At 43.5% G+C, this 72089-nt stretch overlaps 1 protein-coding gene across 1 annotated transcript; it reads left to right on the forward strand.

Annotated features, from left to right (window-relative positions):
- The first annotated feature begins 14229 nt into the window (after window positions 1–14229).
- LOC141476636 (alpha/beta hydrolase domain-containing protein 17B-like) lies at window positions 14230–34907 on the forward strand. Its single transcript, XM_074165417.1, has 3 exons — window positions 14230–14696; window positions 33827–34006; window positions 34688–34907. The coding sequence occupies exons 1-3, from the start codon at window positions 14230–14232 to the stop codon at window positions 34905–34907; spliced, it is 867 nt and encodes a 288-aa protein (XP_074021518.1).
- The last annotated feature ends 37182 nt before the right edge of the window (window positions 34908–72089 follow it).

Raw genomic sequence — 72089 nt, forward strand, 5'->3', positions numbered from 1 at the left:
GTTAAAGGAATTTTATATAGCTATGATCACTGAAAGGAAGATACATTTCAACCATTTAAATGCTTTCAAATACAGGTTTTCTTTCTCAATTTATTGTGATAAGATTTGTTTCCTGAGGTGTAAGATGTAATTAACAATTAAACAACTGACAATTAAACCACCTGCAGATGACACTGTAGAAATGGAAGATTTTTTTCTTTGTTTGTTTCTTTTTTTTGGGCATCTTTTTCTGCTAATCATACTGAAAGGAAGAGGAAGTACACATTAGACCTTTCAAATATGAATGTTGAATCCACCTTTTGATTTTGAGGCCTCCTCTCATTTAGTGCAAGTATGAAAATCATAGTAACACTCAGATGAGTTCTGTACCTGTCTGTTTAATTTATTGCCGATTAAACAGAGTAGGATAATGAGAAATAAGAACAAATCTAAACCAACTTCCCCCCCACCCCTCCCTTCTTCCTGGGCTCAACTTCACTGCCAGAACTTCTAACTCCTCTCCCCAAATGGCACAGGGGGACAGGGAATGGGGGTTGCAGTCAGTTCATAACATTTTGTCTCTGCTGCTCCTTCCTCCTCATGCTCTTCCCCTGCTCCACCATGGGGTCCCATGCATGGGATACAGTCCTTCACAAAATTCTCCAAGGTGGATCCTTCTCATGGACTGCAGTTCTTCACGAACTGCTCCAACATGGGCCCTTTCCACAGGGTGCAGTCCTTCAGGAACAGACTGCTCCAGCATGGGTACCCCACAGGATCACAAGTCCTGCCAGAAAACCTGCTCCAGCTTGGGCTCCTCTCTCCATAGGTCCATAGTTCCTGCCAGGAGCCTGCTCCAGCACGGGCTCTCCACAGGCTGCAGCTTCCTTCAGGGCACATCCACCTTCTCTGGCGTGGGGTCCTCTACAGACTGCAGGGTGGATACCTCCTCTATTGTGGACCTCCATGGGCTGCAGGGGGACAACCTACTTCACCATGATCTTCGCCACGGGCTGCAGGGGAATCTCTGGGGGAATCTCTGCTCCTGGTGGCTGGAGCACCTCCTCTCCCTCCTTCTTCACTGACCTTGGTGTCTGCAGAATTGTTTCTCTCACATACTCTCACTCCTCTCTCCCAGCTGCTGTTGCACAGCGGTTTTAACCCTTTCTTCAATATGTTATCATAGATGTGCTACCACCATCGCTGACTGGCTTGGCCTTGGCCAGCAGTGGGTCCATCTTGGAGACGACTGGAACTGGCTCCATCCAACACAGGGGCAGCTTCTGGCATCTTCTCACAGAAGCTACCCCTGCAACCCCCCTGCTACCAGAACCTTGCCCAATACAGAAATAAAGGAAAGAAGGAAAAAAGGCAGGAAGAAAGAAGGAAAGAAGGAAAAAAGGCAGGAAGAAAGAAGAAAAGAATTAAGGAAGGAAGGTGAAAGAAAAGAAGGAAGGAGCGAGGGAAGAAGGAAGGAAAAGAAAGAAGGAAGGAGAAAGCAGAAAAGAGGGAAGAGAGATGGAGGGAAGGAAGGCATCAGGGAACGAAGTAAGGATAGAGGGAATGAGGGAAGACATTAAGAAGGGACAAAGTAAAGGAAAGAAGTGGGAGGGAATGAGGGAGGGTTAGGAAGGATGAAGGGCTGGAAGGAGGGAGGGAAGAAAGAAAGGAAGGAGGGAAGGAAGGAGGGATGGAAGTACAGTAGTAGGGAAGGATTTTAGGAAGGAAGGAGGGAAGGAAAATGGGAGGGAAGGAGGGAGAGAGGAAAGGAGGGAGAGAGAAGTATTGAAGAAATGAGGGAAGAAGGGAGGGAAGGAAGAAGGGGGGAGAGAATGAGGGAGGGAAGTAGGGAGGAAAGAAGAAAAGGAAGGAGGGAAGGAAAAAAATAAATCCTTTCCTGATATAATAATCTGATAACATAATTCTTTTCTAGGATGGGCTACAGTAATGTCTTATTTTAAGGAGTATCATTTTTGAGCTATAATAATACCTTGGTGAGTAAATGGTCATTAAAAATCTTATAACTCTGTGTGTTATGGTTTGAGAAAACCCATAACAATTTATTGTTGTTTAGACAATTCTTCTATCACCCAATGACTCCTCCCCACCCGGAAAGGGGAATCGAGGAACACAAAGAAACATGAGGGTTGAAATATAAATAGATTAAATAGAATAAGATAAATAATTAATAATTCTAAAGAACCAGTATTAATTCCAATACTGATATAAGATATACAAGAATTATACTCAGCCAATTATATCAGTAGGAAGCTGTGCACTCCCAGCAGTGGACAACAAATGTCAGACACTATGAGCGCAGTGGCTTCGGGAGGAAAGGAAGGCCTCAGGGGTCCGGCACCGGGGCAAGGAGTTCTCTGGACCACTGCCATCAAGGGAGAGAGAGCTACTCAGCAAACTTTTCTAATTTATATTGAATGTGATGTTCATGGTATGAAATAATCCTGTTGGCCAACCTGGGTCAAATGCCCAGGCCTCGCTCCTCCTCATCCCTGCACCTGGCAAGGCTCGAAAACACTAAGACCTTGAATCCCACATAGCCTAGCTGGCTATAAAGTAAATATTTTCATGAATTCAGACACCAGAGTCTTCTAAAAGTGCAGTTTTCCCCAGCAGTAAAAGAAAAGTTAGACCTGTGTCGCTCAACCCAGGACACTGTGCCTAAGATTAGGGCTAGTATTAAACTCCAAGCACTCAGTGTTAAACTTAATTATGGGCTCGTTCATGCTGCAGGATTGTCAATGTAACTACATCAGTTTTAGTTATGAAAAGCTTTTTTTTTAGTTTCATGGAATAGCAAGAAGCATAGCTTCAGGCCTAGGATTAAGGCTTAAATTCTGGTTTGCCTCTAGCTTTCCCCTTCCTCCTCTAAAGGACAGAAAATAATACAGGGTTGTGGTTTGGGTTTTTTTTAATAATAAACATAGGGCCATTAAAATGTTTTCTAAACTGTTAGAAAACAATCAAGTCATATTTTCTTGTTTTTCCACAATCAGTGGTTCAAAATTTGCTGTGTTAAAAAAAAATAAATTATCGATTACATGATTTCAGAAAGTATAGGGGGTGAGAAGGAAATAAGTAGGATAAAGGAATTACAGAAAATCGCAGAGTGGAACACAGCCACAGCTGCAATACAGATAATTCCAGTTGTGCAATATCAGGGTGGCTGTATGGCAGCTACTGCTGCAGGGACCAGCATTAGGTTGACACACCCAGACAAGCAGAGGGAATCTTCGCAAGGAGGCATGAGTGGTGGCCCAGGCCTCTCCAGGGTGGGAGGCAGGCCTGTGTGAGGTGAGTCTGTGTTGAAGCAGTGGCCACGACCGTGAGGGGTGGAGTGACAGAGAAGCAGGAGCATAGGCCCCAGGAGAAAATGGTTGATCAAGGTTCTGTCTGCTGTCAAAGCCACTTTGCAGGGCTATGCAGGTTAAGCCTACCTCACTCCTCCCACTTCCACTACCTCAGAGGGGTGGCATTGGGCTGGTGGGTAGTAACTTTGGTGTGAGGCTCAGCAGCAGCTGGCAAATGCTGAAGCAGTGCCCACCTTGAGAGCATGCAGCAGCAGGAGGAGGAGTAATGAAGAGCAGCGGTGACTCCTCTGTGTGTCATCTCCCTTTCCTGGGTTTCCCTCTTGTGGGCTGAATGAAAACTAGGAGGAAAATAGAGCTGTTCCCCAGCAGTGAATAACATGGCAACACCATGTTGCCAGTGGGTGACTCTCTGAACTGTTGGCCTTGGGTGGGGGACACAGCCTTCCTGCAGCAGGCTTACCCAGCAGCCCCTTGGGCAGATGCTCACCTTGTGGAGAGTATCCTGCCTGGGTGGGTCCTCAAGCAGTTAGGCACAGCAGCTCTGCAGCCAGGGTGGAGGAAGGACAGCAACGGCCAGGTAGGACAGATAGCTCCCACACCAGGGACATGAACACAGACAAGGCTCCTAGCAGGTGCAGCTTGCTATACTGGTTTTAGCCGATTTTTTTTTTACTGCTTCACCTTTAAGTCTACTCTAACTCCACCGCCTCCCCCTTGGCTGCCAGAAGAACCCAAACCAACCTACCCGTTGGTTAGAGACAGCATCTGTATAATCCTACCGCGCACACCGATTTGCTGCCTCCTGGCTGCCCCCGCCTATCCCCGCTCAGACGGAGTTTCAGTGGCCAGCGCTGACTTGCGGGCTGTGTTCTTATTGGCGTGCTGTAGTCAGTTGCTAGTTCCTGCAGGTCTCTTCCTCCATTACCATTCTTTTAGCTGCTGAGGCAGTTAACGCGATTAGATGCATTCTTATGGTGAGGTTAGCCTAGCTCTCCTTAAGCTTTGTTTTCTCTTCTAAAGAGTGTGGCTGGGGAACTGCAGGTGTTGGTTGTTGTCGTACCGTTACTCAGCACAACCGATTCCTCCGTCGGTCTGGTGTTCGAGCGGCGGCTGTTGAAGGAAGCGCGGGGTCGTACGCGCGCTGCTTGCTGCCCAGCGAGGGAGACAGAGGCGGCCGTGCGCTATCGAATGAGCGTCAGGTGTAGGTACGGGTTCTTCTAACCTACTGCGCGCCGGAGAGTCCCCCTTCCACCCCACCCTCCCCCCCGCCGTCTGCTGAAGGTGGTTGCTCAGAGGGAGGCTCTTTCAGTGGTGCCTTCGCATGATGGAGGTTGTGGGAGCGGCAACGCTGCCGGTTGCGGTTCGTGGATCCGCTTTCAAGTTGTGGAGGCGAGTTAGCTTCTTGGCAGCTCTAACCGTTTATTTCTTTCCTCACCTTTTTATGAGCCCCCCCCCCCCCCGCACCTTCTTGAGCAGGTCTGGAGGAAAAGCCGGGTAGGTGCTGAGCCTCGGTGAGGGAGGCGGCAGTTCAGCTCTCTGATCTTGGAGCATGCGGGCGGGGTAGGTGGGTTGCGGTGATCTCTGCGGATGTCCTGGCTGCAGACCCTTGGGGCTTGTGCCCAGTAGCTCTCTGCTTCTCGCGCCATGGAAAGGGGTGAGGGGCTCTCTGCACCCAGGGAGTCGGGGTGGTGTCTGCCGAGGTGCTGTGTGCAGTCTGTCCTGGGGCTTCCGTTTCCGTGGTCGGACTATGGACGTCTTTGTTTAGGAAACTGGTACGTTGACTTAAATACTTGTTAAATTCTGTCTTTTACCAGATTTAAACAGCGGCTCTGTGTGAGTGTCATTGACTTCAATGAGGTCCTTATTAAATACAGACACTTGAAGAGCTCCCTTCAGTTTCTTCAGCCTGACTTAATTCTTCAATTTTGGCTATTGATGATGGGAGTGATGTGTGCCTTAAAATTGCATTAGAATGCATAGTTTAAAAATATTTGGCCAAAAGATGACTATAGAAACATGACTGCACAAGCTAAAATAGAACTGCTTGAACATAGACCAGTTTTAAAAGCATAGCTTTTCACTATTGATACACTGGCTGGTGTGGTGAAGCAATGGGCTGATGCCTGTGAAATGCAATAAAGGACTTTAGTGTTTGTCAACGTGCAGATTGTTTTAGCAGGGCAGTTCTATAGCACAGTGTTTTTCCTGGAACATACAAAATGTAATCTAAGGTAATCCCACACTTGTCTATCTGGGATTTTATGAGGGGTTTTTCTTTGGTTTGGGGGGGGGGGTAGGTTTTGGGGGATTTTAGTGGTTGTTTTGGGTTTGGTTTTTTTTGGTGAGAAGGAAGGGCTAGACTTGTGAAATCTATTTTCTGTGTTCCCCTTCTACTTTCAAGCGTGCTATTAGGTTTGTCTTGAAATACACAAAGTAACCAGCAAAAGAATTGGTGGTACAATTAAGAATGTTTCTGTATTACTGTAAAAACAAGTTAGGTTTTCTGATATTGTTAGAATTTGAGACTAGTAAAACTATATATATAGTTTTCCTTTTAAAATCTGATTATTCAAAAATGAAACTTTGGTCACGTCGGGCTACTCAGTCTTTGTGGGTTGTTTTGCTCTTCAAGATGTACTTGAAAAGTTAGAGTTACTTCACAGTATTTCTAGGTATGTGGTTTTTTTTGTTATTAAATAGACTTCATCTGTATTCTTTTCCAGATCTACTGTGTATTCTTTTTAAATTCTTAGTTGAATCCTTTTATATAATATAATAAGTTGGACACTTTTTTAAAATTTGTTTGCTCTACACATTTTGTATCTTTAACTGTTGAACTAGTTGGAAAATGTTCATACCTTTCTGTTCCATAATAATATAATGCAGATGTTGAAATAAGTACTAGTGTTCCAGTAGTGAACTCAAGCCTTCATTGAATTGTGCTCAATGAAAGGGTGAGGGGAAACTGTTACAGTTTCTTAATTCAGCAGTATATAATGAAAAATTATTATTCAAAAGAAACCTCAACAATGTGAATATCTTGCCTGTTGCACAATTAGAGCAACACCAAAGATTTACACATCGGCAGCTGTATTTACAAGTTTAACTTTGTTCTAGGTAAGTGTTTGCAAGGGTTAGGCTTTTGAGGCTAAGCTACTCATAGAGAGTGAAGTACTTTGCGACATAAATAATAGGAGCCACTCTTGTTATGGCTTGCAGAGGAAAGAGGACAGGAATGATTTCTTATATGAAAGAACTACATTTGTGTTATCATAGTAATACCAAGATAAATATTTGCGGTGTTTCTGACTAGACAGACGCTTTTTTTTTTTTTTTTCCCTCTTCTATCAGCTTTAATGAAAAGGATAATTGCTAAAGAGTGGACTAAAACTACTGCCTGTAGGCACTTTTAATTTTGTCATTCTGTATGTTACTTTTTTATTCATATGGGAGTTAAACATAAATTTGATAAAGTCATTGCTTTCCTTTTAAAAGCTTATTCTGCTGTACTGCTTTTGGCTGGGATAGAGTGAATTTTCTTCATAGTAGCTAGTATGGTGCTATGGTTTGGATTTGTGATGAAAACAACGTTGATAACACAGGGGTGTGTCAGTTATTGCTGAGCAGTGCTTACACATTGTCAAGGCCTTTTCTGCTCTTCACACTGCCTTGCCAGAGAGTAGGCTGGAGGTGCACAAGAAGTTGGGAGGGGACACAGCTGGGACAGCTGACCCCAACTGACCAGAGGGATATTCCATGCCATATGATGTCATGCTTGGCAATAAGTGCTACAGGGAAGAAGGGAGGACATTCAGACTTAATGGCATTTGTCTTCCCAAGTAACTGTTACACTTGATGAAGTCCTGCTTTTTCCTGAAGATGTCTAAACACCTGCCTGCTGATGGGAAATAGTGAATGAATTTCTTATTTGGCTTTGCTTATGCATGCAGCTTTTGCTTTCCCTATTAAGCTGTCTTTATCTCAACCCATGAGTTTTCTCACTTTTACCCTTCCAATTCTTTTTCATCCTACTGTGGGGGAAAATGAGTTAGTTGCTGTGTGGTGCTTAGCTGCTGGCTGGGGTTAAACCACAACACTCGCAAAAGCTGGGTAATGCCACTTGTGTCTGGTTTTTTTCTTTGCCTGTCTTGGTACAACAGCAAATTTTATGCATTTAAGTTTCTTCAACAGAATTTTATTTATTTTTATATATATGTAAAATATATGTGTGCTAAGTTTTGTATCATTTTTAAAGGTTATTTACGTTTCTTAGTATACTGGGTTTTTTGCTGTTTTTTTACTGTAACCTTACCAACTTCAGAATTCTATTTGCAGAGCAGAACTGGCTTCTTGATTAGTACTGAATTAATGAACAGAAGTAGTGAAATAAGTATATTTTTGGGATGTGTTGATCTCTATATCTGAAGATGTTACTGTAATGAGAGCAGAGATTTGCATTGTAAATGCTGAAAAGGTTTTAGATGATAATGGGAGTTTTTTTCTACCATATGTTTTGAATAGATGAGTTAAAACTATTCATCTGTACCTGTAGAACTGTCTCCTTGAGGTAATTTGTGGTGGATGTTCTTTTCCTCCCAGTTTCAGTTAAGAGTTCAGGTAAAGCATTCATCAAGCCTGTTATTAGAGTGATTTTTAACACACATTCATTTCTGATACTTTGTTCATGTTTCATAAATTATATTTTAGACTTAATGAAATTATTAGGTTTTTAAGACTGATCTCAAAATGAGAATACCAAATGTAGTTGTACTTGTGGTTGGGGTGTTTCTGCTTTGTATCTTAATAATTCCTGGGTAGATGAATCATTGGGTAATCATGTTTTCTTAATGTTAAGAAATACCTTGTTTGTTTTAACACTGTTTAATCCCTTCACTGAAGAATCTGACCTGTATACCTTATGATAAGGTCTTTTTTAATTGAAGTTAAATTATGATAACTTGTGGAGAGATACTAGGTTGAAATGATGATTCAGGTGAACATTTAAACAATGATATCGTAATTACTCTATACATCCTGGAGACTCTCACATCCTAGTTTCATTGCAGATCTGGAGGTTAAGAACCCATGTGAATACAAACCAGTTCCAGTATAATGAAAACATTGTTTGCGTTTACTTGAAGGCATCCTTCTGATGGAGTTCAGTAGGTGTTTTGTCAGATTTGTTCAGTTAGTGATGCTAGGGATGTACTGTTTGTTCTCTTGCTTTAGGTCAATCAAGTGAAGAAGATAAGAAATACTTCCTTTAAAGAAAGGAGCTGTTGCTAGCTGTGATTTAAATGGAAAACACCTCTGGGATCAGAAGTAAAATGCAGACAGGCACGAAAATTATGCTTCTATACAAGTTAGAGGATTGCCTTTGAGATCGGTTCTCAATATTGTCAAGTGTTATAGTGTATTGGGTTCATGTGGCAAAGTTTTGATAGTGGGGGAGGCTGCAGGGGTGGCCTCTGTAAGAAGAGGTAAGGGGCTGCCTCCGGGTTGGATAGAGCTGGTTCCAGACAGCTCCAAACCAGACCCACTGCTGTCCAAAGCTAATGAGCAAAGCCAGCGGTGCCTCTGTGGTAATGTATTTAAGAAAGGGTAAAAAAACTGCTGTGCAGCAGTTGAGAGAGAAGAGTGCAGGGAGGAAAAAGTGAGGAAAAAACCAATCCTGCAGATATCAAGATCAGTGAAGGAAGGGGAAGGAGGTGCTCCAGGTTAACCTGCCACACATTGTTACAAGTAAGATATTTTTTTGTTGTTGTTGTTGGATTACATGAGTGTTTCTAAAACAGCATGAGATTGTGGACATCAGAAGTTAGCTTGTTTTGTTCCTGACTTGTAAACTTGAATCTGGCATTGAAGGTGGTGCATGAAGCTATGAGTGTTTCTATTTCTGTGACCTGATAAGAACTGAACTTGAGACCTGTGGATAGAGTTGGGATGGAAAAGTGGTTTCAGTTGACACAACTTAGCATCATGAAAGTAGTGTAAATGCTTGTTTTAGCTGCACTGGTGTAGCCAGCATGGCTCTTGGTAAATTTCAACACCCTTCCTCTCTGAGAGAGGGAAAAAAAAAAAATTGTTGACAAAGGATATCCCCCTGCACCACCTCTCCTGTAATTTAAGAGGACGAAGTACCTATTTGTAAAGGCAGATGTATCTTTACCTAGCTTGCTTCAGGTGTATGTGCAGTTACTGTTTTGTTTTTTCTTCCTCACTCTATTAAGCAATAGTTTGAATAGGTAGTGTTGCTTATATTGATTTGCAGAATATCTGCATTAGAGCATTTGGGTTTGGGATGCTTTTATTAAAGCATAGCATAAAAATCATAAAATAAACCACGTCCCTAAGCATCACATCTATGCTTCTTTTAAATACCTCCAGGTATTTAATACCTCCATGGCGATTCCACCACTTCCCTGGGCAGCCCATTCCAATGCTTGATAACTCTTTCAGTGAAGAAATTTTTCCTAATATCCGATCTAAACCCCTCCTGGTGCAACTTGGGGCTATTTCCTCTTGTCCTGTCACTTGATACTTGGGAAAAGAGACCAACCCCCACCTCTCTACAACCTCCTTTCAGGTAGTTGTAGAGAGCAATAAGGTCTCCCCTCAGCCTCCTTTTCTCCAGGCTAAACAACCCCAGTTCCCTCAGCTGTTCCTCATAAGATTTGTGCTGTAGACCCCTCACCAGTTTTGTTGCCCTTCTCTGGACTCGCTCCAGCACTGCAATATCCTTCTTGTAGCGAGGGGCCCAAAACTGGACATAGTATTCAAGGTGTGGCATCACCAGTGCCAAGTACAGAGGGAGGATCACTTCCCTAGTCCTGCTCACCACACTTTTCCTGATGCAAACAGCATCCTGGCCTGTCGTCTTGGCCACCCGGGCACACTGCTGGCTCATATTCACCCAGCTGTCAACCAATACCCCCAGGTCCTTTTCTGCTGGGCAGCTCTCAAGCCACTCTTCCCCAAGCCTGTAGCATTGCATAGTGGTGTTGTGACCCAATTGCAGGACCTGGCCCTTGATCTCATATCATTGGCCTTGGCCCAGATCCCTCTGTAGAGCCTTTCTACTCTGAAACAGGTTGACACTCCCGCATAACTTGGTGTCATCTGAAAACTTACTGACAGTGCACTTGATCACCTCGTCCGGGTCGTTGATAAAGAGATTGAAGAGAACCGGCCCCAATACTGAGCCCTGGGGAACACCACTTGTGGCTGGCTGCCAACTGGATTTGACTCCATTCACCACAACTCTTTGGGCCTGGCCATCCAGCCGGTTTTTGACCCAGCGAAGAGTACACCCATCCAAGCCATGAGCAGCCATTTTCTCCAGGAGAATGCTGTGGGAAATGGTGTCAAAGGCTTTACTGAAATCCAGGTAAACAACATCCACATCCTTTCCCTCATCCACCAAGTGGGTCACCTTATCATAGAAGGACATGAGGTTAGTCAAGCAGGACCTTCCTTTCATAAACCCATGCTGACTGAGCCTGATTGTCTGGTTGTCCTGTATGTGCCATGTGATGGCACTCAAGATGATCTGTTCCATAACCTTCCCAGGCACTGAGGTCAGACTGACAGGCCTGTAGTTCCCCAGATCCTCCTTGTGGCCCTTCTTGTAGATAGGCATCACATTTGCTATCTTCCAGTCAACTGGGACCTCTCCAATTAGCCATGACTGCTGAAAAATGATGGAAAGCGGCTTGGTGAGCACTTCTGCCAGTGCCCTTAGTACTCTTGGGTGGATCCCATCTGGCCCATAGGCTTGTGTATGTCTAAGTGGCGTAGCAGGTCGCTAATCATTTCCCCTTGGATTTTGGGGCCTTCATTCTGCTCCCTGACTCTATCTACTAGCTCAGGGGGCTGGGTACTTGGGGAACAACTGGATATACTACTAAAGACTGAGGCAAAGAAGGCATTAAGTACCTCAGCCATTTCTTTATCCTTTGTCACTATGTTTCCACCCTCATCTAATAAAGAATGGAGATTCTCCTTAGTCCTCCTTTTATCACTAATTGTCATGGTTTGGGCCAGATTTGTCAATGACGAGATGACAGATGCTCTCCCCCACCTCTTGTGCCAAGGAGAGGAGGAGGAGAGTTGGAGATTTACGAGTTTAGAAGGAACTAAACTACTTTAAAATAAAAAACTAATAAAAAGGATTTCATGAAATAGATACAATATGTACAAAACGGTATCAAGTTCCCAGGGTGACATTGCCAGCATGCACTGGGGAAGTCGCAGGCTGGACTCAGCGATGGGTGGAAACTGGATTCCAGATCTGGATTCAGGAATGCATGGATTGGGATCAAAGGCAGATGAACAGTGTCCTCCCCGAATGCTGGCCATTGAAGAAAGAGGGCTGACCCTTTGATCCCTCAGCTTTTATACTGAGCATGGGGTAGATGGGATGAAATACCCCATTGGTCAGTTTTGGGTCACCTGTCCTGTCTGCTCCTCCCTGCAGGTGGGACCCCTCTATGCTTTTCCATTTCTGACCCTCCAATGGGGCGAATTACCAAGTGAGCTGACCTTGGTTATTATAGCAATAAGTATAAGCAAGAGCCTCTCTGCATACCATTCCTTGGCATTAACTATAAACTGAGGTCTTATCACTCTAAAAGTGAACAGTTTTCTGCACAATATGCTGTTAATTTTGGAGAGTTAGAAGAGGCTTAGCTAAGAAGTAAAATTACTGAACAGAAAGTTCATTCTTTTACCTCAAACCAGGATGCTATTATATTTATAGAAACTTTTATTTTATTGTCCTTAACATCAGAAGCCAGGTTAAGTTCTAGTTGGGCTTTGGCCCTTCTAATTTTCTCCCTCCATAGCCTCACAACACCTTTGTAGTCCTCGTGAGCGGCCTGCCTGCCCCTTCTTCCAAAGGCTGTAAATTCCTTTTTTCTGAGTTTTAGCCATATCTCTCTGATCAGCCAGGCCAGTCTTTTTCCTCGATGGTTTGGTTTTTGGCACATGGGGACAGCCTGCTCCTGCACCTTTAAGACTTCCTTCTTGAAAAATGTCTAGCTTTCCTGGACACCTTTGCCCTCCAGCTCTGCCTCCCAAGGGACTGTCAAGCAGGCTCTTGAAAAGACCAAAATCTGCCCTCCAAAAGTCCAAGGTGGCAGTTCTGCTGACCCCCCTCCTTGCTTTGCTAAGAATGGTAAACTCTATCATTTTGTGGTTGCTGTGCCCAAGATGGCCTCCAACCGTGACATCCCCCACAAGTCCTTCTCTGTTTACAAACAGCAGGTCCAGCTGGGCTCCTTCCCTAGTCGGCTCTCTCACCAGCTATGCCTGGAAGTTATCCTCAGTCCACTCCAGGAACCTCCTAAACTGTTCACTCTCAGCTGTGTTGTATTCCCAGCAGACATCTGGTAGGTTGAAGTCTCCCACCAGGACAAGGGCTAGTGATCTTGAGATCTCTCACAGCTGCTTGTAGAGTATTTCATCTACCTCTATATCCTGATTGGGCAGTCTATAACAGACTCTCACCATGATATCTGCCTTGTTGGCCCTCCCTCTTACCCATAAACACTCAACCCTACTGTCACCATCATTAAGTTCTTGACATTCATAACACTCCCTAACATACAGGCCCACCCTACCACCTCTCCTTCCTTACCTGTCCCTTCTGAAGAGTTTATAGCCATCCATTGCAGCACTCCAGTCATGTGAGTCATCCCACCACGTTTCTGTGATGGCAACTATATCATAGTTTTTCTGCTGCTCAGTGGCTTCCAGCTCCTCCTGTTTGTTGCCCATGCTGCACGCATTAGTGTGGAAGCACTTCATTTGGGCTACCTGGTCCTGTCACCTTTTTGCTGGGCGAAGCCCTAATTGCTTCCTGACCATTCTCAGGCATAGCTGTAGTTTCTAACCTATCAATGACCATTGCGTTTCTGCTACTGCGTTAATTTCCATCCCCTACCTTCACTGTGTCAGCAGACTGAGGGACCTCATTAACATCCCATCCCACATATGTTAGCATGCCACCTCCAGGCTTACCTCTAAAGAGCCTGGTTTCATCCCTTTCCCTCTTCAAATCTAGTTTAAAGCCTTCTTGATGATCCCTGTCAACTCCTGTGCTAAGAACCTTTTCCCCCTTTGAGACAGATGCACCCTGTCTTAAAATAGTCTTATCATTAAAATGACTAACATCAACATAATCGCAGTTCCTACTTGAAATATAGGAAACCTTGGTTAATTTCTGGAGGGCTTGAAAACGTTGATTTCAGCCAGTGTGGGAAGAGTTTGTCTGGATTTCAGTGCACTGAAGGTCTGTAGTGCTCTCTAGGCCAATAAAGTATCTCATTTTGCTTCTGAAGTCTTGACCTTTGTGCACCTTTCCTACTGCTGATAGTGCTTGCAGGGGCCCATAACTTATGCTTGCCATGCTTTCTCTGTAGTTAGGAAGCATAGTGATTTTTTTTTTTTTTTTTTTCTGCAGAGCTCTTCATTGCCTTATTACCCTGCAAACACTATGACGTGTTCTAATTGTTCTTTAACATGTATATTTATCAGAGGTGATCATTTCTGTTACTCCCTTAAGGGGAGGGAATTTATTTCCTCAAAACTCATGCTTGTTATTGTTCTGGGTAAACAAGTTGTTTGTTTGTGGTTTGGTTTATTTTAGTTTCATTTGAGATGTAGTTTGGTTTTTTTAGCTTTAACATTTGACAGGGCTGTAGTTATCACTGTTTTTATAGCATGCTGATTTTAAAGCACTTGATATCAAATAAACTTATATAGAAATTTGCTTATATATTTAAATATGTTTTGTTAAATGTTTCTATGGAAATTGCTTATTTACTGGAGAGACAAAGTTTGTAATTTTCATGAGGCTTTTTTAGTATGGGATTGTAACTAGAAACTGATACCGTTCTCTCTTCCTATTTCAGACTAGAAGATGAATAATCTTTCCTTTAGTGAACTGTGTTGCCTGTTCTGTTGTCCACCATGCCCAGGGAAAATTGCTTCCAAACTGGCATTTTTACCTCCTGATCCTACGTACACACTAATTTGTGATGAGAGTGGTACTTGCTGGACTCTACATCTTTCAGAGCGAGCAGACTGGCAGTATTCTTCTAGAGAAAAAGATGCCATCGAGTGTTTCATGACTAGAACGAATAAAGGTAACAGGATTGCCTGTATGTTTGTGCGTTGCTCACTTGATGCCAAGTATACTTTGCTCTTCTCACATGGAAATGCTGTTGACCTAGGTCAGATGAGCAGCTTTTATATAGGACTGGGTTCACGAATTAATTGCAACGTATTCTCATATGATTATTCTGGATATGGTGCAAGTTCTGGGAAGCCAACAGAGAAGAATCTGTATGCTGACATTGATGCTGCTTGGGTGGCTCTTAGAACAAGGTAAGATATCTGTGGCCATTTTTATTTTTGTGATAGGTTGACCAGTGTGAGCTGCTTGCTCCCTCCCTCCCCCCAGTAGGATGGGAGAGAGAATTGGAAGAGCAAAAGTGAGGAAAAAAAACTCCTCATGGGTCAAGATAAAAGTTTAATAAGTGAGGGGAGGGGGAATGTAAGTGATGCCAAGGCAATCCCCACCTCCCACAGGCAGACTGATGCCCAACTGGTCTCCAAACAACAGCTACCTTGGAAAGATTAACTTCCAATTTTATTGCTGAGTGTGATGTCATATTCCACAGACTATCTTTTTGGTCAGTTGTCCTGGTTTTGTGCCCTCTTTACCTCTTGCTCACCCCTCAATCTATTTACTGGGGGTGGAGGGGGGCAGCAGCAGCAGAGTGAGAAACTGAGAAGGCCTTGCCATTGCACAAGCACTGTTCAGCTATAGCTAAAACATTGGTGTGTTATCAGCACTGTTTTAGTCCCAAGTCTAAAACACAGCACCATACAAGCTGCTATGAAGAAAGTTAACTCCATCTCAGCCAGACCCGGTACAGTTTTCCAGCATGCTTTCTAAATGGTTGTAATTAATCTGCACTGGCAGTTTAAATAGAAATACTGTATTTTAGGATTAGATTAATGGTTTCATATCAAAGCTGGTTGGTGGTGTTTTATACTGAAGGCATTGTCGATATTTAGCAGAATTATTACATAGTGTTGATGTACTAGAGAAATTGAAATATACACTAATAAATGTCATTCCATTTTGGTCTTGCTTGAATGATTAGAAGATAATCCTTACTTTATCACCATTTGGGATCTCCTCAGTTGGAAATCTCAGAAGAGAAGAAAAAAGTCTATAATAATTGATTGCACAGTAACTGAGCCACTGGTTTGATGTGGGTGAGAGAAAAATGCAAATTGTTTTTTTAGATGCATCTATTGCCTAGTTTTTGTAGGGAGGGGTAGTAGAAAGGGGACCCCAGCAAGACTGCCAAAATTTTGTTGTAGTGTTCTGGTCGCCTTTGTTTCAGAATTCAGACGAACAGCTACAGCCTCTGGTTTTAGAGAAATTAAATGGTAAGTTAAAAGGCCATAGAGGCATTCTCCAATAAATAGAAGAAGCTCAAGCACCAAATAAATACAGTACTGAACACCCACTTCTTAAATTTGAGAGCATTTTTTTCACCATGGCTTGTTCCACTGAAAAGCAAAATTGTTCAAATTCTACAAATGCCCAAACTACAAGAAGATTATTTTTGAAAATACTATGTGACCATAAGAATAGATGGTCACAAAATTACCATCATATTGCATATTTAGCAATAAAAAAGCTGTGAAAACTGAACTTTACTATTGTGCAGCTTATTATAGTTGGATCATCACAATCTGAGTATGCTGTTTAATAATATATTATCAAGCATGTGACTTAATGTAGGGGCATGCATAGAGATTGTGAAAATATTGAGGCCTGATTGTCACAGTGACTTTTGAACTTGTTCCATGTAATTGTAACCATTTCTCTGTTACTTTAGAGAGGATTATCCCTTTTCTGGGTTTTAAGTACACCCGTTGTATTGAATTTTTACTACATTATAACAAGGGATTGATGCTTCCTTTTTAAAGAAGCATGTATTTTAATCATATATTAAACCTCATACAACCACAGGGGACAGGTATTCAGTCTCCGATATTATTCTAAAATGCTTGTTCTGTGTAGTTAGGGTAGTTTTGGCATTTCTCTTGATTATAGTAGAAAGTTGGGATATAACTAGACATCTTTCTGTATACAAAGAGCTACAACTGGTGCATTGGTGACTGTGGTCTGTAGTTGACAGGTTATCTGGAAGATAGCTACTTGGTGAAAGACAGTAACACTGGCTGCAAACTACGTTATGTTTTTGGTCAATGTGGAAAACAATCGATAGTTATACGTATCAGCAAAACAGAAGCAAAGTAGATGATGAAGCTTAATTGCTTGTTTATATCTGTTTACAGTCTCTGTTACATGAACTAATTAGTAATTAACATATTTCTCCCCCGAATAATGTCTGATTGAAAACATTAAAGGAAACGTGATTGCGAGTTGAATTCTCCCCTCTGTATTTCAACAACCCATAGTATATTTTCCCCAATCAAATCAGATTATTGATCAGAATAATATCCCATCTGAATATGCTCTTAATACATTCCATTGGAATATGCCCTTTTCTGAAGAGCCTTTGGGGGGGACGGACTCCTAAATAAATACATGCTCCATATATTTGCTTTTCCCTTTCCAGTTCAGGAATGATTTCACCTCGAGCACATCTATTGCCTGCATTTGTTGTTGTATCAAAAACTTCTTTAGAAATATGTAATAGGGTGTTATAAAGCTTGGATTGTTCTGCCTAATTTGTGGATTTTGCAAGCACAAACTTAAGGTTTTTTTCATTAATTAAAACGTGGTTGGGACTACTAGTTTCCTCTGTGCTACTTCTGGCAACTTTCCAACTTGTAGACCTGGTTTTGTCTTTGTATCTGAATATTGAATGGAGAGGGGACAAATCTAGTACATGATTTTGGGTATACTGGCTCCTATAGTTTGGAGTACATGGTATTCTATTGAGCCCTGAAACAGCTGTATTTAAATATTTGATTAATATGTGGGCTGAAATACAGCCTTTGAGCATTTGCTGCAATATTAATTCTTTTTTTTTTCTAGCATAGCCTGTTTTGTCAGTATTACAATGATTACACAATCAACATTTATGATGTCAGTGTTCTGCAAAAACAAATCTCTGGATTGTTTGTTGGATGGACATAAATATAGCTGTAACTCCTTTGAAATTCGTGTTACTGGGATGAGAGAAGAGAAGGGATCCTAGGCTTTCAAACCATGTCTCCCAGGTTATGTGATGGGACAAAGAAAGGAACAGAGAAATTATTGCTGTGGGAGGTTGATCACAGCCATCCACGGCCCTCTACATTCCCTTTTGTGAAAAATGGGATCATAGGACCCAGCATTAAAAGGTGTTTCTGGGGCAATTGAAATACTGATGTGGATTTCATTTTACAGTTAACACAGCTGCTTGCGTTTTATGTGGTGTTTTGGAAGGACAATCCTGATGGCCTTTTGTAAATTGGCACAACTTTCCAGTGGGGACTAGAGACCTGAGATGAAATAGTCTGTGAACTAATATTCAGGGGGATGGCGAGGGTAGTACAACACTGTTTGTGTTTTGTTTTTTAAAAAAAAAGTGGCTCTAGTAACAGTATGTGAATATTGTCATTCGTGTACATGGATGTAGAAAGCTGGTTTGGCGTCCAAATGTTTTCTGAATATATAGAGGCAAAACATCTCATCTTTTCACAACCTTGAGTGCAAAGGGCACATGAGTGTAAATACACACACCCCATGTGATTCTTGCAAGTTAAATAGCAGCCCTTGTGCTGGAGGCTGCTTCAGTTTGTGAGGCAGCAGAGCAGAAAAGGAAAAAGGAAGATGCAGCTTCTGCGTTATCCTCATTTTTCACCTGCTTTGAGTGTTTTAATAGGGATCGGTACTTAGCTATGTGGATGCTGACTCTGGAAGATGACAAGGTAATTCATTGTCATGTTTGGGAAAGGTGCACAGTGCTCCCATATTCACGGGTGTGGGACTATATAAAAGCTGTAAGTGAGGCTGCATCTTTTGACTGTCATAGCTACGAAATGTTGAAATGCCAGTAGTCATTCTGGGATATACCCATCTTCTGCTGCCCTAGTCTGTGAAGGCCTTTGACATCCTAGCAAGGAAGATGATGTTTAATCAGCCCCAGGCAAATGCAGGGTGAGGGGTGCTCAAACAGATACCTGAAAGCTTGCCAGAGTTGCCTTATGACCTAGATCTAACTTCAGGAAGCCAAACAGCCTTGTCACTGTTGCTTACTGTGGGCCATGCCTGGGTCCTCTTACCTGATTCACAGGTCTCCTATTTGCCAGATAGTCTAGCTTGATGCTTGCTAGCCAACAGATGTGTGCATTCATGTGCTTGTCTGACAAGCACTCCACACGTGCAGGTCCCCTTGAATACCAACATGGACCCTCTGCCTGTCTGATATCCCTACCTGGACCTGGGGCTTACTACTTGCAGGCTAATCCAGCTTGAAGTTTTCTAGTGAATTGCACGTGGGCACCAGGTTGAGGGAAGATGTCGCGACGGAGGGAAGACAGGGACACTCAATATGAGTGATCAGCAAGCTTCGTTTATTGAACAGTACAGCCGTCTTTTATGCTTCGTTATAATTAGCTAATACATATTCTGCAATACATCTTTCTGATTGGCCTGTCCTCCAAACTTCAACCCCGCCCTTAGTTCCTTCTTTACAGTTACTTTCATCCTCTTTTCCCATGCCTGAGCAGCTGCAATCTCCCTGTTATCATACAACAGTTACAGTCAAGGACAGGGTGTCCTTGCCAGCTCAGCAGTTACGGGGGCTGAATCCGATGTTTCTCAAGTTCTTGCTCGGCCAGCTGGATCATGTCTATGCGACCCTTCTCAGCTAGCCAGTCTCCCACAATTCCCTCGTTTTTATTTTGGGCAAGTAATACCTTTTCGGTGACTTGTTCAACTTTCTTAACTACACATCCCAGTATTGCACGTATTGCTATCAGAATCAGTATAATGATACCAACCCAAAGAAGACCTTCCTTAATTCCATAATTATTTGCGTGGTTACATTAGATTGCTTAACTGCCCAACAAGCAAGCTTCTTTATGTTAGCTAAAGCATGTGCGGTCCCAACAGCGGGGATGATAGAGGCGACTACGTTAGTTGCTGTCCCCCACAACTCCACATTGTCATTACAATCAGAACCTAGGGTAGAAAGAGATCGACTATTTCTAGTATGATATCTGAGGGTATGTATATCTGGAGCAAACAGTGTTAGTTGGCCCAGATAGCAGGGGCCTAGCGTAACATTAAGGCTATTAATTCTGCATGATGCAGTTTCAGACACCTTGTCTTGGTTAGTACAGTTGCCTGTAAAGAACCCTTTCATTACAGTGGCTAGATGCTCAGGGTCTCCTATAGGCGCGCCAAACAAACAGGTTCGAAAGGGATCAGTAGCCGAGGCGAGGGACAGACAAAAGGAGGTCTGCCCTGTTTGGTTGGCCCACGTGACCCACATGTTTTTAGTTGGTTGAACTTCGTGGAGGCTGACGGCAGCGACGCTGCCCGCGTTGCCGTGGGGTCCGTTGGCGAGGAGGCGTAGTAGCAAAACGACGACACAACTCCCCCCAATCCAGGGGACTGACCAGCCACAGGCGGGGGACCTTAATGCCATCCCCGCACACTCTGGTCAAGATTTGTGATTGTTGTTGCCCAAGGATTCTGTTAACCTCCCTGGTGATCTTCCAGCGCACCCTTGCCATGGTCTTTTGCTCCTCGCTTTCATACAATCATGCTCCTTGGAATTCTGCAAGTACCATTCCAGGTCAATTTGCTTTATTGGCACCCATATTGTGCTTGGCGGGGTGCCATCCACCTGTAGGATACGGCACCGACCCTTCCTGATCAGATCTGCTAGCGTGGCAATTTTTTCCTGTATTGTCCGCTGTGGTTGTAGCGGAGGGGCTATCCATTCCAATACGATAGTGGTGGACCCCTGCTTCTCCCCCGTTTTTATTTTTTTGCTGAGTTAAGGCTGCCATAAGATACTGCTCACCACATAAAACAGTCAAGTCAATGGGCAGACCTTCAACGCGCCGATGCGTGGAGCGCGTAGTTACCATAGAAGCTATTTGTTGCAGCGTTTGTCTTTGTTGCTCAGTAAGCTGCACTGGCGTTGCAGGATCCGTTCCGAGGCTTCCGCTTGTGGCTGGCCGGAGAGGAAGGGGTTGTGCGCTGCTGGGTAGGCAGCCGCTTTTTGTGTCGGCGCAGGGCGGCTTTCCCCGCTGGGTCGTCCGTTTCCCGATCCAGCTTGACGACAGGCAGCTTCGTTGTGAGTGTCTGATCGACAGTTCTTGCACCACATGGAGTTGGCATTGCAGTCCCGCCTCGTGTGTCCGGCGACGCCGCAACGGAAGCACTGCAAACGAGGTGGGCCGCGGGCATTTGACCGCCCAGCAGAGGTTTGCAAAGGAGCAAGGGCTGCTAAAACCTGACTCTGCGTAGCCTGCGCGTGTTCCTTTAAACTATTCCCTAGCTCCTTTACTGCCTCAACTAACATTGCCTGTGGCCCCACCGGTACCTGTGCCATTCTTTCTAGTCCTTCCTCAATGGTCCATGTCCCTGGCAATGTAGCCAAGATGTTACGCGTGGCCGGATTACTATTTTGTATAGCACACTGCTTTAGTATAGTGCCTTTGAGATAATCGGGCACCCCGGCCGCCTGTATGGCGTTTGCTACTCGATCGATAAACAAACCAAATAACTTTTTGGCTGATTTATTATCGCATATAACTTCGTCAAGCAATTTATCCCCATATTTACGCCATTCCTTGTGTTCAAAAACCGTATCTGGATTATCAAAGCAACCTCTCGCTACTCCATACGCTAATAACCCAGGCAACTCCCTTTTACAATCTATACCCTGAACGCTCCGCTTTTCTAAAAAGCATTTGAGCAAATCGTACACCGCTTGTCTATTCATACCTTCGTTATCTATACCCTAAATGCTCTGCTTTTCTAAAAAGCATTTGAGCAAATCATACGCCGCTTGTCTATTCATACCTCTGTCAGCGCTGTTGCAGCCTTTGCAAGACCTCGGTGGCGCGTGGCCGGCGGGACCCTCTATAGGCGCTCCCGGGCGCGGGGATCAATCCCTTAATCCCTTTCGCCTCCTGCGCTGCTTTCAGGACCGGTACCCAGGCTCCGTCGACTCGTGGCTCGCAGGTTCAGCCCTCTCTAGGGTCCCTGTTCGGGCGCCATTTGTCGCGACGGAGGGAAGACAGGGTCACTCAATATGAGTGATCAGCAAGCTTCGTTTATTGAACAGTACAGCCGTCTTTTATGCTTCGTTATAATTAGCTAATACATATTCTGCAATACATCTTTCTGATTGGCCTGTCCTCCAAACTTCAACCCCGCCCTTAGTTCCTTCTTTACAGTTACTTTCATCCTCTTTTTCCCATGCCTGAGCAGCTGCAACCTCCCTGTTATCATACAACAATTACAGTCAAGGACAGGGTGTCCTTGCCAGCCCAGCAGTTACGGGGGCTGAATCCGATGTTTCTCAAGTTCTTGCTCGGCCAGCTGGATCATGTCTATGCGACCCTTCTCAGCTAGCCAGTCTCCCACAGGAAGATGCAATTATTTTCCCCTGCTCCCCAACAGCTGGTGCCCAGGTACGTGGGCTTGTGACCCAAAGCTCTGCTCCAGTTGTTGATGCTGAGCCCTGTACTTACTTCATTCACCCTGTTCCCTCCCAGTAGTAACTGGTTCTCAGGACGCATGCCATTCCCACCCCAGTGGCTAGTGGCCAAGACTCTTACCTGTTCCAGTGGCTGGCACTGAGACTTCCACTTGCTCCAGCTGCTGACACTGCAGGCCTAGGGATGCTTACACCCCTGGTCCGACTCAAGTTCCTGACCCCATATCTGTTCACACTGGTCTCACCAGTAGCTTAGTTCTTGCAGCGTACGCATGCATGAGACAGTTAAGAATTAATAACAAGATACAACAGCCTGCAGGGCTTGGTCAGACAAGCATACTGACTGGCCCCTTTTATGTCTGTTCCTCGATGATTTCCTTCCCCTGCACATTTTCTCATCAGTTGGCACCCCCTCAAATATTCCAAATCCTCTTGTTTCTCACTTATCAGTTACAAAATCCAGGTGCCTGGATTTTAATGGCCCATTAATTAGTAACTGGAGACTTTTGGTCTTTGGTACTGTTATCCCTTGTCTGCCAGCTTTGTGTCTCTGTTCTTGTTTATGCCTTGCCCCTTTACTTTACCATTTTGCATTGGAAAGGTCCTTGATTAGATAGCCTCAGTGCAGCAGAGGCTCTCACCTTCCATGTACCCTTACAGGGAAAAGCAGTCTAAAATTATCATGAAGAGAAATGTTGCCAATAAAAAAAATGTACCAGTAACTTTGTAAAGTTTATAAAAGGCCAAACCAGCGTGAGAGAGGCTGAGGTGCAGTTTGTTGATTAGTACATGCATGGCCTATGACCTTGCCTCCCATAAAACATAGTTCCCTTTTTTTTTTTTAGCAGTGTTATATTGCATAGGCCATAGAAGGTTGATCTGAGTTGAAGAAGAGAGATATACTCATAAATCTTATTCATGGCATAGAATGTGTATAGCTAAAGATGTGAAACATGTTCATGCCCTTCATGTTCTGGAATTTGCAGATGTAATCTCATGTGTTATGCGCATGATGACAAAAGGTCCTGAAACCTGCATTTAAAACTTCCTCAGGATGTGATTGTTCCTTGTTCCTGCCTTGTTCCATGTGCCCCAAGTGTTGCTGTCACTTGGCTATGTCTGTGTTACATATTGTAACAAACAATATGAGGCTTCACAAACAGTAGCCTCTCCAGAGCATAAGGCCAAGTTTATTATGATGATTTCAGCTGGTATCTTCTTGTTTAAGGTGACTGAAGTCTTAAAAAAAAACAAAACAAAACAAAAAAATAATCACTTGTTACAGCCAGACATGTATTTGGCAATTTGGTAACAAAATAAATCTGATCAGTAGAGAGAGGGAAAAGGCTGCTACTAAGATAAGTGTTTTGAAAAATATAGCAAAGGTCTTTTGTTACAAAGGGAGAAGCAAAAATTATAAAGGAGTTTCTGCTAGAGCATGTCATGAAGATTGTTGTAAAGGTTACAAATTAAATTTATTTAGTCAAACAATTATTTTTTTTTTTTCCTTTTTCTTCCCCTGCCAGAAGCTGAAAAGATCAGACAGGAACATTCAGGATTGCCTCCATTACAAGAAACCATCTATGTCTAATCAACATATATAGGCTCATAGAAGAGAAAACTAGCTTTATCAGTGGCATTGTGTTAGCTTGGGTGCTGATACTAGGGAGTGGTCTGATGGTACAGTTAAAATGGTATATTGGCTTGCTGCTTCCTTCACCCTACCAGTGGCATGTCCTTTCTTGTCTGATCCCGGAGATGGCCAGGACAAAGGAACAGAAAATTAGTTGATACCATGCTCCCCGAAGAGATTAGTTCAGTTTAGTAAAGTAGTTTGCAAGCCCCAGTGAAAGGGAACAGGTGGTGGAAGATGCAAATAGGAAAGTGGCTTTGTTCTCCTTGGCAATGTATTGGCTTAACAGGAATGTTAACCTGCATCTTTAGTGTACTGCTAGGTCAGAAGTTTGTGAGCTCTCAGATGCTCTATGTAGATGCTAGCAAACTTGTGGTACGTTTAGTTCTACATATATACTGTTCTTGAAGTTCAACATGTTTTTGATGAAGGTAGTCTTTAGGTGCGTAAACATAAAGAATGAGTCGGGTGTTGAAAGGAATTGAAATTTTGGTTGCTATGAGAAAGAAAAATGTTGTGGGAATCCTTTAAACTGCAGAAAATATATGCCTAAATTTTATGCCAGATTCAGTCCAGAGTAACTTGTCCCTGACATTGCTTTCTCTGAGAATATACATCTATGCACAACAGCTTTCAGATTTTTTTTGTTCTAAGGTCCGTTCAGATGACCACAGCCTTAAAAACAAATAAACTAACAAAACACCCCAAAAAATGAAGGTCTGTTTATCCTGGCGTAAGTTACCTAACATTACTTGAGTGGATAGTAGCATTTGTATTGTTATGACCAACATAATGAGTTTTCAAAGATATCAACAGGTTTTGCAGCATATCTTTTCAGCTCTTGTCATCTGATCTTTAACTTGGAGCATAGCTCTTTAACTGTCACTTTTCCTTTCTTCAGGATGTCTTGTAATTCTAAGGCCCTGTTTAAGTTACCAATACTGATGTCACTTTTTTCTTGTGTGGCGGGTTGACCTTGGTTGGCTGCCAGGTGCTCACTAAGCCATTCTATCACTCCTCCATCAACAGGACAGAGGGAGAAAATATAACAAAAAGCTCATGGGTCAAGATAAGGACAGGGAGATCACTCACCAATTACTGTCATAGAATGGTTTAGATTGGAAGGGACCTTAAAGATCATCGAGTTCCAACCCCCCTGCCATGGGCAGGGATACCTCCCACTAGACCAGGTTGCTCAAACCTCCATACACCCTGGTCTTGAACACTTCCAGGGATGGGGCATCCACAACTTCCCCAGGCAACCTGTTCTAGTGCCTCACCACCCTCACGGTAAAGAATTTCTTCCTAATATCTAATCTAAATCTCCCCTCTTCCAATTTAAAACCATTACCCCTTGTCTTATCGCTCCACTCCCTCATGAAGAGTCCCTCCCCATCTTTCCTGTAAGCCCCCTTTAGGTTCCTTAAACCTTCCCTTTAGGAAGGGGGGGGAGCTTAAGAGAGCTGGTTGATATTCAAATACCGCTTTTTCTAAGCTCAGGATCGGTGCATCCCTAAGAGCAAGAAATCAGGCAAGGGAAGCCAGAGACCTGCATGGTTGAGCAGGTAGCTTCTGAAAAAGCTCAAGTGGAAGAAGGAAGTTTACACTGCGTGGAAGGAGGGACTGACCGCTTGGGAAGATGGCAGGAATGCCATCAGAGTATGCAGGGATGAAACGAGGAAAGCCAAGGCCTCCTTGGAATTAAAACTGGCAAGGGATGTCAAAGTCAACAAGAAGGGTTTTTTCAACTATATTGGAGGCAAAAGGACAACTAGAGAAAGTGTGGGCCCACTGTTGAATGAGACGGGTGCCATGGTGATGGAGGATGCAGAGAAGGCGGAGTTGCTAAATGCTTTCTTTGCTACAGTCTTTACTGCTCAGGCCAGCCCTCAGGAGCCACAGAATTTGGAAGAATCAGAGACAGACTTGACAAAGGAAGTCTTTCTCTTGGTGGAGGAAGATCAAGTTAAGTATACTGGATACCCACAAGTCCATGGGTCCTGATGGGCTGCACCCAGGAGGGCTGAGGGAGCTGGCAGAAGTCATTGCTGGGCTGCTCTCCATCATCTTTGAAAGGTCCTGGAGAACAGGCGAGGTGCCTGAGGACTGGAGGAAAGCCAATGTCATCCCAGTCTTCAGAAAGGGCAAGAAGGAGGACCCGGGAAACTACAGTTCGGTCAGCCTCACCTCCATCCCTGGAAAGATGATGGAATGGCTCGTTCTGGGCGTCATCTCAAAGCATATGGAGGAAAAGAAAGCTATCAGAAGTAGTCAACACGGATTCACCAAGGGGAAATCATGTCTGACTAACCTCATAGCCTTCTATGATGGCGTGACTGGTTGGATAGATGAGGGGAGGGCGGTGGACGTTGTCTACCTTGACTTCAGCAAGGCTTTTGACACCGTCTCCCACAGCATCCTCATAGGTAAGCTTAGGAAGTGTGGATTAGAGGAATGGACAGTGAGGTGGATTGAAAACTGGCTGAAAGACAGAGCTCAGAGGGTTGTTATTAGGGGCACAGAATCTAGTTGGAGGTCTGTAACAAGTGGAGTCCCCCGAGGTCAGTACTGGGTCCAGTCCTCTTCAATATATTCATCAATGACCTGGATGAGGGGATGGAGTGTACCCTCAGCAAGGACAGGGAACTGCTGGAGAGGGTACAGCAGAGGGCTACAAAGATTATTAGGGGACTAGAACATCTCTCGTACGAGGAAAGGCTGAGGGACTTGGGTCTTTTTAGTATGGAGAAGAGAAGGCTGAGGGGGGATATGATCAACACCTATAAATACTTAAAGGGTGGGTGTCAAGAGGATGGGGCCAGTCTTTTTTCAGTGGTGCCCAGTGACAGGACAAGAGGTAACGGGCACAAACTTGAACATAAGTTCCATGTAAACATGAGGAGTAACTGCTTTGAGGGTGGCAGAGCGCTGGAATAGGCTGCCCAGAGAGGTGGTGGAGTCTCCTTCTTTGGAGATATTCAAAACCCATCTGGATGCATTCCTGTGCAACCTGCTCTAGGTGGACCTGCTCTGGCGGGGGGGTTGCACTAGATGATCTCCAGAGGTCCCTTTCAACCCCATATCATTCTGTGATCCCTTTGGTCAGCTGTCCCAGCTGTGTCCTCTCCCAGCTTCTTGTGCACCCCCAGCTTGTTTGCTGTCAGGGCAGTGTGAGAAGCAGAAAAGTCCTTGATTCTGTGTAAGCACTGCTGAGCAGTAACTATAACATCCCTGTATTATCAACAACATTTTCATTGCAAATCCAAAACATAGCACCATACAAGCTATTATGAAGACATTTAACTCTATCCCAGCCAAAATCAGTACAAAGAGCCAACAAGGAGAGTTGCTTTGTTGGATCTCATATTTGCCAACAAGGAGGAGTTTGTTGAGGATGTGAAGGTCGAAGGCAGCCTTGGCTGCAGTGACCATGACATGGTGGAGTTCAGGGTTGTGAGGGGAGGGAGCAGGGCAAAAAGCAGGCTCACAACTCTAGGCTTCAGGAGAGCAGACTTTGGCTTTTTCAGGGATCTGCTTGGAAGAGTCCCATGGAATAAAGCCCTGGAGGGAAGACAGGTCCAAGAAAGCTGGTTAATGTTCAAGGATCACGTCCTCCAAGCTCAAGAGCTGTCCATCCCAATGAGCAGAAAGTCAAGCAAAAATGCTGACAGGCCTGCATTGATGAGCAGGGAGCTCCTGGCGAAACTCAAACATGAAAAGGAAGCATATAAAGGGTGGAAGCAGGGACAGGTAAACTGGAAGGAATACAGAGACACTACCTGAGCCTGCTGAGAAGCAGTTAGGAAAGCCAAAGCCCACATAGAGTTGAATCTGAGAAGGGATGTAAAAGGCAACAAGAAAGGCTTCTCTAAGTACATTGGTGACAAAAGGAGGGCTAGGGAACATGTGACCTCTCTGCTGAATGACGCAGGAGACCTGGATACACAGGACATGGAGAAGGCTGAGGTACTGAAAGCCGCCTTTGCCTCAGTCTTTTACAAGTAAGACTGGCCTTCAGGAATCCCAGGCCTCAGAGACCAGTGGGAAAGGTTGGAGCAAGGAAGATGTACCCTTGGTGGAAGACAACCCGATTAAGGAACACTTAAGTAAATTGTACATGCATAAGTGCATGAGCCCTGATGGGATGCATGCATGAGTGATGAGGAAGCTGGCAGATGTCATTGCAAGGCTGCTCTCAATAAACTTTGAACGATCATGGCGATTGGGAGAGGTATCTCAGGATTGGAGGAAAGGAAACGTCACCTCCATCTTCGAGAAGGGCAAGAAGGTGATGGAGCAGCTAATCCTGGAAACCATTTCCAGGCATATGAAAGACAAGGAAGTCATCAGGAGTAGTCAGCATGGATTCACTAAAGGGAGGTCATGCTTGACCAACTTGATAACCTTCTGTGTTGAAATGAATGGCTTGGTAGATGAGGGGACAGCAGTGGATAATGTTTACCTAGCGTTCAGGAAGGCTTTTGACACTGTCTCTCCGAAGATCCTCATAGACAAGCTGTTGAAATATGGGCTGGATGAATAAAATGACTGGGCCCAGAGGGTGGTGATCAGTGGCACGAAGTCTAGTTGGAGGCCAGTGACTAGTGGTATACCCCAGCAGTCTATACTGGGTCCAGTCGTGTTCAACATCTTCATTGATGATCTGGATGGTGGGGCAGAGTGTACCCTCAGCAAGTTTGATGATGATACAGAACTGGGAGGAGTGGCTGTTAAGCCAGAGGGTTGTGCTGCCATCCAGAAGGACCTCGACAGGCTCGAGAAACGGGCTGACAGGAACCTGATGAAGTTCAACAAGGGGAAGTGCCAAGTCCTGCATGTGGGGAGGAATAACCCCATTCACCAGCATATGCTGCAGGCTGACCAGCTGGAAAGCAGCTTGGCCGAAAAGGACCTGGGGGTCCTGGTGGGCACCAGGTTGAACATGAGCCAGCAATGCGCCCTTGTGGCAAAGAAGGCTAATGGTATCCTGGGCTGCATTAGGAGATGTATTGCCAGCAGTTTGAGGGAGGTGATCCTTTCCTTTTATTCACTGCTGGTGAGGCACAAGAGGGACATGGACATACTGGAGATAGTCCAATGAAGGTCACTTTGTGGACAAAGGGCCACAAAGATGATGAAGGGACTGGAGCATCTTTTCTATGAGGAAAGGCTGAGAGAGCTGGGACTGATTAGCCTAGAAAAGAAAAGGCTCAGTGGGAATCTTATTAATGTATATAAATATCTGAAGGGATGGTATAAAGGCAGAGCCTCTTTTCAGGCTCTTTTCAGTGGTGTCCAGTGACAGGACAAGAAGCAACGAGCACAATCTGAAACACGGGAGGTTCTGCCTGAACTTTTTTACTGTGAGGATAACTGAACAGAATCACAGAATTTTCTTGGTTGGAAGGGACCTTTGAGATCATCGAGTCCAACCAACAAAAAAAAAAAAACCCACCCAAAAAAAACCACACCAAAACAAAACAAAGACCCACACACCACACCCACTCACAAACAGACACAAACCAACAATCTCGGGCATTAGAGCATGCCCTGAAGTGCCATGTCTACACATTTCTTAAATACCTCCAGGGATGGCGACTCCACCACCTCCCTGGGCAGGCCGTTCCAGTGCCTGACCACTCTCTCAGTAAAGTAATTCTTCCTAATATCTAATCTAAACCTCCCCTGGTGCAACTTTACACCATTTCTTCTGGTCCTGTCATTATTCGCTTGGGAGAAGAGGCCAACACCCACCTCTCTACACCCTCCTTTCAGGTAGTTGTAGAGGGCATTGAGGTCCCCCCTCAGCCTCCTCTTCTCCAAACTAAACATGCCCAGTTCCCTCAGCCTCTCCTCATATGACTTGTTCTCTAGACCCCTCACCAGCTTGGTGGCTCTCCTCTGGACACGCTCCAGCACTTCAATGTCCTTCCTGTAGTGAGGGGCCCAAAACTGAACACAGTACTCGAGGTGAGGCCTCACCAGTGCTGAGTACAGAGGCACGATCACGTCCCTACTCCCGCTGGCCATGCTATTCCTGATACAGGCCAGGATGCCGTTGGCCTTCTTGGCCACCTGGGCGCACTGCTGGCTCATGTTAAGCCGGCTATCCACCAACACCCCCAGGTCCTTTTCTGCTGGGCAGCTTTCCAGCCACTCTTCCCCAAGCCTGTAGCGTTGCCTGGGGTTGTTGTGACCGAAATGCAGGACCCGGCACTTGGCCTTATTGAACCTCATCCCATTGGCCTTGGCCCATTGATCCAACCTGTCCAGGTCCCTCTGTAGAGCCTTCTGACCCTCAAGCAGATCAACACTCCCACCTAGCTTGGTGTCATCTGCAAACTTACTGAGGGTGCGCTCAATCCCCTTATCTAGGTCATCAATAAAGATATTAAACAAGACTGGCCCCAAATCTGAGCCCTGAGGGACACCACTGGTGACTGGCCACCAACTGGATTTCACCCCATTAAATACAACTCTCTGGGCACGGCCATCCAGCCAGTTTTTTACCCAGTGAAGAGTACACTTGTCTATGCCATGATTCGCCAGCTTCCCCAGGAGAACACTGTGGGGGACAGTGTCAAAGGCCTTACCAAAGTCCAGGTAGACGACATCCATGGCCTTCCCCGCATCAAAAAGGTGGGTCACATTGTCATAGAAAGAACACTGGCACAGTTTGCTCAGGGAGGTGGTGGAGCCTCCATACTTGGAGATATTCAAAAGTCATCTGGACATGGTCTTGGGCAACTGGCTCTAGGTGGCCCTGCTTGAGCAGGGGTGTTGGACCAGATGCTTTCCAGAGGTCTCCTTCCAACCTCAACCATTCTGTGATTCTATGATTTTTTTAAGCTTGAAAGCATTAATTTACTGTATTTGTGTGTTGAAATTTTGAGAAAATCATTATTAATCGGAATGACAAGTTTTAATTGGTTTTTTTTATGCTCTGAGAACTGTTGTGAGGTTGGAGTTTTGCCTGTAGCTGTAGAATGGTGATTGAGCCTTAGTGTTTAAGAAGTCTTAATTTGATTTTAATCCTAGAAACTCTTTATAGGAAACACTGATAGGAATTGAAAATAGCCATGGTATAGATAGATTCTATGAATATAACTGTTGATGCTTCTATATATTTTGTTTCACTCTAGCAGACCTCTATTTGTTATATATATATATATTCATTAGCTGTGAACACTGTTTTTAGCCTCTAGAATGCTTTTGGAGGTTCCTAATGAGCTCAATGAGCTCTGGTAATGTGTTTTGTATTTTAGTAATATTTAAATGTAACTTTGTTGTTCTTGAAATATTTGTAGCTTTCTTTAATTGACTGTTTATTACACACTGATATGTTTTCTAGCTTATTGAAAAGTACTTGTGGATTTTTGGTTTTGCTTGTTTGATGTGTTTCAGTATTTTTATACATGTGAAACATCCTTTTTTTAATATTATGGATTTCAAGGCCTTTAGACTTTATTAATAATTTTGCTGTTTTGTAAAATTCTACAAATTCTTATACTTTCCAGGTGTTATACAGTTATTTAGCCATAGTTATAAAATATTGAATAGTGTTTTTTTAACCTCTCTTTCCCTGGCTGTGGTGGGTTGACCCTGGCTGGACACCAGGTGCCCACCAAAGTTACTATATCACTTCCCCTCCTCAGCTGGACAGAAGAGAGAAAATATAACAAAAGGCTCATGGGTCAAGATAAGGACATGGTGAGATCACTCACCAATTACTGTCATGGGAAAAATGGACTTGACTTGGGGAAATTAGTTTAATTTATTACCAATCAAATCAGAGTAATTAGAAAATAAAAACTAAATCTTAAAACACCTTCCCTCCACCCCTCCCTTCTTCCCAGACTCAACTTCACTCCTGATTTTCTCTACCTCCACCCCCTCAGTGGCACAGGGGGAAGGGGAATGAGGGTTGCAGTCAGTTTATCACACGCTGTCTCTGCCGCTCCTTCCTCCTCAAGGGGAGGACTCCTCACGCTCTTCCCCTGCTCCAGCATGGGGTCCCTCCCACAGGGCACAGTCCTCCATGAACTTCTCTGACATGAGTCCTTCCCACGGGCTGCAGTTCTTCATGAACTGCTCCAGCGTGGGTCCCTTCCATGGGGTGCAGTCTTTCAAGAACAGATTGTTCCAGCATGGGCTCCTCTCTCCATGGGGTCACAGGTCCTGCCAGGAACCTGCTCCAGTGCAGGCTTCCCATGGGGTCACAGCCTCCTTTTGCCACATCCACCTGCTCTGGTGTGGGTGTCCTCCATGGGCTGCAGGTGGATATCTACTCCACCGTTAACCTCCATGGGCTGCAGGGGGACAGCCTGCCTCACCATGGTCTTCACCATGGGCTGCAGGGGAATCTCTGCTCTGGTGCCTGGAGCACCACCACCTCCTCCTCCTCCTCCTCCAGTGACCTTGGTGTCTGCATAGTTGTTGCTCTAACATAGTCTCACTCCTCTCTTTGGCTGTTGCACAGCAGGTTTTTTTCCCCTTCTTAAGTATGTTATTGCAGAGGTGCTACCACTGTCGCTGATTGGCTTGGCCTTGACTAGCAGCAGGTCTGTCTTGGAGCTGGCTGGTATTGGCTCTATCGGACATAGGGGAAGCTTCTAATACCTTCTCACAGAAGCCACCCCTGTAGCCCCCTGCTACCAAAACCTTGCCATGCAAACCCAAGACACTGGCTTTACTGGAGTTGTGCAAAAGGGACCAATTTGAAAACTGCTCTGTGGATGTGTGTTCTCATTCGCTTCTGCTGTCCTGGCTTTTCCAAAAAGGATGCATGCATCTATTGTAAGAGAGGTTGCAGCCTTCCTGTAAGCTTAAAACAGTTTATCTGTCCTTCTAGGAATATAGCCATTTGGTAGACATTAAACTTATCCTAATGCTATGTATTTTAGCAGGGCCTGTTGCAATAGGACAAGGAATAATGGTTTTAAACTAAAAGAGGGTAGATTGAGACTAGATATAATGAAGAAATTTTTTGCAATGGGGGTGGTGAAACACTGGAACAGGTTGCCTAGAGAGGTGGTCGATGCCCCATCCCTGGAAACATTCAAGGTCAGGTTGGACGGGGCTCTGAGCAACCTGATCTAGTTGAAGATGTCCCTTCTCATTGCATGGGGGTTGGACTAGGTGACCTTTAAAGGTCCCTTCCAACCCAAACTATTCTATGTTTCTATTCCTTCATATTTAAGGTACTCCCATTCCCAAATAAATAAAAAAAGGTGCTACAAGTACTGACTGTAGAAGTGTGTCTAAGAGTATTTTGCTAATATAGATTGATTTATGAGTAGTTCTTTTCTGCTGGAAATACTGCCTTTGCCAGCATAACTCCCTGCTTACAGGCTTTTTCAGTACTGCTGTGTTACTTGGGAATCAGATCCTCTTTGTGTCCACAGTAGTGCAGAAAAATATATTAGATCTGACTTGTATAGGTGTCAATCTCATGTTTAGCAACTCAGTTGTCTACCTCAGTTAATTACAGAAAAAGTGAGAGTGGTTCCATCTAAGTATGAGGGGCTTTGACTTTAATTTTCTAGCGCTTACTGGGCTGTCTCAATTGTAGGTTAGGTTAGATATTTCTCTTCCTGCTAGTGTTTCAAAGCAACTGTGATATAAAAGAAGCATCACAGCTGTTACACAGAATCCATAATATTCTGGCTACTGTCTGTATAGGGATCATTTAGGTTCCCATAAATTACTGAGCAGGGTTACCAGCTTTTAGCTTTTACCAAATATCAGAATAATAAAACTGATTAAATTTTTGCATGTTTGACTACTTTCCACTTGATAACCATAGAGAAAGTAAGGCTCTAATCAGTTTTCTGTTGCAGGTCCACTAGTGTTATCAGTAAAGGTATACAACTAGTATAAAACTTGTAACTGCATTCACAAATCCATATTTTAAAAAATAAACCCATATTTCAGTATCATTCAGGGAATAAGGCAAAAGAAGTACTGCAAATAAAAAGTAAATAATTTTCCTTTTATTTTACATCAGAAATGTTATAAAACATATTTGCTTGTTCTACCAGCTCCTGTTCCATAGTTTATCCTCTTCAGGAAATTTTTGTCTAGAGAGGGGCTTTTTTGTCTAGTTGTGTAGAAACCAATCTGTTTAATTTTAAATGACATTTCTGTTAACGTTTTTAATTTTCTAGATACGGAATCCGCCCTGAAAATGTTATTATATATGGCCAAAGTATAGGAACAGTACCATCTGTGGATCTTGCTGCTAGGTATGAAACTGCCGCTGTAATTCTTCATTCTCCACTGACCTCAGGAATGCGAGTAGCTTTTCCTGATACAAAGAAGACCTACTGCTTTGATGCATTCCCGAAGTGAGTTGTGGGATTTTTTGTGCATGCATTTTTTTCTATTACAAAAGTTGTAGAATAGGGAAATGAGTAATATGGCAAATACTCTCAATTTTCTTTAGACAGTTTAAAAACAATAATTGGAGAATAATCAGACAAAAATGAGGAACATTTGAGGGAGTTTACAAAACTTTGTAAATCTTTAGGGTTTTTCATATCATGGATCATTTCAGTGGGCATTTGTGTAAAAGCGATTAGTTTCCATATACATAACCCCTAAATACTAACAAGTAGTTCTCTTGCAGTGAATTGTTACAGCCAAAATTCTTCCAGTTCTGACAGGCTCTTTTTCTATTGAGGAAAAACTCTGAAGGAGTATTTTTATCAATCCAATGACTTTGATTTTTAAAGTGAACATGGTAATGAATACCATTTTAAGATTGATTGCTCTGTCATGCAATCCTAGTAGTTTCCACTAGGGTTTTTCCTTTACGTGTAGTTTTGCATATGCTACTCTAATAGCTTCCAGGGTGTTGATAATATCTAAATTTCTAATGATTTAAACAATTTAAAAAGTTACACATTATACTTTTAATTATGCATTGTGCCTTTAACCATTACAAAAAATTAAATTAAGACTCTCTGGTCCTTCAAGAAGGTTTAATAAAGCTGACTCTGTTCATGGATATAATCTTTTTCTTACAGCATTGACAAAATCTCTAAAATAACATCTCCTGTGTTAATCATCCATGGGACTGAAGATGAAGTAATTGACTTTTCACATGGCCTAACGTTATTTGAGCATTGCCAGAGACCTGTAGAACCACTGTGGGTGGAAGGAGCAGGCCATAATGATGTGGAACTCTATGGACAGTACCTTGAAAGATTAAAACAGTTTGTGTCACATGAACTGGTGAACTTGTAATTTTCTTTGTATATTTACATGCTTTTTCATTCCACTGCAGAATTGCACACCTTGATAAATACATAACATAAAATCTGCAGGTTGTGTTTTGAAACATTGTTGGTTGCTTTCATTAAATGTACAGGTAATGATTTGTCAACATAATTAATGAAGGTTTTAATGCCAGTATTATAAACTGGAATGACATGATCATGCAGTAAAGCTTGGAAGTTCATATCACTCTGAGGGTTTTGGGTTTTTTTAGATGTACAAAAAAATCACAAGGAATACAGTATGAAATATTAATTATATAAAATGAAATGCTGTAAAAGTGTTGCCAAATGTTTTAGCATACGCAAAGCAAATTTATAAATATTTTTGAATATCTCAAAATGTACTGTGACTTAATTTGTTGCACAGGTGTAAAGTAAAAAACAGGCTTTTAAACAGCTGTCCTGTAAAAAGCATCTATCTGGACTTCTGTAAGACCTTTGACATGGTCCCTCACAACATCCTTCTCTCTAAATTGGAGAGATATGGATTTGATGGGTGGATTATTCGGTGGATAAGGAATTGGTTGGATGGTCACATCCAGAGGGTAGTGGTCAATGGCTCAATGTCCAGATGGAGATTGGTGACCAGTGGTGTCCCTCAGGAGGCTATATTGGGACCAGAACTGTTTAATATCTTCATCAAGGACATAAACAGTGGGATCAAGTGCACCCTCAGCAAGTTTGCGGATGACACCAAGCTGAGAGATGTGGCTGGACACGCCTGAGGGATGGGATGCCATCCAGAGGGACCTGGAGAAGCTCAAGAAGTGGGCCTGTGTGAACCTCATGAGGCTCAACAAGGCCAAGTGCGAGGTCCTGCACCTGAGTTGGGGCAACCTGTGGTATCAATACAGGCTGGGGGCTGAAGGGATTGAGAGCAGCCCTGTGGGGAAGTACTTGGGGGTACTGGTGGATGAAAAGCTGGACATGAGCCAGCGATGTGCACTTGCAGACCAGAAAACCAATGGAAGCAGGTCAAGGGAGGTGATTCTGCCCCTCTACTCCACTCTCCTGAGACCCCACCTGGAGTACTGCATCCAGCTCTGGAGCCCTCAGCATAGGAAAGACATGGACCTGTTGGAGTGGGTCCAGAGGAGGGCCACAAAAATGATCAGAGGGCTGTAAAACCTCTCCTGTGAGGACAGGCTGAGAGAGTTGGGGTTGTTCAGCCTGGAGAAGAGAAGGCTCCAGGGAGACCTTATTACAGCTTTTCAGTATTTAAAGGGGGCCTACAGGAGATATGGGGACAAACTTTTTAGCAGGGCCTGTTGCAATAGGACAAGGGGTGATGGTTTTAAACTAAAATAGGGTAGATTCAGACTAGATGTAAGGAAGGAACTTTTTATGATGAGGGTGGTGAAACACTGGCACAGGTTTCCCAGAGAGGTTGTAGATGCCCCATCCCTGGAAACATTCAAGGTCAGGTTGGATGGAGCTCTGAGCAACCTGATCTAATTGAAGATGTCCCTGCTCATTGCAGGGAAGGGGTTGGACTAGATGACTTTTAAAGGTCCCTTCCAACTCTATTCTATGATTCTAAGACCTTTTTTATGAAAAATGTAATGGCCATTAAATTTGAGCAAATACACGTATATATAATGAGAATAGACAGTCACTGGAAATGATCTATGCCCTGTTATAGAGGGAGGGGCTCAAAATAGATTTCTTTTTCCATATTTTTTCTTTTCTTTTTGTGCTTAGTTTTACATTAATTTTTTTGGGTTTTGGTTGTTGTTTTTTCTAACCTGAAAGATAAGGGTCAAATGTACCCAATCATCTTCTCAATGATCCTGGTCTTGCCAAAATAATGTCACAAGTTATCATTTGTATAACATAAATATCATTTACATGATTGCTACTAAGGCCACTAAGTACTTCTTTGAAATCAGTAAGCCTTTTAGAACTTAGAAAAACTTTGTGGGCAACATAGTTTTAAGCATTGTAGATGCTGAAAGAGAAGCAGTCTTTCAATAGAAAGAACCTAGAAGTTTATCCAATTTCACAATAAACAATTTGCAAGTTTGCAGATGTCTGTTCAGGCTTACTTTTGGCTGTTTAGTGTAAGAGCTTGTTTTTTGAGTATTGCATGGAAATTTCACCAGTCACTCCAGGACAGCGTGAGGAGGGGACAAGAAGATAATATCAACATTTTTCTATTAACTCCTATTAAAATAAACTTTTTAAGATGCCTTTCCCTTGAATGCATTTTACTTGAATAAAACTATGAACGATAAACTTAATTATAAGTAGCCGAATTTGTAAAAAAAGTAATATTCCAACAGTTCACACTGTGCTTGTAATTTTAAGGCCTTATGCAGCTTAATTGTTCCGCTTATTTGTGTGATTGATTGAAAGTATTGTATAATTAAATGTATTATCAAGTATTGTGAAGACTTTGGTTCAGATCTGTTGTTTAACAGTAAACAAAATTCCACACACTTGCTTTTCTTTCTTTTTTTTTTTCTGAAAAGAAATACTAACTGTTAATTTTAAATCAAAATAATCAGCAACTCCTCACTTACTCTAGGAAATCAAAGAGCTAATGCAGTAATGAACTGTTATTAGTTATTGGCAGGTTTCTATATTGGCATCTATTGCTCTGATTACCCTCCTATCCCTGTGTCAATTTGTACTTCTTTCTGCAGTCAGCTGTTCAATATACAGGTTTTCTGTTGCAGAGTTGCATTATAACCATTCTTCTGTAATGAATTCAAATTTATCTTTCATTGAAATCATCAGTGATTTCTTGTTTTGTGCTTCCTGGTTTATTTGAATATAAAGGAATTTAAGATTGTTCTCAGCTGGCTTTTTTGTTTGCTTTTTTGATCGAGTACAGATCAATGTGTTCTGAACTTCAAACTAGTATTGAGGCACAATAATATTAGACTCATAATTTTCATCATAATCCAAGATTATGCAATTGGAAACACACTTCAATGGATATGTAACTCAGCTTTATTACATCATACTTTATATACAATTTTATGTTGGTTCCTTACTACCTTTCAGCCACTCTGATTTATATGGAAATCCTGAGCCTTTTTAATGAATTCAATCTGTTTCCAGAACCCTCTTCAGAAATTCACAAATAAAGAGTGAGGAACTGCAATGAAAAGTGATATAGATTGGCTAGTAGTATTGCAAATTACAGGCAAATGATCAAGTGTCATTACTAGAACTATCTGATTTCCAAATTGTATGCTGGGGAATGCTATGGCACCCCATAATTGAAATGACAAAAAAGGTGGCATAGCCATTTTGCTGCTCTTGTTTCTATGTTTTGTTGGGGCAGAACAAAAAAGGCCTAATAGTGTTTTGCCTTCAGTAGATGCAGCTGTGCTGGGTTACAGTGGTGAGTAAAGATTCTGTTCTCTTAGGGACCACTTATGAATGGTTAATTATTACCAGTTTTTTCTGATTCGTATTCTTCACCTAGCTTTTTTAGATAACTTGTTTACTGAAGGAATCGAAATAGCTTTTATGCATAGCCTTGTATTTTGTATCATATTATGGCAACAAATCTTTTATTGACATAAAGCAACTCCGAGCTATTTCAACTAGGAGGAGAACATTTCACATGGTGGTTGACTTGTCCTTAAACCATCATTTTGGTGAGATGGACAATGGGTTGTTGTTTTATGTTATAAATACAATTGTTTTATGTTATAAATACAATTGTTTCATGGTAAAGAAGAGTTGGTTCAGCATTCATTAATAAGACAATGTCTGATTTCAGAGAAAAGAGCATTTTGTGAACCACATAGACTTTTTCCTTTTTTCTTTAATAGCCAAATATTTGACACTAAACTGTCTTTTCAGTTCTGGAAATCTGGCAAATCAGCTTTAAAAACAACTTAATTTATGTAAAATGTGAGGTGACTTTCTAAAGGTGTGGTATTTTGGGTCATGTTTTGGTCCTGTGCTGTCTTGTACTCCCAGCTACAGATTTAAAAACAAACAAACAAACAAGTCACAGCAATCATCTCTTCTGTTTACTGTCTGCCTGCAGTGGCCAAGTGATGTAATGCATGGTCAATTAGCTACTGTTACTGACTGATTTCAAACCTGCTTTCCTTTTCAACTTTTTCAGTGAAAAAAAAAAAAAAGCATGCTTTTACTTTTGAGCTTTTTTAATTAAATGCCATTGTGCAGTGATGTATTCATTGCCTCCTGTTGTAGAATATTACAGGTGCTGCAGAAACAAATTTTCCTCAATGTACAATAGTGTCCTGGGTCTGGCGGGGATAGGGTTAATTCTCCCCAGGATCTAGCAGGGACACAGGTATCCCATCCCATGTGAGCCATGCCCAGGGGTAGCTGGAGCTAGCCGGGGAAGGGGAGGGACAGGAAGTCACCCCCGGGGGAGCAGAGGGGTCAGGGGCGTCCCGGGGCACGGTCCGCAAGTGGTGGTATCGTACTCGTGGTTGTATATTCCCCTGTCGGTGTTATTATTGTTGTTGTTTCTTGTTCCCTTTGCTGTTCTGTTAAATTGCCTTTGTCTCAACCCACGAGTTTTTGCCTTTTTCTTCCGATTCTCCCCTCCCGGCCGCGCTGGCAGTGGGGGCCCGATCTGAGCGAGCGGCTGCCACGTGGTCCTTTGTTGCCATCTGAGGCTAAACCACGACAAATAGGCATTGTTAGTGAGTATTCGTCTTCATCAGCCAAAAATACAAAAATGAGGAACAGAAGAGAAAAAGGTATCCTAAATAAGTATGGTATGGAAATCCTTCTTTAAATGGTTGGCAAGTAGGAATATTTGTACACCATCATTGTACACCAGCTCAAAAGTGGAGGAGACTGTTGAATTACAAAAATTATCGTTATTTAGTGCTCCTTACTATGGATGCTTCATCTTTCAGCAACAGAAAGACAACAAAAAGGCTACTAGAGAAAAAGCCTGCATCTGGCTATCTTAATCCTGAGACCATCAGTGCTTGATGTGTTATTGCTGAGACTGACTCTAATACCAAAATTTATACCACAGACAGTGTCACCAGAGCTCACGTTGGTATCCTAAGGAAGACTGAAAAGCTAAATGAAGCATAGGCATGCTATCCTACAAAGAGAAATGCTTGAAAGATATACTAAACCTTCTCAAAGACTGGAATGTTGCACTTATGACTACTATTATGTAATATGTGACAGGCTTCTTCTCTTTCACTTAAATAGTTCAGATAATAAAGTCTGACTCTTTTTATTCTTGAAAAAGTTAACATGAAAATTGAGTGCAAGTAGCCCTAGACTGGCATTTTATCATGAAATAGCTTTAGAACTCTTGACAGATTGTATTGGGTGTACATGGTAAGGTTTTGGTAGCAGGAGGGGCTGCAGGAGTGGCCTCTGTGAGAAGAGACCAGGGGTTGCCCTGTGCCAGACAGCCAGTTACAGCTGGCTCTAACACAGACCCACTGCAGGCCAAACCTGAGCCAATCAGCAAAGTTGGTGGTGCCTCTGTAAAACATATTTAAGAAAGGGCAAAAATCCCACACATAAAGGAGGAGAGAAAAAAAAAAGTGAGAAACAGAAGTGCAAACACCAAGGTCAGAGAAGGAGGTTCTCCAGGTGCCAGAGCATATATTCCCCTAAAGCCTGTGGAAGAAAAAACACCGGAACAGGAACCCACATGGGAGCATGTTTTCCTGACAGGACTGCAGCCTATGGAAGAGCCCATGCTGGAGCAGATTTCTCCTGAAGGGCTGCAGCCTGTGGAGAGGACCCACACTGAAGCAAGGGAAAAATGTGAGGCAGCAGGAGCAGCAGAGAGGAACTGTTATGAACTGACCATAATGCCCCCCATTCCCCACCCCCGCTTCCACACCCCATGCCACTCAGACAGTTGGGTGGGTAGAGGAGTCATGAGTGAAGGAGTGAATTTGAGCCTGGGAAAGGGGGGGAGGAAGTGTTATTGTAATTTTTGTCTTTGTTTCTCACTACCCAAATCTATTTTAACTGGCAAGAAATTAATCTTCCCCAAGTCGAGTCAGTTTTGACCGTGACAGTAATTGGTAACCAATCTCCCTGTCTTTATATCAACCCATGAGCTTTCCCATCTTATTTTCTCCCCCTGTCCTGATGAGAAGGGGGATTGAGTGAGCAGCTGGGTGGACATTCAGCTGCTGGCCAAGGTTAACCCACCATACAGATACAGAACTTTTAAACCAATTTGTGTTGAGTGAATATTAATTGTAAAACATCCATATAAAGCAACAGTGTTTTCCTGTGAAGAAATTCTACACCATACCTCCTTTAATTATTTTCTTCTTGCATTTCTCAGGTACAATCTCTTGTCAATTTTTTTCTGTGAAAGTAAGCAAAATTTTAGCATATTTCTGAGAAAATGTCAAGGAAACCCCTTTGATACAGGATAGTTCTTAACTTATTTTCTGCCAGAGATGAAGGAATCTTAAAGAAGTGTCTCAGCATCAACTTTTCCCTAGAGGCAGTCGCAACTTATCGCAACTGATGTTGTGATGGCCATGATGTCCATGGCCCGAGCAGGAGCTGGTTGGGGGTGGGGGTGGGGAGGAAGAGGGGGAAAAACAGGGAGAGCACACCACCACAAAGGCCAAGTTAGGTTGTCCATCTCATTGCCTCATGTCCTCTCTGTGGTCACGGAGGCAATACCACAGGATGTCTCATGGCATGGTCTTTCTCTCTTGAGCCTTGTAGGAGGACGTCTTTTCCTAACGGCTGCAACATGGGTCCATGCAGGGGAAGAGTGGAATCTTGCCTCCATCCTGGACAGTTTATCAAACAATTTCTCATATTTCTTAGCCATTTTCTCAGTTATTTTCTCGGTTTTCTCAGCCAGTTTTTCCATGACTGCAACAGTGAGCAGACAAGAGAGACTGTGTTCATACTGTCATACCCTGCTAGCCACTTCATTTACAGTTGGTGTATCAGCATCAGATCCTCCCCAGACCATTGTTGGCAATGTATGCAAATACATTGATGGTGCTCTCTGCACAAACTTCCGCAACAGAGGTTGTTTGCATGGCATTTCATCAGGGTCTACATTTACTCACCAATCACCATAAATCACCTCTCACACAGCCAGTTCCCTCAGGTACTTAATACCTTTCTCCATGCTGTTCCATTTGCTCGGGTGGCATTTGATATAATCCTTAAAGGGATACCTGCCCTTTACAGCTGACACCAGTCGCCTCCAGAGACTGAGAGTGTGTGATTTTCTCCCAATCGCTTTATAGCTACCTCTGTCTCTGGCTAGGTTTCCCAACTGCCTGGCTTCTCTACCTTCTAAGTCTATTGTATCAGCCCCGTTATCCCAGCATCGGAGCAACCAGGAGATTAGTGTCTCACCTTCATGATGGCTGAAGTCCTTTCTCATATTTCACAAGTCCTTCATAGAGAAGGATTTAACGATTACCTCTGTGTCTGATTCCTCCTCCTGCGCTGACGCTTCCCAAGAAGGACTCTCTCCCTGATCTGCTTTAGATGGACCCTTTCCCAGATCTGCTTTAGAAGGACCCTCTCCCAGATCTTTGTCGGAAGAATACTCACCCATGCTATCTGACTTGAACTGGTCTTTGTCATGAGGGGCAGGGGAACGAGCTGACCTCCTTTTCTGCTTCCTGGTCACTGGGGTAACTTGTACCGGTAGTGATGGAGTTGGAGTAGCAGCAGAACTCGTTGTTGGAGCAGCTGGAGTAGTGATGGTGCTCATTGTCAAGGCTGGAATAGTGGCAGTGGTTGTTGTCAGAGTTGAAGTAGTGGTGGTGCTCATTGTTGAATCTGGAGTAGCTCATGCCAGTACAGGGTGTGAAGTGGCTTGTGGGATTTGAGTGGCAGCAGTACATGTTGTACACCTACTTCTGTACCAATATTTAATAAGAAACCACCACTGCAACACATGCAGGAGAATCAATAATAAAATAATGATTTTAAGAAAGTAACAATTATTTCTGAAAACCAAAAGATTTCCATTCCCTGTGCAGAAAATCCCATTGCCAGAGGTCGATGTTCACAAAGGAGACACAGGAGTTCTGGAAAGAGAGTCCACTGGGGCATATCCCTGTGGGGTCTCTCAATTTGCCGGAGGACGCAGCCTCCATTTTACCCTGATTCCCCGGCCTCATGTAACCCTTTTCCTTTCCCCATTGGCTGAGGTACTTGGAAAGTACAGACTTCTCGATCCACCTATTACATAAAAGTTTAACTTTTGCAGTTTTTCAATTGTCTAACTTTTACATTTTCAGTTATTTCCCCTTTTTTTTGGTTATTTCACTCCTGCAGTTTCAATTAAATCTCCTATTTTTTTTTCAGTTATCTCGCTCCTGCAATTTCAGTTAACTTCCCTGTTTGTGGAGACACTTATCTGTATTTTATCACCTGTTTGCGGAGACACTCTTATCCCTATCTTATCACTTAGATCTGATAGTGTCAGTTTGGCATAAAAGGGCAAAGTAAACTTTCCCAAGGTAAAATTCAAAGTGTAATTCTTAATAAAATTCGTCACATGATGCCTGAGATATACAGGTAAAACCATTATCCTGATGCCGTGAAAGATGAAATCAGGACTCAATAGTCGGGATGACTATTAAGCAGGTATCCTTTATTGCAGCGCTGGACGCACAGGGGATCGCTCCTCCAAATGTGCTGCCAGACAGAGTCAGTTTAACAACATATATGCACACCACACATACATATTCATGCAAGGACTAATTAACATATTCATTAGTTTGCAGTAATTCATTACCATATGCTACCTCCCTCTTGGAGCTCCCCATTTGTTAGAGATAACATTGTGCTGGCCTCTCAATTGCTACCCACATACATGCCTTCCTGTCTTGTTACTTATCGTAGCTCTGCAAGGGGGTAAGCCCCTGTTTGTGGTCAGCCAAGTTATATTTGCTAACTCATACTTAGGTAAGCAAACCTTCAAGCCATACCTAGCCTTATTCTTTAATTCAATCCCCCCTTTTCTTTATGCTATTGCAAATTCTTTTGCATAATTTTGTTTACAGTCCATAATACATGTACTTGTTGAGCAACAGTCCATACTTTCCACCACAGCCAAAGGTTGAGAATAGTCAGCAGTAGGGCTACAAAAATCAACACTAGTACAGGATGCACTAGGAAGTTGAAAAACTGTGCAGCGGTTGGAGATTTAAGTGAGGTGTTTAGAAAAATGTCCCACCAATGGTGTTCCCCGGTTTTCTCGATGGCTGTGATGATGTTCTTTATTTCCAGAGTATCGTGCTGGACTTGCCATAATGTTCGTTTAGAAGCTTCTTTCACTTTCTTTAGCAGTGATTTAATGTCTGGGTGGGAAAGCATTTTCTTAAGGACATTAATGTCCATTCCAATCTGTAGTTTAGGTACATCATTGTATAGCATGAAACTGTCAGAGATCAACTGAGAAGTGGTTATAGGAGCAGAATAGTTAAAATCACAACCTTGTATCTTGGTAAAATTACAAACACAAAAGTTAGTTCCATTTGTTTCTTCTTCACAAGTATCAATGCTAACATTAACACAACTAGTCCTTATACAGACACATCCTTTTCCTACATAATACACCTGTGATTGAGCATGTTCCGAGGGAAGCATCTCAAACGTGCATGTACTTTCTTCTGTGTCTAAGCACAAATCTTCATTTTCAATTACTGCATTCTCATAAGCATATCCTAGTTGTTCCTTTGGAATGCAGGCTTCAGTACTAATGGTCTGCCATTTCCTTATATCATCACTATATTTTGCCCAAACATTATGGTTTATTGGTCTGACCACTACATCTTGATGGATTGCCCCTAGTGCTAAAATAGGGAAAATATCTCACACCTTTGCCTTTTGAATTGTGAGCACATAGGCTTCAATTTGTTCTTTTGTGTCATCATAAGTGAAATGAACTAATTGCCACCAAGCCTGATGTTTTAATTTGAATGGGGTGGTAGTATCGTTCTTAGCAATAATTTCTCTAATTTCTTGTGGTAGGTTTCCTGACATCCCTTCTCTGATTATATCAGAAACCACAGATTGTATCCAGAGTTGTATTTGTATACACTGAATGGCAATAGAGACATTTCCTTGTAGTCCTTGTACAAAAGTTGCTAGTGCTTGGAAATCCTCAGTAGTATGGTTAGATAGTAGGGAAATGAAATCAACAGTTAATTGCTGAGCTTCAGCCAGAGTAATTAGAGATGACCTTAATGGTACTTCTAGCCTTCCTAAATCAGAGGTGACTGTGCTCAGTTTATTAATCATTACTTCCTGATCAATCGGGTTTAAAACTCCTAGTCCAGATCCAAACCATCCTGTTAAATCTCTCCGTTTCCTTGAGTGGTGAGCTCTGGAATGTAACCATGCCCTCCATCCTTTAAGGCTTTGCGAAATAAAAGGTAAGCATTCTGATTTTATCTGAGATATATTAGCTTGTACTCTTACCTGTACCTTCTTTAAAGAATATGTGGGGTCCAGAAATAATTTCTGCTCGTTGGATTGTCTCACTACATAAGGGCCTGCGAATGAGAGGTTGTGGTATTTTACAGCACAGTCAGCTGTTTGTGGTCAGCCAAGTTATATTTTCTAACTCATACTTAGGTAAGCAAACCTTCAAGCCATACCTAGCCTTATTCTTTAATTCAATTCAACTTATCGTATTATAGATCTGCATCAAAAACCACAGCAGAATAGCACGTTTAAACCACTGCATATAAACACAAAGAGCAAATAAATTATACAACACATTTGGCGGGTTAAGCAGCTTTGCATCAATTAACTTTAAACAAAGCCCTCTAAAGGCATGATATAACATTTCACTTAAGAACGACATGATGTGAGCTATCTGTTTTAATTTCCAAACCCTTAAGACTCTCGTAAAAAAAAATCCGATACTCTCTCAACAGAAAAAGATGGAATTTGAACTATTCAGGCAATTTGTCCGAGCTCCGCTCATGCCCCACATTGGGTGCCAATAAATCTGTCGTGGTTTGGGCTGGGCTGGCCACTAAATGAATGACAGATGCTCTCTAACTTCTCTCCCAAGTGAGACAAGAATGAGAGAAAGAGCGACTTATGAGTTTAAAAGAAACTAAACTACTTTAATGAAATATTGTCGCGACGGAGGGAAGACAGGGCCACTCAATATGAGTGATCAGCAAGCTTCGTTTATTGATTCACACAGTGGCCTTTTATGTTCTAACATAATTAGCTCATACATATTACAAAAGTTAAGCTCATGATTGGTTAGTTCTTAGAAAGATCAACTCCACCCTTGGTTCCTTCTTTACAGTTACTTTCATCCTCTTTTCCCATGCCTGAGCAGCTGCAACCTCTCTGTTATCATACAACAATTATAGTCAAGGACAAGGTGTCTTTACCAGCCCAGTAGTTACGGGGGCTGAATCCGATGTTTCTCAAGCTTTTGCTCGGCCAGCTGGATCATGTCTACGTGACCCTTCTCAGCTAGCCATTCTCCCACAAAATATTATTAATAAAATAATAAGAGAAAGATAATAATATTAATAAGAAAATAATGATGAAATATAAACAATATATACAAAACCATATCAAGCTCCTAGGATGACAATCACATCACCAGCAGGCACTGGGGAAGTCCTGATAAGGGGAACTAACACTCAAGGGTTAATAGTAGAGCCATTGCTTGGCTTAAGCTGTATATCTATAGCCTAAAGCCATTGCATAAGGTGTTTAGGCAAAGAAAGGATGTGTTGAAACCATAAAGTGGTCACATCAGCCTCGCTGGGAGATAAGGGAACAATTGGTATTCAAAGAAGGAACCCAGTTGTCTTGAGAGAGCGATCATCTGGCTGAAACCAGTCCTGTGGCCTGGAGCAGCACATTAACATTAAAGGTGAAAGGTGCACAGCGAGGAAGACATACGGCCTTCATCCCCGAGACCCCGGCCCACGACCACCAGGAGGCACTGCACGTGCGCAGCTGGGAGGAGTTAAAGGCGGAGACTATGGAAATGATTTCTCGTAACTCATTGTAATAAAGACCGCCTTTTCGGGGAAAGGTTATGGATATGTATAGGCACCCCTTGAATATGTAAGGCTTGGTTGTATAAATCCTAAGCTAACTGCCGCGGTGGGTGCGCACGATTGTGGCGGGGCGACCCCCCCGTGCTGCCCGGTGCCGAATAAACATACCTACTTTGCAACCTCACAGGTTGTGGAGTCTGTTTTCCGCACGTCACACTATTGCAATTTAAACAGCAATTCACAGAATACACTATTACAACCTACAAGTGATCCCGAAAAGTACCAACACAAACCACAAGCACGCTAGATATTAATATCTTAAAAGAGTGCATTAATCACGATCTTAAAGCATGCCAAATACCATACATATATTTCTTAATCACTTACCCTCTCTCTCAGGTAAGGTCGCTCAGTCCCTGGGAAGTTACCCTGTACAGCGTCCTGGACAAGGGGGGGGGACGAATCTCCTACAGGCCAGCTGTATCATTGGAAGACTCCCCATTTTTCTCCCCAAACCTTACGGTTTATATTTCCTGATTCGATGAGTGTGAAGGATTATGTCTGAGTGGATTACACTATCTGGAATAGTGTTGGACTAGATGATCTTTATGGTCCCTTCCAACTCTAAAAAATTCAGTGAAATTCAGTGAATGTTTACCTCTGGTGGTGTGATGGCTCCTTAGTGTTGCTGATTTTTTGATGTCTAGCACTCAAAGTCCCTGAATAGTGGTGGGATGGGTCTCAGGGCATTTTGTTTGTTAAGGGAGTATTCAAGGCTCCATTCGGCTTTTGGTTCTTATTGTGATGCAGTGTTGAGACAACCCCAGGATGAGGGGATGAGAGTTTGTGTTTTCACAGCTCCCCCCAAGTTATCTCTGCATAGATAAGGATCTGTCAAGGGGAGAGGAAGCCGAGTTGAATGACAACACTCTGCATTTCACTTTTTGTGCTCTGAAACTGGTTTGGCTGGGTGCTCCCATTCCACACAGGTCGGGATCAAAGGCAGACAGGGTCCTCCTCGGACACCAGCCGTTGAAGAACGAGGCTGACCCTTTGATCCCTCAGGTTTTATACTGAGCATGATGCAGATGGGATGGAATACCCTGTTGGTCAGTTCTGGGTCACCTGTCCTGTCTGCTCCTCCCTGCAGGTGTGACCCCTCTACACTCTTCCACTTCCAACCCTCCAACTTGGTACATAACAAAGTTAGCTGACTTTGGTTGTTATAGCAATAAGTATAAGCAGGAGCCTTGCTGCATACCATTCCTTGGTATTAACTATAAACATCAGACATTGTCTCTGCTAGAAGTCAACACTGTCTGAAAAATATGCCGTTAATTTCAGAAAGTGCAGTTAGAAGAGGCTTAGCTGTAAAGTAAAATTACTGAAAAGAAAATTTGTTTTGTTTTACCTCAAACCAAGACAGCTACTCATGCTAAGCAAGGCGCAGGATTGCTTCAGTTTTCAACACTGGACAGCCCGAGGTCAATCAGTATTATTAAAGACTGAGGCAAAAAAAAACATTGAACGCCTCTGCTTTTTCTTCATCCCTAAGAAGGAGGTATGCATCCTTAGGAACTATGCATAACTTAAGTAGGTAGCTGTGCCCATTTTCCTTCTAGGGCATATCTATATGAATGTGGAGCCAATCTCTCATATTGGGATAATTTTTTTTGTGGAACACTTTTTCTTACAAAATCACAAAGCCACAAACATTTTTTTCCTAAGTTTTCTTCTGGAGTCAGATAAATAGTGAATTTACCATATTGCTCTAAAAAAAATTATACTGATGATCCAAATTATTTTTAAATTAAAACAGTGTCATAAGTTGATTAAAAATGCAAGAATGGAAATCATTTGATCAGTAATTGATGTAGTACCTCAAAGACATATAATGATAGCGCAAGTCTTTCCTAAGCATCTTTCTTAAGTATTGAGAAGGTCAAAAATACAAGTAATCTACTTTTAAAGCTGATACACTTTAAACATAAAGGGGTTGTAAGACATCCTAGGGAGAGAACATGGTCTCAAAATCACCTGAGGGTATTTCTGAGTTAAAGGCACATATGATGCACTGTGATTTTGCTCCAATTCTTGACTAAAATAAGTTCTTGAGGTCCATTTGAAAGGTGCTGAGCAGTTCAGTATAGGAACAAACCTGCTGTTCACTGGCCTGAAATGGTCTCCCAAGACAGTGTGATTTTGTTACAATAGCAATTTTTTAATGCATTAGAAGTATATTTAGAAAAGATTTGGGTAATAAAGTCTAAGTGCTGACAAGAGGCATTGTGGTTTTCAACCAGTTCTGCTATCCAATATGGCATGTGATGATGCTGATAAGGGAGATAACACTCAAGGGTTAATAGCAGGGCCATTGCTTGGTTTAAGCTGTGTATCCATCGCCTTAAGCCATTGATAAGGTATTTAGGCAAAAGAAAGGATGTGTTGAAACCATAAAGTGGTCACATCGGCCTCGATGGGAGATAAGGGAACAATTGGTATACAGAGTGATCATCTGGTTTCCCAACCCCGTGGCCTGCAGCAACACATTAACATTAAAAGCAAGAGGTACACAGCGAGGAAGACATGGCCTTCATCCCCGAGACCCCGGCCCACGACCACCAGGAGACACTGCGCATGTGCAACGGGGAGGAGTTAAAGGTGGAGACCATGGAAATGATTTCTCGGAACTCATTGTAATAAAGACCGCCTTTTCGGGGAAAGGTTATGGATATGTATAGGCGCCCCTTGAATATGTAAGATCTGATTGTATAAATCCTAAGCTAACTGCCGCAGTGGGTGCGCACGATTTTGGTGGGGTGACCCCCCGTGCTGCCCGGCGCTGAATAAACATACCTACTTTACAACCCCACAGCTTGTGGAGTCTGCTTTCCGCACGTCAATGCTAAATATATAGTTTATTCCTTTATTTGGCAATTGGCCAATTTCGTTGTATTGCTCTGCACAGAAGCCAAGTATTGCATGGCTTATTTACCAGATTTATGTTTATGTTGTAGTGACATTTACAGCTCGCAACAAGTTTGAATAAAAGCCATTACCTGTCAGAGATTTTGTAATCTAACACAAAACATCTGTGTAGAGTGATTAAAAAAGGATAGATCAAGAATACACTCTAAAAAAAAGCATATGAGCTCTGTTTCTGCTGTAGTGGTAGAACCCAGCATTCTTTCAGTCTACCCATCATATTTGATGTGTAAAACAAATAGATAGCCTGTCATTCTAAATCCTAAACAAGAAGAATTGGAGAAATTCTGAATTAGGATGATGTGCATGCTGCATTTTGTGTTTCTCTGTAGTCACAAAGGCTAGAAACTTCTATTTTAAAGAAAAATTGAGATTCTGATAATCATTTATCTTCAGTAGCTGGATCTGTGAGACATGAGATATCATAACGTGATAAAAACATGAGAATTGGCAAATCTGAATGTGCAGTCCAGGAGGACTCCAAAAATACTCCATTAAGGTAAATGTAAAATCCACGCTATGGCCATTTCAAACACTGCTATTAATATATGTTACTCTCATGCTAAGTTTTCATTTGGTAATGATAAGATAGGGATAAGAGTGTCTCCACAAACAGGGAAGTTAAATGAAATTGCAGGAGTGAGATAACAAAAAAATAGGGGAAAAAAACTGAAAATGCAGAAGTTAGACAACTGAAAAGCCACAAAGTTAAACTTTTATGCAATAGGTAGATTGAGAAATCTGTACCTTCCAAGTACCTCAGCCAATGGGGAAAGGAAGAGGGTTACATGAGGCTGGGGAATTAGGATAAAATGGAGGCTGCGTCCTCTGGCAATTTGAGAGACCCCACAGGGGAATGCCCCAGTGGACTCTCCCTTTATTGGAATAAAGTCTTTGCAGGACTCCTCTGTCTCCTTTGTGGACATTGACCTCTGGCAATGGGATTTTCTGCACAGTAACAGTAAGGAGATGGATTTTATCTAAGGCATTGTTCATGATTAGCAAAATCACACTGCAATTGCCCATGACTCTGATCTGTGACTTTTATGCTTGCTTTCTGCAGAAATTTGCACAAACAGGTTTGTTTACATAGATGTTTGGGAAATAGCTACTCTAAAGCACAATCACATATGAACATGTGCATGTATAAATAAAGTATTGTGACTCATTTCTGATTATTGCTTAGTCGGTGATTATCAACTCTTCCTGACAGTTGTCTCTCTCTTTTTCTAAGTATGCGAGGACTAGACTATCCATGAGAATATGTGTTTAAGAATAACTTGTTCTTCTATTTAAACTTAGTCACACACTCTGAACCATAATCAATACTGTATGGCTTTGATGAACAATTGAATTTTATAAATAACAAGGAATCACTAAGGTGTAGTCTGTGTACAGACTACAAGGCGCAGTGCATTTATTTTTATTTGATTAACATTTTCAAACAAATACTGACGTGCGGAAAGCAGACTCCACAACCTGTAAGATTGTAAAGTAGGTATGTTTATTCGGCACCGGGCAGCACGGGGGGTCGCCCCACCAAAATCGTGCGCACCCACTGCGGCAGTTAGCTTAGGATTTATACAATCAGATCTTACATATTCAAGGGGCGCCTATACATATCCATAACCTTTCCCCGAAAAGGCGGTCTTTATTACAATGAGTTCCGAGAAATCATTTCTATAGTCTCTGCCTTTAACTCCTCCCAGCTGCACATGCGCAGTGTCTCCTGGTGGTCGTGGGCCGGGGTCTCGGGGATGAAGGCCATGTCTTCCTCGCTGTGTACCTCTTGCTTTTAATGTTAATGTGTTGCTGCAGGCCACGGGACTGGGAAACCAGATGATCTCTCTGTCAGGACAACTGAGAATACCAGTTGTTCCCTTATCTCCCATCGAGGCCGAGGCCAATGTGACCACTTTATGGTTTCAACACATCCTTTCTTTGCCTAAACACCTTGGCAATGGCTTTAGGCTATAGATACACAGTTTAAGCCAAGCAATGGCCCTGCTATTAACCCTTGAGTGTTATTTCCCCTTATCAATACATTTCCATACATCAGCATCATTTCACAAAAGATTGTCAGATATATAGCTACGATACGTGTGTATATATATTTGTTATATATCTGTATAGTTTCATTGGAGTCAGATGATTCCACTTAGATTTTTTTTTAACATAGTTAAAGCAGTAAATCCATGTTTCAGCATATAATTTGAGTAGTAATTTAAATATTCATCTTTAATTTGTTAGTGACATTATCTGATATGTACTATAATATTTTTCTATGCTATTTTTTGACCAAAGGTGTGGGCATACATAGAAAATACTTATAGTGACCATTTCTTTTAGCCCTAGCAATTTTTCTAAGAAAAAGCTATATTAAGTGCCTTAATATCTACATTAATATTTTTTCACTTACACTTCATTGTAACTGGTAATTTCTTATGCCATTGTGTATGTTGAAACACCTAAATCAGTGACATTATGAAAATTATAGCAGCAGAGAAGCAACTAAATAAATAATCTTTGACTTCAAATAATTGTGACTTGCGATAGCTAAGTCACATGTTGCCAATCTGCTTGTTTTAATGATTGCTGTTGTAACAATACTCTAATTAATGTGCTCTGGCATGTAATTTGTTGTCATTACTCCATCTGTGAATGTTGTCTTTCCTTGAGTTTAGATTCATCTTGCTCTAGAGCCCACAGCTATATACATACCATTTCTCATTGCAGGTTCTCATCTGCTCCCTTTTTTCACCCTTGCACTCAGTGTAACTGTCCTTATGCTAGTCTCAGCACTTCACAAGACAGTATATACTCACAGGAATCTGCCAATGTTCTGGTGGCAGAGCTACAGGAGGAAGTAGAAAGGTTAAGGAGCATCAGGGAGTCTGAGAAAGACTGGTGGAACCCTGCTCTGCACTCCCTAAAGCAGAAATGGGAACAACCACCAGAAAAAAAAAAAATCAAGGGAATCCTGTATCCTCCCTCCACCAGGTTGAAGGCAGTATCTTAAAGGAAAGGAGCGAATGAAGGCAAGTCCATGCTCAGGGCGGCAGGCAAACCCCCTCCTTGCCCATCTCGCCTTACCAGGTGCCTCTGTACAACAGGTATGAGGCTCTGGATGAGGAAGGCCAGTCAATGGATGACGTGGATGACGGTCCATATACACCAGAGGTGTCGCCAAGGTCAAAAAGGCCTACCTCCTGTATCACAACCACCTCCATGAGGAAGAAAAGACATGTTATAGTTGTAGGTGACTCCTTTCTGAGGGGAACAGAGGATCAATTATACCGGCCAGACTGACCTCTTAGGGAAGTCTGCTGCCTCCCTGTGGCCTGGATTAAGGACATCACTAGGAAACTTCCTAGCTTGGTATGGCCCTTGGACTATTAGCCATTACTGCTCTTCCATGTGGGTGGCGATGAAGCCACAATGCATAGTCCAAGGGCAATCAAAAGAGACTTCAGGGCTTTTGGACAGCTGGTAGGGGAATCTGGAGCACAGGTTATTTTTTCCTCTGTCCTTCCAGTTGTGGGCAGTAACACTGGAAGAAACAGACAGACCCAGTCTATTAATACATAGCTCCATGGCTGGTGTCACCACCACAATTTTGGGTTTCTCGATAATGGGAGGGCCTACACGGCACCAGGCTTTACTCATGAGCTAGCATGGCTCATTGATAGAGCTTTAAACTAGGCTTGAAGGGGGAGGGGGACAATATCAGGCTTGCCCATGATATAGCCCCATGAGGGCTGTTCCTCTAAGGTGACACGGCTGACAGCCCAGCTGAAGTGCCTCTACATCAATGCACGAAGCATGGGCAAAAAAAAAAAAAGGAGGAAGCCATTGTGCAGCAGGATAACTATGATATAGTTGCCATTACTGAAACCTGGTGGGATGAATCCCATGACTAAAATGTGGCTATCGATGGCTACAGGCTGTTCAGAAGGAGCAGGCAAGAAAGGAGGGATGGAGGCATTGCCCTGTATGCTAGGGACTCTTGATTGTCTAGAGCTTAATGATGGTGATGATAGGGTTGAGTGTTTATGGGTAAGAATCAGGGGGAAGGCCAACAAGGCAGATATCATGGTGGGAGTCTGTTATAGACTGCCCAACCAGGATGAAGAGGCAGGGGAAATATTCTATAAGCAGCTGGGAGAAGTCTCACATTCACGAGCCCTTGTTCTTGTGGGGGAATTCAACTTACCAGATGTCTGCTGGAAACAATACAGCAGAGAGGGAACATCCAGGAGGTTCCTGGAGTGTGTGGAAGATAACTTCCTGACACAGCTGGTGAGCAAGCCATCTGGGGAAGGTGCCCTGCTGGACCTGTTGCTTGTGAACAGAGAAGGACTTGAGTGATGTGACAGTTGGAGGCTGTCTTGGGCATAGCAACCACAAAATTATAGTTTTTGATTCTTGGACAAGTAAGGAGGGAGGTCAGCAGAACTGCTACCTTGAACTTACGGATGGCAGACTTTGGCCTCTTTATAGGGGCCTGGTTGACAGAGTCCCTTGGGAGGCAGTCCTGAAGGGCAAAGGAGTCCGGGAAGTCAGGGCATTCTTCAACAAGGAAATCCTAAAGGCGCAGGAGCAGGCCGTCCCCATGTGCTGAAAGATGAGCCATCGGGGAAGAAGACTGGCCTGGCTGAAAAGACAGCCTTGGCTGGAACTCTGGGGAAAAAAGAGAGTTTATGACCTCTGGAAGAAAGGATAGGCCACTACGGAGAACTACAAGGCTGCAGTAAGGTTATGCAGGGAGAACATTAGAAGGGCCAAAGACCAACTAGAACTTAATCTGGCCACTGCTGTAAAAGACAAAAAATGTTACTATAAATACATTCACAACAAAAGGAGGGCTAAGGAGAATCTCCATCATTTACTGGATGTGAAGGGAAACATAGTGACAAAGGATGAGGAAAAGGCTGAGGTACTTAATGCTGCCTTTGTCTCAGCCTTTAAGAGTAAGACCAGTTGTTCTCAGGGTACCCAGCCCCCTGAGGTGGAAAACAGTGAAGGGGAGCAGAATGAAGGATAATTCAATGTCTACGGAGGTGTCACCAGGGTTAAGTCAGACTAAACCCAGCATCAAAACATCCTCAGACAGGTCATTGTTGTAGGCAACTCAATCCTGAAGGGAACGGAAGGCCTGAAATGCAGATCTGACACACTTCTCAGAGAGGTCTGCTTCCTCCCTGGGGCCTGGGTTAAAGACATTTCCTCCCTGGTAAGCCCCACAGATTATTACCCCTTACTCATTTTTCAGGCAGGCAGAGATGAGCTGTTAACAAGAAACCCAAGGGCAATCAAAAGACTTCCGCACCTTGGGACAAGTGGTCAAGGGGTCAGGAGTGCAGGTAGTGTTCTCCTCTGTCATCCCAGTTGCAGGGAAAGACGAGGAAAGTAACAAGAAGAGCCAGCAGATCAATACCTGGCTCCAAGCCTGGTGTCAGAGGCACAACTGGGTTTTTTGAGCACAGGAAGGTTTGCATGACACCAGGCCTACTGGAGACAGATGGGGTACACCTGTCTCAAAAGAGGAAGAGGGTCTTTGCACAGGAGCTGGCAGGGCTCATCAAACGGTCTTTAAACTAAGTTTGAAGGGGGAAGGGGGGGAATCCATCAGCAGAGACGCAAGGCTCATCAATGGGTTAGAAACTATGGCTGTGCCTGGGAATGGTCAGGTAGAAGTTAGGCCTTCCTACACCAAAAATGTGGTGGGACCAGTAGCCCAGCTGAAGTGCTTTTACACTAATGCACGCAGCATGGGCAACAAACAGGAGGAGCTGGAAGCCATTGTGTGGCAGGAAAGCTATGATGTAGTCGCCATCATAGAAACGTGGTGGGAAGACTCGCATGACTGGAGTGCTGCATTAGATGGCTACAAACTCTTCAGAAGGGACAGGCAAGGAAGGAGAGCAGGAGGGGTGGCCCTGTATGTTAGGGAGGGATATGAATGTCAAGAACTAACTGAGAGTAATAGTAGGGTTGAGCGCCTATGGGTAAGAATCAGGGCAAGGGCCAGCAAGGTCTGTTATAGACTGCCCAATCAGAATGTAGAGATAGATGAAATATTCTATAAGCAGCTGGGAGAGATCTCAAGATCGCTTGCCCTTGTCCTGGTGGGAGACTTCAACCTACCAGATATCAGCTGGGCACACAATACAGCTGAAAAGGAACAATCTAGGAGGTCCCTGGAGTGTGTTGGGGATAACTTCCTGACACAGCTGGTGAGAGAGCTGACTAGGGAAGGAGCCCTGCTGGATCTGCTGCTTGTAAACAGAGAAGGACTTGTGGGGAATGTGATGGTTGGAGGCCATCTTGGGCACAGTGACCATGAAACGATAGAGTTCTCGATTCTCAGGGAAGCAAGGAGGGGAGCCAGCAGGACTGCCATCATGGACTTCCGAAGGGCAGACTTTGGTCTTTTCAAGAGCCTGCTCGACAGAGTCCCCTGGGAGGCAGCCCTGAAGGGCAAAGGAGTCCAGGAAGGCTGGACATTTTTCAAAGAGGAAGTCTTAAAAGCGCAGGAGCAGGCTGTCCCTGTGTGCTGTAAAGCAAGCCGCTGGGGGAAAAGACTGGCCTGGCTGAACAAAGAGATATGGTCACAACTCAGGGAAAAAAAGGAGAGTTTATGGCCTTTGGAAAAAGGGGCAGGCCACTCAGGAAGATTACAAAGGTGTTGCAAGGCTACGTAGGGAAAAGATTAGAAAGGCCAAAGCCCAACTAGAACTTAACCTGGCCTTGGATGTTAAAAACAATAAAAAGAATAAAAAGAATTTCTATAAATATATTAGTAACAAGAGGAGGACTTGGGAGAATCTCCATCCTCTATTGGATGCGGGAGGTAGCATAGTGACAAAGGATGAGGAGAAGGCTGAGGTACTTAATGCCTTCTTTGCCTCAATCTTTAGTAGTAGAGTTGGTTGTTCCCTGAGTACCCAGACCCCTGAGCTAGCAGATAGGGGCGGGGAGCAGAATGAAGCCCCCAGAATCCAAAGGGAGGTGGTGAGGGACCTGCTCCAACATCTGGATATAAACAAGTCTATGGGGCCAGATGGGATCCACCCGAGGGTACTGAGGGAGCTGGCAGAAGTGCTCACTGAGCCACTTTCCATCATTTACCAGCAGTCCTGGCAAACCGGGGAGGTCCCAGCCGACTGGCGTCTAGCAAATGTGATGCTCATCCACAAGAAGGGTCGGAAGGATGATCCAGGAAACTACAGGCCTGTCAGTCTGACCTCGGTGCCTGGGAAGGTCATGGAACAGATCATCCTGAGTGAGTGCCATTATGCGGTGCATGATGGACACCCAGGTGATCAGGCCCAGCCAGCACGGGTTCATGAAAGGCAGGTCCTGCTTGACAAACCTGATCTCCTCCTATGACAGTGACCTTCTTGGTGGATGAGGGAAAGGCTGTGGATGTTGTTTACCTGGATTTTAGTAAGGCTTTTGATACAGTCTCCCACAGTATCCTCCTGGAGAAGATGGCTGCCCATGGCTTGGATGGGAGTACACTCCGCTGGGTTAAAAACTGACTGGAGGGCCGGGCCCAGAGAGTGGTGGTGAATGGAGTTAAATCCAGTTGGCGGCCGGTCATGAGTGGTGTCCCCCAGGGCTCGGTATTGGGGCCAGTTCTCTTTAACATATTCATTAATGATCTGGACAAGGGGATCGAGTGCACCCTCAGTAAGTTCGCAGATGACACCAAGTTAGGTGGGCGTGTCGACGTGCTGGAGGGTAGAAAGGCTTTGCAGAGGGATCTGGACAGTCTGGATCAATGGGCCAAGGCCAATGGGATGAGGTTCAACAAGGCCAAGTGCCGGGTCCTGCACTTGGGTCACAACAACTCCATGCAGCGCTACAGGCTTGGGAAAGAGTGGCTGGAGATCTGCCCAGCAGAAAAGGACCTGGGGGTGTTGGTTGACTGTCTGCTGAATATGAGCCAGCAGTGTGCCCAGGTGGCCAAGAAGGCCAACAGCATCCTGGCCTGTATCAGGAACAGCGTGGTGAGTAGGACTCAGGAGGTGATCGTCCCCCTGTACTCAGCACTGGTGAGGCCCCACCTCGAGTACTGTGTCCAGTTTTGGGCCCCTTACCACAAAAAAGACATTGAGGTGCTGGAGTGGGTCCAGAGAAGGGCAACAAAGCTGGTGAGGGGTCTGGAGAATAAGTCTTATGAGGAAAGGCTGAGGGAGCTGGGGTTATTCAGCCTAAAGAAAAGGAGGCTGAGGGGAGACCTTATCGCTCTCTACAACTACCTGAAAGGAGGTTGTAGAGAGGCAGGGGTCGGTCTCTTCTCCCAAGTCACAGGTGATAGGACAAGAGGAAATGGCCTCAAGTTGCGCCAGGGGAGGTTCAGATTGGATATTAGGAAAAATTTTGTGAGAAACACCAGCTCACAAATAGAATTTAAAAGAGAACAAAGTCTTTAAGCAAAGATATAAAAAAATTATAAAATTTTATTAAAAAAATGTACGAGTCAGCTGAGTTAGGTGTGTCTCAAAGAAGAGGCACACCCTGCTCTTGGTGCTCAGAGTAATTAAACCCTTTCCCGATCGCCTGATTCCCTGTCCCCTTTCCCATTGGCTGAGTATTCAGGAACTTACATTCCTTCCGACCGCCTACTGAGCTCATGCCATGGTTACAATGCCCCGATTGGGTCATTCTCTTCTTATTTTTATGGATGTTCCTCTGACATTCTTTACACAATTATGGTCCCAAAAGTTATTTACATCACAAGCAAATTCATCATGGCTGAAGCAAAACCTTTGCCGATCTCTTACAATCCACCCCCCTTTCTAATTATTATCTTTTTGCTGAAGCCCATAGCTTTGTTCTAGTTTATGTAGAATCAGTTGTAATTTTTCTTCTTGCTCCTCCTTTTTCTGATCTCTCTTTTTCAGGATCATAATTTTCTGGATTCCCGTGTTTTGATCAGAGGTAGCCATTTTCAGATTCACCGGCATGCTGGCTATCTGCATCCCTTCTGCTACACTGGAAATTAACCTCATAAAACAGGGTATGAATAGCAGTCCGGCCATAGCACATAATAAAAAGAAGCCCACTTTCTTCCACCAGGCTACACCCAACAAACCATCCCACCAACTGGTGTCTAACACTGATTTCTACTTTTGTACTGGGACATGAGCAATTTTTCTAATGTTGGTGGCTATATTTCAAAGGGTATGTTTCCAGCCATCCAGTGGTTGTTTCCACCATTGTGAGCACATGGCACTTGCCTTGACAAGTTTGTGGGAGTGTGGTATAATCGATCTGCCAGGCCTCCCCATATTTATATTTCAGCCATCGTCTTCCATACCAAAGAGGCTTTAATCGCTGGGCTTGCTTGACTGCAGCACATCTCACATTCATGGATGACCTGTGCAATAGTGTCCACGGTCAAATCCACCCCTCGGTCACGAGCCCATCTATATGTGGCATCTCTTCCTTGATGGCTTGAGTCGTCACAGAATCACAGAATCACATGGGGTTGGAAGGGACCTCTGGAGATCATCTAGTCCAACCCCCCTGCCAAAGAAGGTCCACCTAAAGCAGGTTGCACAGGAACTTGTCCAGGCACGTTTTGAATGTCTCCAGAGAAGGAGATTCCACCACCTCCATGTGCGGTGGGAGTCAGACGCAGACCAATATGATCATGCTGAAGCTGTTTAATTAAAATACTTAAAACATCATATACTTTACTACAATGTGGGTTAGCTCCGTGCTCTGTGCTCATTGGCTTCTAAACTTATACACACAAACTATTATTGGTTAAACACAGTTGTAACTTATTATCTACACTTTGTTACTGTTTATGCCAAGTCAATCTTTTACTAATACACATTCAGCATCTGTTGAGGAGTAGCAGTTTCAGTATCAGCGTGTGATTTCCTCCTTCTTGTTGACCTTCAGACTATACTAGCTTGTTCCGTATTTTGGTATCTCTTCTGTTACACAAAGTTCATAAGCTCATCAGTTCAACGTGTCCGTTGCTTTCCAAAAAGTTTCCCACATCCCTGGGCAGCCTATTCCAGTGCTCTGTCACCCTCAAAGTAAAGAAGTTCCTCCTCATGTTTAGATGGAACTTCTTATATTCAAGTTTGTGCCCAATTCCTCTTGTCCTGTCACTGGGCACCACTGAAAAAAGACTGGCCCCATCCTCTTGACACCCACCCTTTAAGTATTTATAGGAGTTGATCAGATCCCCCCTCAGCCTTCTCTTCTCCAGACTAAAAAGACCCAAGTCCCTCAGCCTCTCCTCGTACGAGAGATGCTTCAGGCCCCTAATCATCTTTGTAGCCCTCTGCTGTACCCTCTCCAGCAGTTGCCTGTCCTTCTTGAACTGGGGAGCCCAGAACTGGACACAGTACTCCAGATGGGGCCTCACCAGGGCAGAGTAGAGGGGGAGGATGACCTCTCTCGACCTGCTGGTCACACTCTTCCTGATGCACCCCAGGATGCCATTGGCCTTCTTGGCCACAAGGGCACGTTGTCGGCTCATGGTCATCCTATTGTCCACCAGGACTCCTAGGTCTTTCTCCTCAGAGGTGCTCTCCAGCAAGTCAGCCCCCAACCTGTGCTGGTGCATGGGGTTATTTCTCCCCAGGTGCAGCACCCCACACTTGCCTTTATTGAAGTACATCAGGTTCCTCTCTGCCCAACTCTCCAGCCTGTCCAGGTCTCGCTGTATGGCAGCACAGCCCTCCGGCGTGTCAACGACCCCTCCCAGTTTTGTATCGTCAGCAAACTTGCTGAGGGTACACTCCATCCCCTCATCCAGGTCATTGATGAATATATTGAAGAGGACTGGACCCAGTACTGACCTCGGGGGACTCCACTTGTTACAGACCTCCAACTAGATTCTGTGCCCCTAATAACAACCCTCGGAGCTCTGTCTTTCAGCCAGTTTTCAATCCACCTCACTGTCCATTCCTCTAATCCACACTTCCTAAGCTTACCTATGAGGATGCTGTGGGAGACGGTGTCAAAAGCCTTGCTGAAGTCAAGGTAGACAACGTCCACCGCCCTCCCCTCATCTATCCAACCAGTCACGCCATCATAGAAGGCTATGAGGTTAGTCAGACATGATTTCCCCTTGGTGAATCCGTGTTGACTACTTCTGATAGCTTTCTTTTCCTCCATATGCTTTGAGATGACGCCCAGAACGAGCCATTCCATCATCTTTCCAGGGATGGAGGTGAGGCTGACCGAACTGTAGTTTCCCGGGTCCTCCTTCTTGCCCTTTTTGAAGACTGGGATGACATTGGCTTTCCTCCAGTCCTCAGGCACCTCGCCTGTTCTCCAGGACCTTTCAAAGATGATGGAGAGCGGCCCAGCAATGACTTCTGCCAGCTCCCTCAGCCCTCCTAGGTGCAGCCCATCAGGACCCATGGACTTGTGGGTATCCAGTATACTTAACTTGATCTTCCTCCACCAAGAGAAAGACTTCCTTTGTCAAGTCTGTCTCTGATTCTTCCAAATTCTGTGGCTCCTGAGGGCTGGCCTGAGCAGTAAAGACTGTAGCAAAGAAAGCATTTAGCAACTCCGCCTTCTCTGCATCCTCCATCACCATGGCACCCGTCTCATTCAACAGTGGGCCCACATTTTCTCTAGTTGTCCTTTTGCCTCCAATATAGTTGAAAAAACCCTTCTTGTTGACTTTGACATCCCTTGCCAGTTTTAATTCCAAGGAGGCCTTGGCTTTCCTCGTTTCATCCCTGCATACTCTGATGGCATTCCTGCCATCTTCCCAAGCGGTCAGTCCCTCCTTCCACGCAGTGTAAACTTCCTTCTTCCACTTGAGCTTTTTCAGAAGCTACCTGCTCAACCATGCAGGTCTCTGGCTTCCCTTGCCTGATTTCTTGCTCTTAGGGATGCACCGATCCTGAGCTTAGAAAAAGCGGTATTTGAATATCAACCAGCTCTCTTAAGCCCCCCCCCCTTCCTAAAGGGAAGGTTTAAGGAACCTAAAGGGGGCTTACAGGAAAGATGGGGAGGGACTCTTCATGAGGGAGTGGAGCGATAAGACAAGGGGTAATGGTTTTAAATTGGAAGAGGGGAGATTTAGATTAGATATTAGGAAGAAATTCTTTACTGTGAGGGTGGTGAGGCACTAGAACAGGTTGCCTGGGGAAGTTGTGGATGCCCCATCCCTGGAAGTGTTCAAGACCAGGGTGTATGGAGGTTTGAGCAACCTGGTCTAGTGGGAGGTATCCCTGCCCATGGCAGGGGGGTTGGAACTCGATGATCTTTAAGGTCCCTTCCAATCTAAACCATTCTATGACAGTAATTGGTGAGTGATCTCCCTGTCCTTATCTTGACCCATGAGCTTTTTGTTATATTTTCTCCCTCTGTCCTGTTGATGGAGGAGTGATAGAATGGCTTAGTGAGCACCTGGCAGCCAACCAAGGTCAACCCGCCACACAAGAAAAAAGTGACATCAGTATTGGTAACTTAAACAGGGCCTTAGAATTACAAGACATCCTGAAGAAAGGAAAAGTGACAGTTAAAGAGCTATGCTCCAAGTTAAAGATCAGATGACAAGAGCTGAAAAGATATGCTGCAAAACCTGTTGATATCTTTGAAAACTCATTATGTTGGTCATAACAATACAAATGCTACTATCCACTCAAGTAATGTTAGGTAACTTACGCCAGGATAAACAGACCTTCATTTTTTGGGGTGTTTTGTTTGTTTATTTGTTTTTAAGGCTGTGGTCATCTGAACGGACCTTAGAACAAAAAAAATCTGAAAGCTGTTGTGCATAGATGTATATTCTCAGAGAAAGCAATGTCAGGGACAAGTTACTCTGGACTGAATCTGGCATAAAATTTAGGCATATATTTTCTGCAGTTTAAAGGATTCCCACAACATTTTTCTTTCTCATAGCAACCAAAATTTCAATTCCTTTCAACACCCGACTCATTCTTTATGTTTACGCACCTAAAGACTACCTTCATCAAAAACATGTTGAACTTCAAGAACAGTATATATGTAGAACTAAACGTACCACAAGTTTGCTAGCATCTACATAGAGCATCTGAGAGCTCACAAACTTCTGACCTAGCAGTACACTAAAGATGCAGGTTAACATTCCTGTTAAGCCAATACATTGCCAAGGAGAACAAAGCCACTTTCCTATTTGCATCTTCCACCACCTGTTCCCTTTCACTGGGGCTTGCAAACTACTTTACTAAACTGAACTAATCTCTTCGGGGAGCATGGTATCAACTAATTTTCTGTTCCTTTGTCCTGGCCATCTCCGGGATCAGACAAGAAAGGACATGCCACTGGTAGGGTGAAGGAAGCAGCAAGCCAATATACCATTTTAACTGTACCATCAGACCACTCCCTAGTATCAGCACCCAAGCTAACACAATGCCACTGATAAAGCTAGTTTTCTCTTCTATGAGCCTATATATGTTGATTAGACATAGATGGTTTCTTGTAATGGAGGCAATCCTGAATGTTCCTGCCTGATCTTCCTCATTTCATCCCTGCATACTCTAACGGCATTCTTGTAATCTTCCCAAGCGGTCAGTCCCTTCTTCCACTCAGTGTAAACTTCCTTCTTCCACTTGAGTTTTTTCAGAAGCTCCCTGCTCAACCACGCAGGTCTCCTGCTTCCCTTGCCTGATTTCTTGCTCTTAGGGATGCACCGATCCTGAGCTTGGAGAAAGCGATGTTTGAATATCGACCAGCTCTCGTGAGCCCCCTACCTTCCAGAGCCTTATCCCATGGGATTTCTCCTAGCAGTTTCTTGAAAAGGTCAAAGTTAGCCCTCCTGAAATCCAAGGTTTCCGTCCTACTTATTGGTTTGCGCGTACTGCCCACAATCTTGAACTCTGTCTTTCCATGGTCGCTGCAACCAAGGTTGCCCCCAACCTTAATGTCCTCCACCAGTCCCTCTTTGTTTGTCAGCACTAGGTCCAGCAGTGCTTCTCTCCTTGTTGGTTCCTCCACCAGCTGAGTTTAGAAGTTATCATGAATACACTGGAGGAACCTCCTGGACTGTAGATGCTTGGCTGTGTAGCCTTTCCAGCAGATATCAGGGTGGTTGAAGTCCCCCACGAGAACCAAAGCCTGAGATTGAGAGGCTACTTTCAGCTGATTGTAAAAGGCTTCATCAGCTTCCCCATCCTGATCAGGTGGCCTGTAATAAACACCCACTACAGTGTCCCTCATATTGGCCCGCCCCTTAATCCTCACCCACAAGCTCTCAACTATCTCTTCATCTGACCCCAGGGAGGGCTTTGGGGACATCCCTCACACTCTATCCATTCCTTAACATAGAGGGCAACACCTCCACCCCTCCTTCCTCGCCTATCCCTTCTGAACAGCTTGTAGCCCTCAATAGCCACACTCCAGTCGTAGGATTCATCCCACCAGGTTTCCTTGATGGCCACTATATCATATCTTTCCAGCAGCATGGTAGCTTCCAACTCCTCCTGCTTGTTGCCCATGCTGCATGCATTTGTGTAGAGGCACTTCAGCTGGGCTGTTGGCTGTGCTGCCTTTTTAAGGGAACACCCCTTGAGGTGTCTCACAGGGGTTTCACTGTTTACTTCAATTACGTCAGGAGCTGCTGGCTCTTCTCCATAAGACTTTGACTGCAATGCAGTGTCATCAGCTTGGTTCAGGGAGCCAGGCTGAAGGTCCTTACTAGCACCCTGTCCCCCTAACCCTGATGTGTTATCGCTCAGCTTGCTACAGTCAAGTCTGATATTTTTAACCCCCTCCCCCCTCACATCTAGTTTAAAGCCCTCTCAATTTATTACAGCTTGTCCATTATCATCAATTTTGAGACAACAATCTGATATATTAAATTTTCCACACACTCCTCCTTCCTCATCCAACAAATTATCTAGGGCCAGTCTGTTCTGATAAATTGCTCCTAGTAGAACCATAGGTAAAGGAGCCAAGAAGTTTATATGTAGCTATGTTCTGAAAGAGGAAAAATAAAGGGGGGTGTGTGTGTTATTAAATACAGTTACTGTTGAAACTGGTGGTACAAATTCAAAAAGAGTAATACAAATTTCAAAATGGGGGGGAAAGGTAAATAAGAAAATTACTTCCCTTTTTTATAAGTATGACTCAAGTCTCAACAAAACAGTAATATTACATACTATGAAATCACACTGTTTGTAGTTTAAAAAAAGTGTTCTTTTGAATAAATCAAGTTCTTAGATATTTGAACAAACTAGCCAAAGGACTACATGCATTATACTACACTACAGTAAAAGACAGTTGTTGAAAATTTCCATAATACCAAACTGCAGTAGCCATTACTGTTTAAATCTAGAGGGTCAGTATCTTAGACATATAATTATGGAAAATATGCTGCTATTATTAGTGATTTTTTTTCTTTATTAAAAATATACTCAGATTAATTTCTTTTATCTATACAGACCAGAGGAAACACTTTTCACAGGTCAGATTACCCAGTTTAATCAAGATTTTGACTTAGGAACCTTGAGGAGCAGTCCAAAGCATTTCAGTAACTTGTGAAATGAGCTTCTACTTATTTGAAACATCCCATTGGATTAGTGGACTGGAATGTGCCAGAGTGGTAAAAACCACTTTGTGTTTATTTGAGTAGAGGTAGAAAGGCTGAAAGACTCTTGAAGCAGGCTTTGAAAATGGGGTAATGTGTAGGAAAATGGTATTAATTGATTAAGAGACCTCCAACATATATACAGGGAAGGATGCTGCTAAAGGAAAACCAAACAGGCTATCGAAATTAAAAGTGACACCAGATTATTTTAATTCTACTTTATCTATTAGACAACTTTGTATCAATGACATGTCATCCTCATTTACTATTCTCCTTTAGTAACTGTCAAACAGCTGCAAACAGTCAATAATGATCTACTCATTGACAAAAACACACCACTAAGGGCAAATAATGATCTCTTCAGGGCCCATTAGAAACAATCACTCAGCAATGATTCTTTGTTTATGTATTGGTTTTGCTTAGCATAATTTTTGTGGTGGTGGGGCTACAGGGGTGGCTTCTGTGAGTAGCTGCTAAAAGCTTCCTCTGTGTCTGAAAGAGCCAATGCCAGATGGCTCCAAGACAGATCCACCGCTGGCCAAGTCTGAGCCAATCAGTGATGGTGGTAGCACCTCTGTGATAACACATTTAAGGTGTGGGGGGGGAAACAACTGTGCAACTGCAGCCGAAGAGAGGAGTGAGAATATGTGAGAGAAACAACTCTGCAGACACCAAGATCAGTGAAGAAGGAGGAGGAAGAGGTGTTCCAGGCGCCAGAGCAGAGATTCCCCTGCAGCCTGTGGTGAAGACCATGGTGAGGCAGGTTTCCTCTCTGCAGCCCATGGAGGTTAATGGTGGAGCAGATATCCACCTTCAGCCTGTGGAGTACCCCATGCCGGAGCAGGTGGATGTGCCTGAAGGAGGCTGTGACCCCATGGAGAGCCCACACTGGAGCAGGCTCCTGGCAGGACCTGTGGACTCATGGAGAGAGGAGCCCATGCTGGAGCAGGTTTTCTGGCAGGACTTTGGACCCTGTGGGGGAGCCATGCTGGAGTGGTCTGTTCTTGAAGGACTGCTCCCCGTGGAAAGGACCCATGCTGGAGCAGTTCATGAAGAACTGCATGCTGTGGGAAGGACTCACGTTAGAAAAGTTCGTGGAAAACTGTCTCCCATAGGAGGGACCCCATGCTCGAGCAGGGTGTCACGGATGAAAATATTTGACATGATTATGTTCAGAAAATCCCATTGCCAGAGGTCGATGTTCACAAAGGAGACAGAGGAGTCCTGCAAAGACTTTATTCCAATAAAGGGAGAGTCCACTGGGGCATTCCCCTGTGGGGTCTCTCAAATTGCCAGAGGACGCAGCCTCCATTTTATCCTAATTCCCCAGCCTCATGTAACCCTCTTCCTTTCCCCATTGGCTGAGGTACTTGGAAGGTACAGACTTCCCGATCCGCCTATTACATAAAAGTTAAACTTTTGCAGTTTTATAATTGTCTAACTTCTGCATTTTCAGTTAATTCCCCTATTTTTTTGGTTATCTCAGTCCTGCAGCTTCAATTAACTCTCCTATTCTTTTGGCTATCTCACTCCCATAATTTCATTTAACTTCCCTGTTTGTGGAGACACTCTTATCCCTATCTTATCAATCCCTCCTCTTTTTATTTTAATATTTGTCTTCACAAAGTTTGGTCACCATTAATTGGATCTTTTCTTCTTGACTTATTTTTGGGTTTGGAACTATTTGCAGAGACATCATCTTTTGTCCCCTTGTAGCTAATTCTGGGTCACTAGGCACAGCTACTACTTGCATTCTTCTGACTACGTGCTGAATGAGCTGCATAAAACAAGGTATCATACATGGTACAAAAATCAGAGCCGCTACTGCACAAAGAGAGAAAAACAACATGCGTTTAATCCATGGTCCACCAGGCAACCATGAGAACATGTCTAATTCCCATCATTTCCAGGTTTGAACTGGCACATGAGCTAGTTTTCTCATTCCTTTTGTTATCTGTTTTACTACCTTCCCATGATCATCGATTTGTAATCATCATTTAATTTTCCACAAACTCCCTCTTCTTCTGCTAGTAAATAATCTAGGACCATTCGGTGTCGGAAAATTGCATTCCTCATCTGAGTACATTGGTCTGAAAGAAGGTCAAGAGCCTCAGATGTCTGGTTAGTTATAATTTCAAAAACAGCTTGTAACCTAATTATCCTATTTAAATTATAAATGGGGTCTCTTGCTCCAGAAATCACCTCATGGGGATTCCATGTTACTGGTCCATAATATTGTATAATTCGTTCAGGTGGCCGTTCATCTTTTCCCCATGATTGGGAACTACCTTTAGTTAGGGATTTATCAATTGATCGTCATTCTCTTATCAAATCATCATATACATTAACCCCTAACTCATTTCCTTGAACTTGTGGTAATAAGAAAAATAATGGTCTAATATATCCTATATAACATATCCCTGACCAATTTGGAGGTTACTTTTGATAGGCATGTTGCCCACAAATCCAATAATGGCCCTTCAAAGCCCAAGTCCCATTAGTGAATGGGCCTTCCCATGTTTCATTATCCTGTGGTATTTCATAGTATAGAGTATCTTTTGATCCCAACGGTCCTCCTGCTATACTTAAATCACCATAGGAATCGCAATAATCACATTCAAAGGCTCCCACATCTGGGTGCCATTTACAGTTACATCCCCTATCATTCTTAGTTCGATTTGTAGCCGACCAAAATTTTCTAAAATAGGTCCTAGTTCCATTTGAGTTTTGCCAGGCCCATTGATAAACCCTTATTACATGATTTTTGCTAATGGTATTGTCCCGCTGACAAGCCAGGAATAAAGAATCTCTAAACCCCCCTTTTTGTGTAATTTCTCTCGCAACTGCTTTACATCCGCTGTGCCAAGGTTCTTTGAAAGAGCACTTTACCCAGGTGCCATCTATAAGCTTTGCATGTGTTTGGTTCCATCTTCCTCGGTATCTAAAGCAATTATAAGGTCTACAGTAAGGATCATAGCAATCCATTCCTGGTGACAATGTCCACTCACATTTGCTTTTCCCTACATTTTTCCCTCCCAGCTTGGTTCTATTCAGACAGTAATTTCCTTTTCCTGGGTACTATATTTTCCATGTACCTCCTTCTTCCTTCCAGAAACCAGTTCCATTATGCACTATACTGAAGTCACTCACCAACCATTTAGGCTGGACAGGCTGGGCTACCCACAGCCAATCTTCAGCTCCTCCTGGACCTCCACAGACCCAGCAATTACTGAGGTTAAAAGCTTTGGCCACCTCTTCCCCTGGAGTCAAAAATCGGTTTTCCCATCCTAGACTTCAATTTTGCCAATAATATAGAAACATGATCATTACTAAAAATTTCATCTTGAGCTTATTATCTTTCTATGCTTGATGTGGCAAGTGAATATACAGAAACAATTCAGTTAGTGTCTGCTCACCAGTTGCTGGAAGTTCAAATAAGGGAACTCCTTTCCTTATGGATCTATACTGTAGATCCTTTGGGTAAACACATGGAACTCCTCCCGAGGTCTACCCGATAGCTACTGGTCTGATCCACTCCTTGTAAAAGTTAGTTTTAGTTTTCCCACCTTAAACTTCAATTTTTCACTTTTTCAAATCAAGGCATGTGCTTCCACTGCTCAACGCCTACTGGGTTGCAGCCAGTAGTGGAGTTTAGAATTTCTTGTTGTGGCAAACACAGAGGTCAATCCAGTGTTGCCCTTGATTTTAACTTATCAAATACTACTAATTGAGTCTTTTTCTACGGAAGGTTAGCCGCAGTTTCCCCTCCTCTTCCTTTAGCTCCGAAGTCCAGTTTTCCGGGGCCTTGGACGTCTCGACTCAAGTATGATGAGTCCACCCATGTTCGGCCGTCTTAACTGCTGTTTCGGTGGTTAATAACACTTGGTATGGTCCCTGCCACTTTGCCACCAGTGGTGCTTCTTTCCACTCTTTAATTAGGACTCGGTCTCCTGGTTGGATGCTATGGACAGCAAAGCCCAAAGGCAGGGTCTGTGCCAGCTGAGCTTCCTCTTGAAGAGATTTCACAAGAGACAGTATCCTGGTCACCTATTGTTTCAAGTATACATCACTTATTGCTACCTCCCCACTAGGTCGAGAGTTAGCAGGGTAAGGGATTCCAAACACTAATTCAAAGGGGGATAATCGAATGTCTCCTCTGGGTTTGGCCTGTATTCTAGCTAAAGCTAATGGTAGAAGACGTATCCAAGGAATTTTTGTTTCCAAAACTAATTTTAAAAGATGCTTCTTAATCTCCCCATTCATCTTCTCTACTTTCCCCGAACTCTGAGGATGCCATGGGGTATGTAAATCCCATTGTATTCCTAACACCACCATAACCCCTTGAAGAATTTTTCCAGTAAAATGAGTTCCTCTATCTGAATCTATTGCCTCTACTATTCCATATCTAGGAATTATTTGTTCTAAAAGCACTTTAATAACTGATCCTGTAGTTTTTGTACCACTTTCTTTGGTAAATTCACCACCTCCAATAGGCGAGTAATTAAACCTTCGTGAGCTAATGTTTTTCCTCTACAGGTTAATAACCCTCTTTCCTCCCCAAATTTTCCAAATGCATGAGCCATCCCGTGTGCATATTTTGAATCTGTAAATACGTTTACTGTTTTTCCTTGATACAATTCACAGGCTCTTATTAGGTTGATGGTTGGACAAGATGATCTTGAAGGTCCCTTCCAACCTAGAAGATTCTGTGATTCTGTGTGATTAAGGCATACAATTCTGCAGTCTGTGCTAACCATGTGGAGGGTAGCTTTCCCCCTTCCTGCAGTTCTCTTCCTTTTACCACAGCATATCCTGTAACTTGTTTTCCTTCTATTACCCTTGAGGACCCGTCAATATACACATTTTCCCCATTTGGCCAAGGGGTATCCCTTAGTTCTTCCCTAGCCCGCGTTTGAAGATCTATTACTTGAACACAGTCATGAATTTCCTCCGGATCTCCTCCCTCAGGACCAGCTAAACTCACACCTCTTGAGGAGTTGCACACACACCACCCGAGTCTTTATTTGCTAGGACCAAGGTCATTTCGCAGAGGATGACTGCAGTGAGCCAACAGTTGCCCCTTTTGACTCCTTACACACACACAGATAAACAGACAGAAAATATTTGAATCCAGTAGAATATATGAACACCTACACTTGTAAAAGCTAATGTGTATATTAGAAACACATAGATAGATAGAGAGGTGGATGGAAGGGACGCTAGCCTATAGTTAAAATTTCCCTCTTCTCAAGTTTAGAGTAAATATTCACAATGCATCGGCATTGCTCAACCAGCGATAATTGAGACTGGAGGAGGTGTCTGCCTGAGCAGCGTCCCAACTCAGGGGAGGTTCTGGTCACAGCCTGCTGCGATCCAGGAGAGCTCCAAGGGGCTCGCTAGGGTCTCTATCTATAGGGTCTGAGATAATTGACTTTCATCAGGTACTTTTCCACTCCAGCCCAGCTCGGACAATGGGATATTCTAGTACTTTCCACCAGTTGCATAAGCCCAGAACTTGCTAGATCTTGAAGTTCTGTTATCACACACACACCCCCCCCCATAGGGCTATGATCCAGATATTGTCAGAGGGTGATCGATTATCTATATTGTTTCCAAGCGATAGGGGGTGTGGGAACCAGGTGCGCTAAGGGGTTGCCATAACATTCTGGTCCGTTACCCTTTCCATTCTCTCCTGAGTGATGTTGTGTTGTTATGTGGCCCAGGTGGGGGAAAATCATGCCAAGCACCGAGTGGCCTGGTGTGTGGGTGGGGTGGGGTGGGGGGTGTGTGTGTGTTGTACCACCACAAAAGGGAAGAGTGTGAGGAGTCCTGCCCCTGAGGAGGAAGGAGCAGCAGAGACAAAGTGTGATGAACTGACCGCAACCCCCATTCCCCGTCCCTCTGTGCTGCTGAGGGTGGGGGAGGTAGAAAATTGTGAGTGAAGTTGAGCCCAGGAAGAAGGGAAAGGTGGGGGGAAGGTGTTCTTAAGATTTGTTTTTATTTCTCATTATCCTACTCCGATTTGATTGGTAATTAAACTAATTTCCCCAAGTCAAGTCTGTTTTGCCTGTGATGGTAATTGGTGAGTGATCTCTCCCTGCCCTTATCTCGAACCATGAGCCTTTCATTATATTTTCTCTCCCCTGTCCAGTTGAGGATGGGGAGTGATAGAGCGGCTTTGGTGGGGGCCCGGCATCCAGTCAGGGTCAACCCACCACAGTTTATAATTGCATTACATAACTACATTGATACCTGATCAAGTTTTAATGCATGTAATGCAATTTTTATATTATTCCAGTTGAATAGTCAAAGTATTGGTAGACCTTTAAAAAGAATTTGCTTGGTGCTGCACAATGTTATCTTTAACAATCAGATCTATTATCCCCTAAACATCAAGTTAGACAAGATTAATTTTTTTCATAACCCCATACTAGTGGATATTAATTACCCTCTTAGTTCTTGATTAATGAAGTCCAGTTTGAGTGATTTTCTGAGATGTAATATTGAGTAGCATATACCTATGTGTGGGAAATGGTTAGTGACCTGCTACACCACTTAGACACACACAAGTCTATGGGACCCACCCAAGGGTACTGAGGGAGCTGGCAGAAATGCTCACCAAGCCACTTTCCATCATTTA

This window comes from Numenius arquata, chromosome W (assembly GCF_964106895.1).
Source record: "Numenius arquata chromosome W, bNumArq3.hap1.1, whole genome shotgun sequence".
Lineage (NCBI taxonomy): Eukaryota > Metazoa > Chordata > Aves > Charadriiformes > Scolopacidae > Numenius > Numenius arquata.

What these genes read in the sequence shown, in the direction of transcription:
- LOC141476636 (XM_074165417.1), top strand. Translation starts at nt 14,230, where the DNA reads ATGAATAATCTTTCCTTTAGTGAACTGTGTTGCCTGTTCTGTTGTCCA. An exon ending in TGGGTGGCTCTTAGAACAAG is followed by an intron (nt 14,697 to 33,826) that starts GTAAGATATCTG and finishes TTAATTTTCTAG; the next exon opens with ATACGGAATCCGCCCTGAAA. An exon ending in TGCTTTGATGCATTCCCGAA is followed by an intron (nt 34,007 to 34,687) that starts GTGAGTTGTGGG and finishes TTTTTCTTACAG; the next exon opens with CATTGACAAAATCTCTAAAA.